The following is a 72,089-nucleotide window of genomic DNA, read 5'->3' as shown; positions in this document are numbered from 1 at the left end:
TGGAAGAACCCGATATGTCCTATTTTAGGGTGGACAAACCCAAGTATGTCTCCGGTTGTTTTCGGGGACATGATGCATATGCCGTGTGAGGCATTTAAAGAAATGATATCCTATTAAAGGCGGACGAGCCTAAAATGTCCTATTTTAGGGTGGACGAACCCAAGCATGTCTCCGATTGTTTTCGAGGACATGATGCATATGCCGTGTGAGGCATTTTAAAGAAATGATATCCAATTAAAGGCGGACGAGCCTAAAATGTCCTATTAAAGGCGGACGAGCCTAAAGTGTCCTATTAAAGGTGGACGAGCCTAAATGCTGTGCGTTTGCGAACAATCATGTTGTCCCTTTGTCGGGCATTTGAAAGTAATAATGCAATGCGATGCGGTGCCTTTGCAGTGCGGGCATTTGAAAGCAGTAATGCATATGCAGTGCGATGCTTTTGAAGAAATGATGTCCTATTAAAGGCGGACGAGTCTAAAATGTATAGTTATCCTCGGGGTGTGATATTGATGCCTCCAGCGGTCTTGGGAGATGCCTTCAGCTGTCTTTGGAAACTTAACAATGATTCCTGCAAAGTTCAGAGTAAAATGGTTAAAGCTGGTAAAGTATATGATAAAATAATTGATAAAGTATGGAGTAAAGTGGTGGAATAGCCGTCTGGCTTATGATGTTGATGGTATCGTGACAGGCCAAATTCAGGACACGTAATCTTGATTTAATTCACCTTCAATCTCGTCAACCTACAAAAACAGGTATATAAAGTCATAAAACTATTGTGATAAAAATAAATTAAAAGATAAGGTTGGAAGTAAAGCCGTATGGCTTTTGAGGCGAGGCCACAATGGCCAAGCGATGATTTTAGCCGTGATCGATAGACTTGACTGTTGATCTCGTGGCCTTTTGATTCCTGCACTCAAAGAAAAATTCTTAGTTTGGGAGGGGGAAGTTGATTCGTGTTGACTCGAAGTTTGACGTTGTTGGCGCTCCATTCGTCTTGTTTGTTTGGATCTTGCGATCTCCGTTCAAACCTCGGTAGATGAACAGTAGTGAAATAATTAAAAGAAAGTATTTCATTTGAAAGGTAGGTATGTAAGTATATGTATAAGGAAATGTAACTATACGTATATAAGTTGTGAAATATGTATATATAAATGTATGTATGTAAGGAAAGATATATATGTAAATGTATATATATGTAAGTTGTAAAATATTCTGCCAACTTCAGATTGTGACACTTCTAAAGTAATTGGTCTATAATACTTCCCGTCTGGTAGCCTCAATATTGTCGATGTCCAACCGTTCTTTCGTCTATATTTTTCAAAATATGCCCCAGTTTTGGGTTCAGAAATGGTATGCTAAACTTATGTTGTGGTGTGACCGAACCTTATATAGGTTGCCTATGTATCCTTCCAGGGAATCAGGTCAGAACGTAGTTCGTAAGGTATATAAGAATGGTTTAAAATTTCTAATAAGGGGACCGAACCCGATATGGATTGCCTACGTATCCCACCAAAGGAATCAGGTCAGCGTAGTTCTATTATACAAATGGTAAAAGATTTGTTGGATTTTTATCTAAGCGTGACGGACCTGTATGTTGATAGTCTACGAATCCCGCCGAGGGAATCAGGCTATATGTAGTTCTCCTTGTATAAGGATTTTTGGATTTTCTATTATAATACAACTGAACCCTATATGGGCTGCCTACGTATCCCACCACGGGAATCAGGTCGGAACGTAGTTCTTACCTGGTTGTTAAAGGAAAGGTTGCAAACTAGGTTGTCTTACCTAATGTCGTCCTTTGATTTCTTCTTGGATTTCTAGCTTTCCGGCGTATGTCATCACCTATCGGCTATTTCAATTTCTTTCGAGGGGAATCTTGTCTTGTCCCCTAGATTCTTTGTAGTTCTCTCGAGACGTATGCTATTCATTCGTTCATTTTATGTCACAATCGTAGAGTTGATAGATTTGATAAATAAAGTAGAAAATAACAATAATAGATGATTAAGGAAAATCAGAAATGCATTCATAGTTTCATGATTAAGCTTCCACAAGATGAAGCAAAGCAAACAAAAGTTTTGAGCATGGTTCAAGCCCTTGAAAAATAAAAGTTCACTACATGTTCAGTCTACCAAGACTCCTGGCGAATCAGGGACGGAGTACAAGTTCAATGCTTCAGAGTTCTCCTGGTTCTGCACCCCTGGATGGTTAGTGTCTCAGTGTTGTGAGTAGTTGTAGCAGCAGTCTTCACTGGCACTTGTTTTTAGATCATCCCCATGGGCGCAACGAAAGTTGATGACATGCCCCTCTCCATCTTTTCCAATTGGCACAACGACCTCCTTCAAATTCTTAACTTTTCGATAATTATCATGTTCACGTTGGCGTTTTCGTGAGTAGGCAAAGGGATTGTGGTCCGTGTTAGGCCGAGCTCCAGTGAGCTGGATTGCTCCCTCCTTAATCAAGGTTTCAATTTTGTTTTTGAGGCCATAGCAATCTTCAATGGCATGCCCAGGAACTCCAGAATGATATGCACAATGCTTGGAACTATCAAACCATTTTGGAATGGGATTGAGAATTTTCCCTTCAATGGGTTGTACCACGCCTGCTGCTTTCAGTCTTTCAAATAGTTGAGCCAAAGGTTCAGCGAACCGAGTGTAATTACGGGTGTTTTTTATGACAGGGTTTGGACGGGCTCTATGTGTGGTATGTGGTCGATTTTGGTAAGTGGGGGCTTGAACATGTGGGTTTTGATAGTGAGGTGTTCGGGGTTGGTAGTAATTTGGTTGGGTGTTGTAGACAGGATAAGGGAATAGTGGAACTTGGTAGGCTTTGGCGTAGTGGTAAGGGTAGAAAGGTTGCTGTGGATGGTCAAGGTATGTAATGGCTTGGTTTGGTGGGTTTAGAGGAGTAATTATAGGTGGTGGTTTAGTGTTGGTGGGTAAAGGAATGTAAGGAGTATGACCTAGTGATTGATTTGGTGGGTTGACGGGTGATGGATCAGGAGCAGCATAGGTAGTGTAGGTTGGAGGAAAGTTGTTGTTGGTAGGTACAATGTTTTGCGGAGGAAAATGTTCAAGGGTTGGAGATTCAAGTGATGGAAAATGAGGCGGGTTTGGTGCGACGTTCCTAGGTTCAGGAGGCGGACTTTGGAGTGTAACAGATGAGTTGGTCATGTTTCTAACCCGATTCAGTTCTCTGCGTAGATCCTCAATCTCTTGAGTTAGGCGGGTGATATGTTCATCCCGTTGGATAGTAGTGCTATGTTCAGAAGTCTCAGGGGGATCATTAGAAACCATGATGTTTTCCGGACCGGTTGAAATAGATGCGGCTGGATCAGACGTAATATTTGCCTTTCCTTAAACAACCCAGCTGCGTTGAGGTAACGATGATGTCTTTGACCTTGTGATGTAAGGATGGTCGGCCATTGAGTGTCAACACGAATCAACTCTCTTTTTGGGAATAAGATAAAGGAACATAAAGTATAAATGGCGTTAGTCTCGTGAACATATCTAGGTAAAGTCATTATCAAGTAAAGTCAAGTAAGTCATGTAGCAAATAATTCATCAAATAAAGTCAAACAAGTTGTCAAACAAGTATATCAAACAATAACACGTCCTAATATGCATGTGACCTCCTTGTGCCAGAGGTAGGCCTAACGTTTGTTTGAAGGGTAAAGTGTGCCATAATACGTCATCCCGATGCTTTGATTAATTAAACAAATTCTATTTCCCAAAAAAAAAATAAAGTACAAAAGTTGTGTAATATTTATTACATGTAAAATGAATACAACATAAAGTGTTTCCTAATCTAAATAAAGTAAATAAAAATTTCTATGCCTAACTTCTAGCTCCATTTGTGATGCCCTTGATCTTCGCCATTTGTTGTACTCCGATGCAAATGCATACCTGGCATAGAAACGTTAGTCATTCCCTCCTTCCTAAAGTTTAATTAATTAGAGCAAATAGTCAGTATTTAGGCACAGTTATCCTTCAAATATGCATATAAAGTATGATTATTGTCACTTGGGGTCGTGAACCCACTTGGACGTTTGGGTAAAGTCATCTAATGGGTTTAATACACCAAGGGTATTAAACCTCCTAGGTTATGAAATGTATGCTCTTAATAAAGGGTGTTGGTTTAGCTCTATCTTAGGCTGACTAAGAGTGGGTTTACTAGACACAAGGTTCCCGAGCGGACTACTCGAGTGAGAAGGCTACGCGGTCCCCGTTACTCGGGCACCCCACGCATACGCCAACTCTCCTAAAATTTTGGATTCTATGAAAGAAATTTGTGGGTGCGCAAAACACACCTCGCGTGTACGTGTGATAGTGTGAATTTTCCAAAAGTGGAAGAAGTATGACCGGAATGACAGTTTATCAAAGCAGTAACACATAAACAGTTTATATCAAACAAACAGTTTATATCAAATAAACAATTAATAACATGTAAAAAATAGTTAACAAATAAATAAAGCAATTTCAAATAAGCACACAAAGCCTATTTAAACTAAGTCCGTTATGGTTAGAACCTAAGCGTATCCCCAGTGGAGTCGCCAAGCTGTCACACCCCATTTTCACCCGGAGAGTTAAAATTTAGAAGTGTGACGTATTGGAGATTCCTGCTTTTGTTGTTTTTAAGGAGTCGCCACCTAATTATTTATGGTGAATTAGGACACCTAAAGTTCATTAAAGTTATGTTTAAAGTTAACTCTGTTTAAGATCTGCGAAACTTAAGATTCTAGGTAAGGGTTCAATTAGTCTAAAGGGAAGGTATTAGGCATCCTTTAAGACCCATTAACAATGGTTAACCGACCGGACTTATAATTAATTAGACTAAGTGTAAATATAATATTATAGAAAAAAGAAAGTAGCTTTGTAAGTATGCCTAAAGTTATAGATAGACATGTAAAATGCTACTTAAAATAGAACTTGTAGAAAATAATAATTTGTATAAAAGAGTACTTTTAATGCTATTTTGAAATACGACTTATAAATGTTGTTAAGGTTTTAAGACGAAAGTAATAATAACGTTGTTTAAAATAATACTTTGTAGAAAATGGCAATTGCATAAAAGAGTTTAGTTAAAAAATAAACTAAAAGAAAGCGGGACATGTAATGTTTATATGTGGAGGAAATGACTAAAATTTAAAAGAGTTATTTAATAAAGTTTTAAAAGTTTTTCTAGATAAATATGTATTTCAATGTGTATTTCTAAGTGTTGGAAAAGAACTAAAGCAAAAGGGTTGTTCGTTGAATTAGTTTGCCTTTTTATTCCTTAGAGTAAGCTAACATTAGTGTAAGATTTGCGATGTTTTAAGTTTCTAAAATAGTAAGCATAAATTATTATTCCCTTAGGCAAAAGATGTAGTCATGCCGTTTTGAAAATCAATTAATCAAATAAGTGTTATAGATACTATACATGGTTTTTAAAAAAAATAGAAATGAATGTAATTTATGAGATTAGCTACCCATTACCAAACTAAAACCCTTAATGTTGCTAAGGTTTATCTTAATTAACAAAAATGTTAGTTATACAAAGCCAATAAAATACACAACAATAAGAATAAGGAAGAGAGGAGAAGGTTAAATGGATCTGGCCCATTTATTAAGGCCCAATTGCTGCAAACTGTTGACGTTATTGGGCTTTGTCCCAGATTTTTTTTGCTTTTTTATTTTTTGTCCTGCGAACAGAGGCCGGACAAGAAGGAGATTTTGTTGGGTTTTGGTCCGACGCCGAATGTGGGAGATGACGAGTCCTCAGACTCATACGCGATGTTCATGCATAAATAACAAAGGAAAAGGATTAGTATGTAATCGATAAACGAGGCTAAACATATAAAATATAGACTCAAAACAGGCCAGCAAGTTAAATATATATACCGCATATATTTAAGCATATTCCTTCAGGTAATTAACACAACACAGTCAGGCTGAAACAACAACTCAAAATAACAAATATGGATGTCAGGAGGCAATTTGCACGCCTAATTCGACTACAGGATTCAGAAAAAAGGCTCAAACATCTTCAACGCATAGCAACTGTATACTGTCTGCACTCCAAATATAAATATCACACACAGTCATTGAACGAATAAGCCTCCACGTATTCAGCCTAATAGACTTTCCAATTTTAATTGTTTAGTGCCAATGTTGTTCATTTTACAGGACCTTTTCATTGTTCAATTCACTTTAGTCAATATAATGAAGTGTTTTCCAATTTAGAATAGACTTTCAGGCAGTTTTGACAAGACCAAACATGACTCAGAATAGGTGACATAAGAAAACATGGTATTTGGCTTCATATGTCCAGCATGGGAAAAGGAGAGGAAGGGTATTATGAAGCTTCAGAGGGCATACGATCCAACCCTTAAGAACATCAATTATTAAACTTCAAAACCATGGTGGTGAATAACCAACAATGCAGCTGCGAATAACAAAATAGCAGCCAAGAATATAACACTTTGAACCATCAACTAATTATGGCAGAAAACAGGTTTCAAACATAGTAGCAGGTGGTACAACTCAACAACAACATGCTTTTAAAGCATGACGATGTTTGACCTCGAAAACTAACCCAAACTTTAATTCAAAATGCAGCAATCAACAACTAAGCATAGCAGCCAAAAGTGCACCAAAGTAGAAACAGATAAAGCTTGAATTAGCACGGCCAGGAAAAGAAAAAGATGCAGGGATGGCTTAAAGGAAGAAGAGATGAGATGTGATTTAAAGAAATCAGGTTTTAGAGCTGAGGATAGTGCAATGCAAGCAATGCAAGGTCGATCCTTTGGTTCATGATTAGCCTTTTTATTCCTAACTATGAAGAGAACACAGATGGACATGATTCATGAGCACATTTTTTAAGCCAAGATGACATGGAACATGGAATATGAGAATGCAAAGGGCAAACATGAAGCAATGATAGACATGATAAATGTAGATGGCTGGTATCCCTTCCAGCGAACAAAACAGTATTAAGGGAGTGCTAACTTATTTAAACACAATTTCACTCATTGAGTTGATGCCTGAATTATGATGGATGAATAGTCAAGATGTCACATACCATCACATTTATGTGCTAGGATAAGAACCATTCTAGTTTAGATTAGAAAAAAAAACTAAGCTATCAAACTTATTTCAAACCTGTGCAGGCTGCTAGATCAAGCTGACAGGCTTCAGAGATTGGACAAGCAAATTATGGATTTCATGGATTCGTTACATTACTATAATGCAGGGGTTTTAAAACAGAATCCCAGTATGACAACAAACAGTGATCAAGAGGCTTTTAGAACATAGGCATACAAAAAGAACAATCAAATATTTTGAAACCAACATCATTTTTAGTTAGAGGTTGAAAATATGCTCACTGCCAATTCTTTCATGGAGCAAAATGCTGAATCATAATTAAAGAAGTCAAAAGGAGAATCCAATGAACAATCGAACAAAAAAAGGTCAATTGAAATCTTCAGCCCATAACACAAGATTATACCAAGATACACACAACAAGCAGATTTCATTCGTGACAAGGTATATCACTTAAACAAACGGAGTAAAAGAGGGACAGTGCTGGCCTGTTTTAAAATCGTATACATGATATACCTAAGATATACACACCATAGTGTGTATATCAGACGTATATCGAATGTATACCTTCGCCTTATCTTGATAGCCCATTGTATACCATATGTATATTCGGCTCTAAGTGGGTTCTAAGTTTTGGGAATTCAATCTAAACATCCAAATTACAGTATACCTCTTTTAAATTCATTTTGGCGATTAATGTTTTATCCTAACAGCTCCCAAAACATCAGAAAATAATATGACGACAAAGAAACTACATAACATAAAAATAGCAGAACCAGCAAAAAAAAATTAACCAAAGCAGAAACTAAAGACTCGAAGTAATAAATGTATCGAAGTTTACCTATTTTGTGCGCAATGAACTGGGGCGTCGAGGCCTCGAATCTACTCTCTCGTATGAGCCGATTCGAAACTCGACTCGAAATTAAAATGATTCTGTCGTAGTTAAAGTTCTTTGTCGAACAGCGAGGGAAATTAATCGAATGGTGAGACCTTAACCTCTCATCACAAATCTTGGATTTCAACAAAAGTATTTTCCGATTTGAAGGGTTTAAGACCCGATTTCTGAAAATGAAAGAAAAACTCAAGACTTTTTAGAAAATACTCATGTATCACCCCTCCCCCCCCCCCCCCCCCTTTTTGCTGAAGATTAGAGATGTATTTATAGATTGGTTTTAGGGTCCCATTTGGGATTCAAATCTAGAGCGAGAAACAAACATAAAAATATGTTTTGATGCAGAGCCCACAGAATCTGACCTTCTGAAACGAGTTTTGTCTTGATTCGTTGAAATATGAGAGAGAGGAGTGTATGAGGCGTGGGGAACAAAGGAGACAGGTGTGGGGGACAAGAGAAAGTGGGGAGCAGAGGCGTGGTGGAGAGGAACGTGAGGAGCGGGTGTGGGGAGCGTGGGAGGAGAGTGAAGAAGAAAGGGAGCGGAAGAGAGAGAGGAGGAAGGGGTTTATTTATGAGAACCATCAATATATATATATATATATGTGTGTGTGTGTGTGTGTGTGTGTGTGTGTGTGTGTAGGGTGGCCGAGTATGGCCCCAATGTTTGGCAAAGGATGAATTAATTTCGCTTAGCGTTTTAATTGTCGTCGTTATGAATTCTAGTTTGGAAATGAGCATTTAAAGACTTAAGAAAGATGTTGAAATTGTGTGGACTGATTTTAGGGTTATTGTGCGTTGATGTAATTCGTATACTTGTGAAAATGACATCGTTATATTGTGGATTCTGGATACAAATCATGAAATGAAATTTAGGAATGTGCTATAGGGGCTGTCTCGGTTTTGGGACTGCTTTCGGCCCAAATTTGGAGAAATTATTGGATTGTTAGAAAAATTATGTGAAGTGTTTAGAATGCCCTTGAATATTGTTGGTAAGGATTCGGGTTGAAAAATTGAATGTGTGAGCGATATTGTGACTTGAAGGTAAGCCGTTAAATTGAATACTTGGAAAGTTGTTGAATGATGTAAAAGAGAGTTACTATTGTTATTTTGCCTTTCGAATTGATTATCAATGTTACTAGGTTGGTTATTGTGGTTGTTGTTGTTGATTTTGAGCGAGATAAATTCTCGGGATGACCTATTTACAGGGGAAGTGCTGCCGAATTTTCTGTAGAATTTAATGATTAGGTGGAAAGAATGGCTTAAGTGCCCTTAGCTAATGTTTGGTATTCGTTGGCGTATTTGTAGACCTTGGGGAGCCCGAGGCGTAGATTGGATATTTACTTTAGATTGGCCATCTTGGAGTGCGTACGAGGTATGTAAGGCAACTTCCTTTCTTTTTGGCATGTCTTAGTTTTTCATAGGCTAAATTAGAGCCTTAAGGAAATTCCAAATCCGACATCCGAGCATGTTATGATCCGTATATGTTCTTTGGCATTCTCATGCATGATTTGATGAAATATGAATCTTTATGTATTCGAAATAATTGTTCTCCGAACTTTGCACCCAAAGGGTTTCACTTTAAAGAATTCGTAAATTTGGAATGTCATATCTTTCGTATAAATGCTTGGATTGCTCCAATATTTTTATAAGAGTTTGCATTATGTATAATGAGTATGTTTTCCATAAGCGGGCCCGACTTGGGTAAATTGCCGTCCGTGGGTCCCGCGACTTCCCTTTATGTAATTCGGGAACTTTTGAAAGATTAGTATAACCATTATTTCGATTTTCAAATATGACCATTTTGCTTATGTTTGAATTTATGAAAATGATTTTATGCATATGACTACTCACGATTCTATTCGTCCATTCTGTTATTCCTTTCGCCGAGTCCCGGGCCGGTTCTGTTGTCGTGCGCACTTTGTTATACTCCGGAGTTATGCTGTGTTTATGGTTCACCGAGCTACTCGCAAAAGAGGGTCGGGTTCCACTTATATTTGGTGCTATGCTGTGTATGGCGTTATGCAGTGATGTGATACGTGACGGGGTTACGGAGATTTGAAACTTTCTGGTGTTATGCTGTGTTATGGCGCCATCGACGGGCGGGCGACCATATTCTTCTGTACCCTATACATGACTTACATGTTTGAAACTAAACATTTTGATATGATTGGATTTGCACTTATGTTCGGCACTTCTGTTTCGTTTATGTCTCAGGTTTGTTTTCTGTATATTCTGCATTGCATACTCAGTACATATTTCGTACTGACCCCCTTTCTTCGGGGGGCTGCTTTTCATGCTCGCAGGTACAGACGCACAATTTGGTGATTCACCAGTTTAGGACATCCCCTTTTGCTGTTTGGAGTGCTCTTCTCATTTCAGAGCATATATGTTGGTATATATATTTGTTCGCCGAGTATGTATATATATTTGTTCAGGGGTACGGCGGGTCCCTGTCCCGCCATATGATTCGTTTGGTCTGTTTAGAGGTCTGTAGACGTAGTTGTGGGTGTGCCTACTTCTGTTCCGATGTGTTTGTATGATGCTATTCGTTATGGCAGCCTTGTCGGCGTGCATTTGTATCTGTGTTTTGGGCCGTTGTGCCAATTGACAGCCTTGTCGGCTTTTGACATATTTGACAGCCTTGTCGGTTTTTGACATATTTGATAGCCTTGCCGGCTTTTTGAGATATGTGCATATGTTCGGCGATGTATATTCCGCCGCCTCTTTTGATTCTGATATGATGTTTTGTACGCTTAATCGCGCAAGATAATATTTGTTCCCAACTCTATTTAAAAATGATGGATATGAAATCCGTGTTAAGCTTTGCTATGATGATTTAGTTTGTATGTCCGTTTGGGTGCCTAAGTAGGGCACCAGTCGCGGCCCACGGGGCTGGGTCGTGACAGAAGTGGTATCAGAGCAGTTTGTCTTTGGGATGTGTACAGACCGTGTCTCGTAGGGTCTTGTTTATGAGATTTGGAAAGAAAGGGAAGCTTAGTCCCAGATATATTGGACCTTACAGAATTTCACAAAAGGTCGGTCTAGTAGCTTATGAACTTGAGTTGCCACAAGAGTTGGCTGTTGTTCACCCAGTGTTTCATGTATCCATGTTGAAGAAGTGTGTAGGAGACCCTTCGTTGGTTGTTCTTGCTGATACTATAATAGTTAAGGATGACCTCACCTATGAGGAGATCCCTGTAGCCATTCTTGATCGTCAGGTTCGTAAGTTGAAAACCAAGGAAGTAGCCTCAGTAAAAGTCCTGTGGAGGAGTCAGAAGGTTGAGGAGGCTACATGGGAAGCCGAGGAGGATATGAAGTCCAAGTACCCATTTTTGTTTAAAGAGCAAGCAGAGAACTCTCAAGGTAACTTTTCATAACACATGTCATACTATTTCTCATGTTTCACGCTCATGTCATGTATCCAGTGCCCATGCTCATGTCTCAGTATTCACGTTTCCATGTAACCATGTCATGTTATTTCAGTCTCCATGTTTTATGTCATGTTTTCTTCACGTTCATGTAGTCAAGCCATGTCCAGCCATATTCTTAACCATGACCCATCATTCGAGGACGAATGATCCCAAGGGGGAGATAATGTTACACCCCGTATCTTGGGACTAAGGTTAGACTCATATCATTAGAGTTTTAGTGGAAAAACTGAAGATTTGAACGTTTTGCGAAAATGGTTGATAGGCCTACTTCGGGCAGTGATAACTCCTTGATTAGTTGGGAATTTGGGAAAGTACCCTTAATGAAAGTTGTAGTATGTAGAAATACCTTTCTAACGATATAAGGACCAAGCCAATCAGAGATCGGAGCAAGGATATATGATCGTCTCAATATGACTAATAGTAAGGCACTTAAAATTCGATAGAATCGGCTAAATTTTCGATACGTCTGTCTTCCAGTCCAATTTGGTGAAACTCCGTTGGGAATTTGTGGAAACCTAAAACATAAAAGTTGTATCCCTTTGAAATAGCTTTCCAACGGTATATTATAGAGCCCAAACAGAGCTCTGTACAAGAAGTTATGTCCATTTTACCGAACGCTGTGCAGAACCGACACCCGTAGCTCTTTCAAGCGCGTGGGGGCGCGTGCGATGTCCCCGCATCGCGGGCCGATCGCCCAAGTCTGAGTATTTAGCTGCAGACCATTGCCCGATGGTCCCGCATCGCGGACCAATCGCGAATCGGGTCAACAAGTCGGGTTACGCGTTTTTAGTTATATCTAAGGTTTGGGGTTTATTTCCCCAGCACCCCATTCACGAAAAATTACCCTAAAGTCAATAAGAACAAGTCCCAAGCCTCAAGAAACATACAAGGTAAGTGTTATCATGATTCTAGGTTGAATTCAAGTCCCTAATCTCTTTCTAACTTGAGTAAACCCTTCTAATCAATAGATTTGTGAGTGGAACATTATTGTTGGGCGTGGAAACCCTAGAACTTGAATTCAAGAGGATTGAACGTCAAAAAGGTAATGTTTCTAGACTCTAATCATTCATAATAGTGAATTGATGAGTTCTTGGGAGAATAGTAAATGGGTTTAGTAAAGAGAATTACACGAACTATAGTAGGGTTTTGAATTGTTGACTTGAGATTGTTATAATGATATGGGTGATGGAGAATGATGTTAATTACATCTAATTGAGATTGTAGAATCACCTAGAAGTAATAGACTGGAAATTGGGTGAAGAAACACCATTAATGGAGATTGTGGAGCTTTATGCCCACTAAAAGTTTGATAAAATGCTTAGATGACCAAAGCATGAATATTATTGCTAATATAGAATCCCTTTGGCTTGTATTGATATAGATCAAAGTTCAAAGGGGTGACGAACATTGTATTACGCTCAAAGGCTGGAATTAAGGTATGTGAGGCTAACTATCTACGTTAGGGAATGTTCATGATTCTCCCTACGCCTCATTCTTCATACTTGTCAGCAATTTGACTCAGAATATAGTTAGCCCTAGTTTCATGATATGATATAGAACTGTTATCTTCTAGGGTTGCAGTTACAGAATTCGTTCATGGTTGTCACTTTGAACATCATGAACTTAGCACGTAATCTTTATGGACTTATGCATTATTATCACATGAGTCTCAGTCAGTGTATAACCAGTTATTTGCAAGAGTCCCATAATCAGAAACAGTTATCATGCTATCAGCTATAGCCAGTCTCAGTTTTGTAAATTGTTAATGTTGAACACCTGTATCTGTATTTTTGGGCCCTAGGCCACAGTTTATGCATACGTATTGCTTGGGCCAGAGGCCACAGTTTTTGTGCACATTATTTGGGCCCCAGGCCACAGTTATATTTACAGTTTTACAGGTGATTCTTCATCCAGAACAGGGAGTACTTCAGCTTCTTGCTTTCCTGTTTAGTTCAGTTTCAGTTCCAGTATTTTATTGCTTCAGTTGCTTTACGTACCAGTACAATTCAAATGTACTGATGTCCCTTTTTATTGCTTGGGGGCCTGCATCTCGCGATGCAGGTAACGACATACAGGTTGACGATCCAGCTACTTAGGAGTGTTCGTATCAGCTACTGTGGTGAGCCCCAATTTCCTTCGGGGCGATATCAGTCATGTAGTTCTTACAGCTTTCTAGACAGTTACCTTTTTGTATTCATTAGAGGCTTCATAGACACAGTTCAGACAGTCAGATATTTTGTTATGTTAGCCTTGTAGACAGTTATACTCAGTCGTTCAGTTGTTTTGGTTTAGCCATGTTGGCTACTTTTAGATATGTTCAGATTGCCTAAATATTTCCGCATTATGATATGTCAGTCAGACTTTTAGTTAATCAACATGCGTTAGTTTTATTTTATAAATTAGTTATGTTTTGGTATCACATGTTGATTCAGCCAGCCAGTTGGTTCGCTCGGTCACATGCAGTCAGGCACCGGGTGCCGTGTTACGTCCAGGCCCAGGTTCGGGGCGTGACACAGACTTTGCCTTGAGGCATATATATATTATTTTTTTTTTTTTACTTTTTAATGCAAATTTTTAGTTATGCCTTAAGGAAAAGTTCCGTTTATGAGGCATACTTTTAGTTATGCCTTAACTAAAAGTGTGCCCCATAAGACATAACTGAAAGTATGCCCTATAAGGCGAAACTTTTCCATAAGGCATAACTAAAAGTTTGTCTTATAAGGCAAAGTCTATGCCTTAAGGAAAAGTTCTGTCTTATAGGGCATACTTTTGGTTATGCTTTAATTAAAAGTCTGCCCCATAAGGTATAATTAAACTATGCCTTAAGGAAAAGTTTGTCTTATGGGGTAGACTTTTAGATATGCCCCCTCCGGCATAATCTTAGTTTTTTCTTAAGGATTATATGCCGGATACGACATACACACTCTCCAGCCCTGCCTTGCAAATTAGTTATGCCCCCTGCGAGATAATCTTAGTTTTTCCTTAATGATTGTATGCTGGATCCGGCATACACACCCTCCAGCCCTGCCTTGCGAAATTATTTTTTATTTTATACCTGAGTGGGGGTTCGAACCCAGAACCTCAGGTATTTGCCCACCTTTCCAAGCGAAAGACAAAACTTAAAGATCATAAATATGAAGCGCAAAATTTAAAGACTACAAATATGAGGGGCAAAATTTAAAGACCACCCCAAAAGAAGGGCAATCTGCGCAAAAAAAAAAGTACTATTATAGAAAAGTGAGCCCCAACTTAATTTTTAAAAAAAAAATTTTTTACTATTATAGAAGAGTGGGCCCCACCTTAATTTTTTTTTAATTTACTATTATAGAAGACTGTTTATATTTCGTCTTCTTGATGTTATTTCTCATTATTGATGTGAGAGGTATGTGTCTAAACTTATACCTAAAGGTATAAGTTTTAAATCTTTTGGTTTTATGACTTCTTTAGCAGTTTTTGTGTTCAATTTAAATCGTTATTTCTTTTTTTCCGAACTTCTCTTCTTTACATTTTCTCTAAGCGTACCTTTACCATTTTCTGAATTTATTATCATTATTTAAATATTCTTTTTTTCGGTTGCAATTGTCTCCTACTTCTTCACGAGGATCCCACCTTAATTTTTTTTTTTTTTTGCAATTGTCTCCTAATTCTCCACGCGGACGCCATCTTAATTTTTGTTAACCTCTACTATTATAGAATAGTGGGCCCCACCTAAAATTTGTTTTTTTAATCTCAACTATTATAGAAGATTGAGCCCACTTTAATTTATTTTTTTTAACAATTTTTCTAATATTAAAAAAGATTGGAGCCCATTTTTTTTTTTTTTCAGTGACCGATGACAATCCACTATATAGAAACTCATGTTTCTATGTAGTAGTAAAATAAGCAGCAATATTCTCTAGCACTTAAATTGAGCTGTAAGTCATGAGCTTGTGGTTCTTGGCACGGAAAAGGTTGACTAATACTAATAGAATATGTAAGTTCATTCCTTTCTGCATTTTATAATTTGATTATTTATGAGAATGAGAAAGGGAAGTTTGATAAAATAAATAAGGGTGGGAACAGAAGAAAATAGTGATATTTGCAGCGGAAGATAAGTCAAAGGTTGACAAATGAATTGCAGTACTAGGGACAAAACTGAACTTTCTAATTACATGTCCATAAAAACTAGTGATCACTTTGGTAAGTATCTAGGTTTTCCCATTCTTCAGAATAGGCCATGTAATGTTGATTTTCAATTTATTCTTGATAATCTAAAAGTTAGAATAGCTGGCTGGAAAACTAAATTCCTTAACATAGCTGGTAGGACAGTCCTCACTAAAGCTTGTTTTAGTAGCATCCCTAACCATGTTATGCAATATATTAAGCTTCCTACAAAAATTACCCAACAAATCAATAGATCCAAAGGAATTTCATCTGGGGGACCACAACTGAGAAAAAGAAGATTCATATGATAGGTTGACAGACCGTAACCAAACCCAAAATAGATGGGGGACTGGGCGTTCAAAAAGCCTGAAGTTAAAAACAAAACAAATCTTACCAGTCTAGCTTGGAGACTCCTGAATAAACCTGATTCTCTTTGGGCCTCTACCCTAATTGCTAAAAACTGTAGACCAAATCCCATTAGACACCCATCTAGGACTTGGAATAACATTCTAGAGGGCTACGAACACTGTAGGAAAGCTACCCAATGGGTGGTTAATAAAGGTAATATTGTGAATCTCTGATATGATAACTGGATTCCTTACAGCCCTAGTCTTTGAGAAGTTATTGAGGGACCCTTAACCAGAGAAGAAGATCTAAAAAAAAGTCTGTGACATACACCACAATGGAACCTAGCATCTAACCAACCTCTCCTTTGAATTGCCTAATGACATAAAAGAGGTGATAATCAACACCTATATCACCCCCTACAGTATTGAGGAAGACTTTAGTTATTGGAAACTCACTAGCAATGGTAAGTTTAGCTCAAGCTCAACCTATAAAATGCTAGACAGTTGAACTGACCGTGGTATTAATGGACTCTTTATGAATTTTAAGGGAATATGGAATCTCAAGGCCCCGAACAAAATAAAATGCTTTTTTTGGCTCTTGAACCATAATAGACTTCCAACAGCCTCCTACCTCCACTCTTTAGGCTTAAATATCAACCCTGCCTGTGCCTCGTGTGGGCAACAACCTGAAGATATCAATCACATATTTTTTGACTGCTACATTAGTAGACAGTTCTGGAACTGTGTGGCACAAAAATGTAATCCCCCTATTCTTTCTTCCTCCTTTATTAGTGCTAGTAACTGGATCACTACCTGGAATAGCCTAAAGAAGAAGGACATTGATAACCTAATCCATTGGGAAATCTTAATGCCTTTGTGTCTCTGGGGAATATGGCTGAATAGAAACCAGAACCTCTTCAATAAAATAAGAGATTATCCCTCCTTTGTGACTATTTATAACCAGGCTATTGAGTTTAATATGCTAGGCAGGAACAATACTACCCCTAAATCGAAAATAACTATCTCTATTAAGTGGGAACCTCCCAATAGTAATAGATTCAAGCTAAATACTGATGGAGCTTGTCAAAAAAAATCCTGGAACAGGGGGGATATGAGGAGTATTTAGAGATGGAAGTGAGAATTGGATAATTGGTTTCATGAAAGGATTACCTCACACTACCAATACACTTGCTGAACTAACAGTTGTTATGTAGGGACTCAGAATTGTTGTGGATCATAATCTAGCACCATTAGAAATCAACTCAGACTCGATGGAGGTAATTAAGATGATTAAAGAGGGTCATCTACCTTACATGTCTATCATCTCTGAATGCAGGTACTTAATGGGAAGGCTGGGGCATCCGGAGCTAAGGCATAGCTTCAGGGAGCAAAACAAGGTGGCGGACTTGCTAGCCAAAGGAGGGAAGCAACTTTTGTTTGATGAAGTTATTGGAAGCTTCTCCTATTTTTGTTAGAAATGTATATTTTGATGACCAATATGGTACTCTTTTTAATCGGGTTGTAAATTTTGGTACCACCCAGGGGGGTGATGATTTTGGACAACTAAATGGTCCAGGGGCCATTAACTCTAATGTAACTAAGATGTAGATATATGTTGCTATGAATATAGATCAGTAGTATATGTTTAACCGGAAAAAAAAAAAGTTGACAAATGAAGTTGCTTTGTAAAAGTTCATGCGTGATTAGTTTATTTATTCAGAATACAAGATCAACAAAACCCTCTCAGGACTAGATGAAATAAACTTATATTTACTTTGTGATATCAAATTTGAGCTGCAAATGTGAATTAGTAGTAGTTTCTAAAGTGCCTCTGAGCTCAACTGTGATTGACAAAGTGTGGGATTTGAAAAAAAGGTAAAACACTTACTCGCACGGGTAATTTATAACAAATCAAACTGTTTAACCTTAACTAATAGTAAAAAATACAAGTGATAATACATATTACTTAATCATGGTTAAACAATAAATGAGTTATGAAAAGACCAATGTTATGCGTTTATTTGTTTGGTGTAAATACAGAGTGCAGAACTAAAGAGTGTATGATGTGATTGATTAGGCGAATATTAACTTCTTGGTTTGAATCAGTGGCGGATCTAGAATTTTCACTTAGGGTGTTCGGAAAAAATAATAAAAGCTAGATATAAAAAAAATGTTATCCCTAAGAATCGAACCTAGGATGTTGGAGATAATTTTGAACACCCTAGACCACTTGAGCTAACCTTTTGTATTTGTTCAGGGTGTTCAAAAGTTACTATATATACATAAACACATAAAATCTACCCTCTATATACACTGTAATTTTTTGCCGAGGTTGTTCGGGTGAACACCCTCGGCAAGGTGTAGATCCGCCCCTGGTTTGAATGCACTGGCAGTTTTCCGAAAGTTAAGCAGCAGATGATGACATTTAGTATCCTCCTTTCTTTCTTCCTTCTTTTTAAACTTTTTCCTAATTTTCATTTTCTAAAAAAACATTACGAATAAATGTGCTTGATTCATTTCCAGCGGAAACAGAAAATACTAGTGGTTGTTTCTTTTTATTTGCCTAAACTTGGTGAACACAGAATTGGAAGTAGTAGGTACCCAATGAAATAAGTGAGGTGCGCACAAATTGGCCATTATAGTCATAAAAGATAATTTAGTGTTGTCCCTATTGAAAATAGATCTTTAACAGTTTAGAAGCTACAACAAATATCTACATGTCTACTGAATGAGTAGATTTAGAAGGAATAAAGCAATAGAGTCATATATATTATTTTTTGCCATCATCACTAATTGATTTATTTTTCAAGGCAGAAAGGTAAGGGGATGGTCTTGAAGAAAACTCACCAATTGATTCAAATCTGATGAATAAATATTACATATCTTGTTACTTCAACAATTTTCTAAAGAATACTCACAAATTAAGTCATCACGAGGGTCTTAAATAGATAATCTAGTGAAGGGCAGGAGCCATGTCTATTACAATACTTAGTTCTAAAGAATGGTCAAGCTTCCCTTTTGTGTCTTCCATTCTGGATCTAATCTTCTTCTTCTTCTGATAATGATGATGATGACGATGATGAACTTTCTTCTTCTTCTTCTTCTTCTTCTTGGTGGGAAACACCTGGACAAGATTATATACAAAATTTGAGAAGCATTAGAAGTGATTTAGACTTGTTTCAAGTGAAACAATCTGACCTAGAATTGGACTAAATTGCTTCTGAATATTTATAATATAATAATATCAATTTCTGGAAGCATTTTAGTTGCTAATACTTAAACCAATCTTTCTGCAGAAGGAGGTGAAAAAAGTCACTGAATTGGAATTCAAACTGGAAGGTTGAAATCAAAAAGACTGTAAAATTTGTCCTGTTTTGATCACTTCTGCATTTTGACATTAGTTGCATGCTATATATAACTGGTTTGTCTGAAGCCAAAATCTTGACACCACAAAGATGCGATGCAGCATCTCTATGAAAATCCCGATTGGCTCAGTTGGGATGATATGGTAGAAAATGTTTTAAACATAAAAGAGATTAAATTTGAAAGGAACGGCTAATCCGACCATAAGTCTCATTTAGGGAATCGCAAGAACTAATAAAATACAATATTGAACTGAAACTAACTGGTACCTTCAGTAATAAATCTTCTGAACACATCTAACTTTGCAGCGATATATGACAAATGATGAGTGTTTACTATTTCCGAGGGCGTCGCATGAACACTAGCTAATGTTGGTTCGAAGGAATGCAGGGGATAATTAACTATGTTCAACACTGGCGCTTTCCTATACTCACTGATCTCAATATCATACTCGTATAGGTCATACATTGCCGGGGGATGTTCTACCACGAAAAACACCTGTTTGCTGTCGATCAAGACCGGAAAACCATTAATAATTCCGTCTGAACTGGAAATGAAGTTTTCCAACTTGTGGTAAACGTTCCAATTGCTGCCATTATCATAAGAAGCAATAACAATGGACTTCTCGAATATGCAAACAAGAGTAAGTAAACCTTGTGCCACTCCTAGCCATATATCGCGACCAATCAGAATTTTACCATTATCAGAATGATCAATAAACTCCGGACGGTCAAGTATTATAGCCTCTTCTTTCTCTGTATCATAAGCTATAACACTACCGTCGCTTCTGAGCCAATACAGAGAATTGCACCAGTAAACAGGTGGACAGCCGACGGCCAAATCACTGAAAGTATTGCTTCTCAGTTGGAATTCACGCCACAAGCCAGGTTGCTTCGATGAAAGTACGTGAAATTTGTAAAATAGGTTGGGATTTTCAGCCAGCTTACTGATGGTTACCAATGTATATTGATCTGACCTCGAGTAATCAACAGCTAGGCCTGGAAAACCAATCATCATAAAAGTTGTAGGCTCGGGGTATGGCATCAATTGGTGCGCGCCAGTTATCGGATTGAAAATACAGTAGACCTTAGTTTCCTCAAAGTCAAGGAGAATGAGACCCTTGCATGAGGCCAAAACTTCAACGTCATCGGGTAAAGTCGTCTTACGTTGAGTGGTTGGGATATGGTTTAGGAGATTTTGTGGAATTTTCTCATTGAACCATTTGATGTATAGATGAGTTGTGTAGAACAATCCATTTCACGTTGAAGCAAAGTTTGGGAAAATTTAGGATCAGAAATGCATCTATTAAAATTCTTGCTTACAACTTTACATTGAACTGCAAACTTCAAGGGCAAGCGAGAGACAATCTCCCCAACTATTAAATCATCTTGCAATCCCTTACTTACTGATATACTATTGCTTCCCTCTGCTCTGTTGCCGTTTCTCAAGCCCTCAACTCGTTCCATTTTTTTTTTTTTTTGAGTCTACAAAAGAAGACATCAAATGTTTAACCTAAAACAAGTCATTGTTTTTATTGGTGTTACAAAATACAAAACTTTATCGGGGAAATCTCCAAAGTGATTCAGAAGATCCTATGAACAATCAATGAACATGCATCCTATGAACAATCAATGAACATACATATCAGTAACCCCACATTTTGGAAGATCATAGAAAAATGCCATATTTTAAAATCTAAAACATAATTAGAGATAGTTAAAACTTAAACATATAATTAACGAGAGACTACTACTACTATCTTAATAAAAGGAGAAAGAAAAGCAAGGAATAACAAAGAAAAGACAGAAACATACCTATTTTTTTTGCCTCTTGTAAACCAGAATTGAAGGCAGATGTTCGACCATCGCAATATATATAATATAAGTGAAAACAATAGCAGAAAAAAGAAGTTTTTCATTCAACAGTCACATCCCTTCATATGGAACTATAACTGTTCGTAAACGATGCGTCTTTTTTGGTTTGGGCTTTGTTAAGCGTTTGGAGTTTTTTTTTTTAGTAGGGTAAATCTTTCTTTTTTCAATAAGTCCGGTAATTATGTTTTTAAGATTAGAAGGGTATTAAGTAATTTAACTATGAATAAATAATTCTAGATGCATGAATAAGTACAATTTTTCGTAAAGACTTGTTTGTCGAAGTCAAGATGATTAAATATTGTCTAACCTTAGAAGATTAACAATCAAATTTTAACTGGATGCATTTTTTTAACTTATCTTGCTTCATGAGGTATAAACATGTTATTAAGCGTATTTCACTGCAAATAGGCTACCTTGAGATTATTGATCCATACGAACGATATTTGTGATTTTTTTCGCAAGAAATATTTTTAAAAAATTCAAGAAGCAACTTTTATTTGGTGTATTATTTGGTACATTCATTGATACATAACATATTTGTTTTCACTTGCTTTCTTGTATTCTCAAATTTGTTTGTTTGTATTTGTTTTAAATTGTTCTGAATATTCAAGTCGCAAAATTGAAGAACATTATGTGTTGAAAACCAGTGCATTGGCGGTTTAAACTAATTCTTCTCTACATTTTCGTGCCAAAACACAATCCTCACTGGTAGCACGAGTAAGGTATCAAACAGGGTTATAAATTCTCATTTTTATTGTAAGTAATCAAATGAAATATTTTCAACATTTGATCATCCCTTATAACTTTATGCTATTTCTTTGGTAACTACGCAATGGCAATATGTAGAGTCTCCATTCGAGCTACAGATAGCCCCAGCCTCTTGAGCTGGTTTGCATTAATTTTTTTCACCCCAAACTAATTTCTTGTCCCATATCAAAAAGTATTTTTAATAAGCTCAACATCTCTTGAATCAAAAAAAAATTCAACCTCAAAGATAAAACAATGCGTTACACTTATTTCTATTTAATCATACTTCACAGAGTGACAGAGGGTCACCTAACTATTGTTTTTTTTCACAAAAGTCACTTAACTATCGTTTCTAACACAAAAGTACTTAATTATGAGTATACTAACACAAAAGTCATTAAACCACTTTCCCATGGTCCAGTGACAGGAACATTTCCGACTAGATTGGATTTTTTTTTCTCAAGATTGTTAAATGACAGGTTCAAGTAGATCTTTTTACTACTCCCGTGGAATGAGGAATTGTCTCGGATAGGTTGTTCGAGGAAAGATCTAACAACCATAGATTCTCCAAGCCTCCTAAATCAGGAATGGTTCCTTGGAGAGAGTTTTTGTGCATATGGATTTCCAGCAAATCCGAGGACTTCTAGGGAGGGTGGCATTATACCAGAAAAGTTGTTATGAAAGAGTTATAAGACACATTAACATGTGTGAGATTTGAAAGAGTCAAGAGTTGCTCGGGTATGGTTCCTCTCAGATAGTCTTTTCAAAGCTGCATATACTGCAGATTACAGTTTCCTAGAGTGGGACGTATGCTTTCCTCTAGCTTGTTATATGAAAAATAAAGATACAAAAGTTTACTGAGGTTTCCTATAGAAGAAGGGATTACACCTGTCAAAGTTTGAATCCAAACCTGAGATTTCCCAAGTTTTGTAGGCTGCCAACAGAATCTGGAATGCTGCCTGTTAGATGGCTGTAACCCAAGTAGAGTAAATCCAAGCTCACTAAGTTTGAGATGTCTTTAGGTGTGATTCCTCAGATCTGATTCCCCGTTATAATTAGCCTTGTCAAATGGTTTGACAGGTTCACTGTGGAGTGGGGAAAAATACCTACAAACTGCTTAGTCCAATACGTAGGAACTGAAGTTTTCTGCAATTGGTTAGATGATCTATAACTCCGCCTGTGTGAGCTCGCTCACATTGCCGGTCCCAAGCCCGGATAAAGGAGGAGGGTTGCCGAGGGTCAATCGGAAACAGCCTCCCTACCCGGGTAGGGGTAAGGCTGCGTACATCTTACCCTCCCCAGACCCCACTATTGTGGGATTACACTGGGTAGTGACCAAGGTTAGATGATCTATAAACTTGAGGTCATTAGGTGCACCATTTCCAAGAGAGTTACCAAAAACATTGAGCCACAACAGATTTCCTAGTTTACTAAACTTATCGGTTGTGTTCCAGTGAAATTATTTTGAGAATATCAAGCTGCAGCAGTTTTGTAGCATTGGCCAAAGAGGAAGGAATGGAACCAACAAAGTGATTATGCGCTAAATGAAGTCTCTGAAGATTAGAGAACAAGCTGCCTATATCGGGTCTGGGATTACCAGCAAAGTTGTTGTAAGAAATGGACATTAATTCGAGAAAGAACAAATTGTACAATGAAGAAGGTAACTCCCCTGATAGTCTATTTACTGCTACTCCAACCGCTCTCAATTGGGTCAATCAAACTATAGTATCAGTTACGTGTCCTACTAAATTGTTATATGATAAGTGCAGCTCTTGTAAAGATGCTAGATTTCCTATAGAAGCAGGAATTGTTCGTACAACAACAATATGCCTAGTGTAATCACACGTGTGAGGTCTAGGGAGGGTGTAAACAGGCATAGTTCCTGTTAGATTGTAATTACATGGCCGAGGTATTCCTCATTAGTTGGCCAAAAGAGCACTTAAGACCTTTTTGCATACGGTGTATGTTCTTTCATGATATCAAACACTGTCTCCATGTGATACAAATGGTCCTCCAATGATTTTCTATAAATCAGGATATCATAAAAAAAGACAAGAAAAAATTTTTATAATTCACTTTAATATTCATTTATAAATCAATAAGAGTATTTTCCATTGAGTGGTCAAATGATAACAAAGGCATAACTACAAATGAGAACAGGACTGAATCCATTCAGCTGATGCTGCCTATATTTTTGAGAAGCATTTACTTTTCGGTTTGAAGTCATTTGCCCCGTATTAAATTTTTTCAAGAACTTTAGTTTACTAAAAAAAATATGATTTAGAATAAGCAGAGACATGTTATGCAAGCGGTAGCTTTTATTTTGTTTATTCATAAGACACGGTTAGACAAGTTTTAGAACTATATTATAATTTAGTTGTTCCTCAGGTCCAAATTCAAGCCGAAACAAAAATGCTAGTGAGTGATTTCTTTTCATGTTACCATGTATCTGGTGTAATAATCGAGGTGTGCGTGCAAACTAGCTCAACACTACCATCATTAGAAGCGAAAAATAGGTATTTCGGAGGAAAGGTGGGACAAAATTGGGTATCAACAACTTGTCCCTCTTTGCCCGGTAATGATGAAAGAATTTTCGGGCAAAGACGTTGACTTAGTAGCCTATTTTGTCCCGGCTAAAGGATTTTGGAGGACTAAGGGTAAAGAAAAATTTGAGAGGATTACGGCCGAACTCTGATCTCCGAGTTGTCTACATATCTCGGGCTGCATGAGAATCAGGCCGTGTGTAGTTCTGGGATGACTACGACCCCTATGAATAACAAATCCCTATTGCTGCGAATCTTTGCAAAATATTGTCCCAGTGTCGAATTATGATGGCACTGGGTATTATGGTAGAACTCGAAAATTCTGCTGGAATGTGAGCGGGATATTTGGAGTTGGAGGCGAGTGTTCGAGGTAGATCTTTGACCCTTGTCGGAAAGTCTGCTTTCTTTCCCGACGCATTGCCCCAGTTCGCTGCCGAAGAAATAGTTCCACGTTGCGCTAAAGCTCCTGCGAAGCTTAAAACTAGATAAAAATAGTCAGTAAAAATAAATATCGAAAGTAAAGTGATGTAAAATAAGCCCATAAAAAGATGCAATGATTTAAATAAATGATAGCCTTTGCTGAGGCTAATGCAAATGAGATTCTAGGCCGATGATTCATGAGAATGACGCCTTTGGCGATGATTAATGAGGCCTTAAACCGGATAGGCTATTTAAGCTGAATGATTCATGATAAATGAGGCTTTTAAAGTTGGCATGATGAATGCCTTCGCAGGGTAGCTGAAAGTAATAGTGCAATGTATGTGCGATGCGTTTGCGAGCATTCGCAAGACATTTGAAAGTAATAATGTAATGCAGGTGTGGTGCGTCTGCGAGCATACGCAGAGCATTTGAAAATAATAAAGCAATGCAGGTGCGGTGCGATGCGTCTGCGAGCATACGCAGGGCATTTGAAAATAATAAAGCGATGCAGGTGCGGTGCAATGCGTCTGCGAGCATACGCAGGACATTTGAAAATAATAAAGCGATGCAGGTGCGGTGCGATGCGTCTGCGAGCATACGCAGGGCATTTGAAAATAATAAAGCAATGCGGGTGCGGTGCAATGCATATGCGAGCATACGCAGAGCATTTGAAAATAATAAAGCAATGCATGTGCGGTGCAATGTGTCTGCGAGCATACGTAGGACATTTGAAAACAATAAAGCGATGCAGGTGCGGTGCAATGCGTCTGCGAGCATACACAGGGCATTTGGAAATAATAAAGCGATGCAGGTGCGGTGCAATGCGTCTGCGAGCATACGCAGGGCATTTGGAAATAATAAAGCGATGCAGGTGCGGTACGATGCGTCTGCGAGCATACGCAGGGTATTTGAAAATAATAAAGCAATGCGGGTGCGGTGCAATGCATCTGCGAGCATACGCAGAGCATTTGAAAAATAATAAAGAAATGCAGGTGCGGTGCAATGCATCTGCGAGCATACGCAGAGCATTTGAAAATAATAAAGCAATGCGGGTGCGGTGCAATGCATCTGCGAGCATACGCAGAGCATTTGAAAAATAATAAAGCAATGCAGGTGCGGTGCAATGCATCTGCGAGCATACGCAGAGCATTTGAAAATAATAAAGCAATGCAGGTGCGGTGCAATGCGTCTGCGAGCATACGCAGAGCATTTGAAAATAATAAAGCAATGCAGGTGCGGTGCAATGCATCTGCGAGCATACGCAGAGCATTTGAAAATAATAAAGCAATGCGGGTGCGGTGCAATGCATCTGCGAGCATACACAGAGCATTTGAAAATAATAAGCAATGCAGGTGCGGTGCAATGCATCTGCGAGCATACGCAGAGCATTTGAAAATAATAAAGCAATGTATATGCGGTGCATTTGAAAGTAGTAATGCATGTGCAGTGCAGGGTATTTGAAACCAATAGGAAAATTTTGTGCATCGATACGTTTGAAAGAATTTTTCGCAAGACTCAAGCATTAATTCATTGCAAATCTTGAAAATTGTTGATACTCGAGAAGCATAATTGTTATAAGAAAGCTCAAACCGTTCGGCGTGCCATCCTTGCAAGACTGTACATATTTTAGCTTCCGCAACTTGGAAATCTGCATCCAAAGAAAATTTGTAAGTTTTGGGAGGGGGTTGATTCGCGTTAACTTTGAAGATCTGGCTCTTGGCGCTTCATGCCTCCAACTTTGTCTGGACTTGTAACCTCCGCTCATTCTTAAGTCTTGACCAACTAATAAAACGATCTGATTGAAAATCATATTATTTCAAAATAAAATATGCATAGTAAAATATGTGTATAGTGATAAATAATTTCTGCTGAACTTGGAACGGTGACACATTGTGAAACAAAGCGAATGCCTTTTCTCCGAAGTTTTCCTCTGTTTGCTGACCACAACTCTTCACATCTCTCGATGTCGCTTGTGATGATGCTCTTAAAAATTTGTCCCAGTTTCTGGCATAGGACGATGTGGGACTTTAAAAATGACGAGACCGAGCCTGACATAGGCTGCCTACGTATCCCACTAAGGGAATCAGGTCAAGCGTAGTTCAAATTACAAGCAGAAATAAAATTGAGATTTTCTAATAATGTGACCGAGACCTATGTAGGCCGCCTACGTATCCCACCATGGGAATCAGGTCAGGCGTAGTTCATGTTACAAGAAAAATAAAATTGAAGTCTTCTAATAATGAGACCGAGCCTTATATAGGCTGCCTACGTATCCCACTAAGGGAATCAGGTCAGGCGTAGTTCATATTTAGAGGTGAAAAGAAGTCCCTTAATGTAGAAACATCGAGAGGACGGTGCTCAATCCGTGCAAACTATGGTACAAGGCGGTGCTCAACCTTTGAGGAAACATCCAGAGGGCGATGCTCGGCCCATGCAACATATAGAAAGCGGTGCTCAGCCTTTGCAGAAACATCCAGAGGACGGCGCTCAGCCCATGCAACATATAGAAAGCGGTGCTCAGCCTTTGCAGAAACATCCAAAGAGGAATATAGCAATCATAGCGCAACCTATTATGCACGAGACCTCTTTTGTGCCAGAGGTAAGCCTAACGCCAAATATTCGAGATTAGATAGATTGATCCAAGCCATTTAATTGAGACACTTGAGTTTGAGAATAAAAGGCCAAGTTTCATTGAAATAACAAAACGAGTACGTTGATGAGACAAGTAAACTAAAAATACATAAAAGATGATATAATGTAAACGATCCTAAGACTCGGCCTAAATCTTTTGCATTTGATCACGCTTCAAAGATGACAATGTAGCATACTAGACTACAAATCTCCACTTTCCGGATTTTTCCAGTCTCCACAGTATCATTCGTCCGGCAAAGTGCAAATGCTTCTCGCCTAAGGACAGCAAGATCACCACCTTTAGTTTGGAAAGTTAAAAATCAAAAAGGTTATTTCTTGCTCAACACAAACTATCATATCGAGCAATACGAATAAAGCCTAACATATCAATTCTCTTGCAATCACTCATATGCCTCAAAAGGATATGTATCACTTACTGAATGATTCACAAACACATAATCAAACAGATCAAAGCACACTGGTAACCTTCGTTCAAGTACCATACGTTATATATCTTGTGGAATTTAGCATAGTTCCCTAAAGAAACTACAAATCAACTGATAAATATCAATTACAGCAGTATGAAAGCTTAAGTAGCAAATTCCAATCTTCTAAAGATAGGCAAGAAAGATTGATATTACGAACAACTAAGACGAGAGATTGTATTAGGAATGAAAAATTAACTAATTCCCTGATTGTTGATTATTAAATGAAAGGCACTTGAAATTTCTTTATTACACTCCCACACCCAAACTGTGACTACTTTTAGCTCTTCCCACTATAGATTGCTTTTCCACCAATTCAAAGATAAATTCAACTTTCTCACATCTCTGATATTGACCAACCGCATATAAATTGGAAAACATTAACATGCTCTTAATCCTCTCTATCACTTGTCTTCCATGCAAAAGTGACTTCAAACATTCTTGTGTGTACAAGGTTGCACATGTTCACCATCCATGATGGATTTTTGCTTAATGCTCAACGAACAATGAATAGTGAACAAAGGTGATTTCACACACTATGGGACACCACATATAACTTTTCCCTGGAAGAGATACCAAACGAAACAAGAAAATGTCATTTCAAATGGATGGTGAAAGCAGTTTGCTCAAGGTATTGCATTTCAAACTTCAGTAAAAGCATAACGGCCCTTTCCTTTCGGGCAGCAACAACATTTAGCCTCCAAAATCATATATTTACTAAAGATGCAGCCCATAGAGTACAAGGACAAACTCATTGAAGTGCAACAATAGTTTATCAAATATAACAGCTCAGATGAAGCATCTGTTTGCTTTAAAGCGCAGCAGTTGTTGCCCTTTAAAGTGCAGCATTGGGACACCAATTCAGCATCTGTTTATTTTGAAGCAAACAACTTAGCCACCAACATGCAACAGCAAACTACATAGGCCATAGCAATAAATAGCCATCAATAGCAATTTGGTTAAGAACTAGATCAACTATAACATTAGTTCCCAAAACTAAGTGTAGCAATCTGTTCTTTAGATAACATAGCAGCAGCAGTTTTTTTTTTTTTTTTTTTTTTTATAAATCAAGAAAACACTGCAGCAATTGGCTCTAGACATGCGGTAACAGTGACCTCAAAGCTCAAATAAGGCAGCAACGGTTTTGCACATGGTCCAGCACTTGTATCAAGTGTAGTATCAAGTGTAGTAGCAGCTTTTATTTTTTGCAAATGTACCCTTAAAGTGCAGCAACATTTGGCTTGAGATACAACATCTTGCTTGCCTCGAAATGTAGCTCTCACTTGCAATAAGACGCAGAAATTGAGGACCAGGTAGCAGCAGCAAATTCACTCAAAATGGTGGCATTTTCAGCCTCAAATATGCAGGAACCATTCAGACAAAATGCAGCAAATACAAACCGAATGGAAGCAGCAAATTGACTCAAAAGATAGTACCTTTTAGCCCCGAAGTACAACAAATATTCAGCCCTAACGCAGCAAAAGAAAACTCAGCTCAAATGCAGAAATAATAAACCAAACATAGACATTCACTCAAAAGTTGCAGCAACAAAATGATTTAAAAGCCTTCCCCTATTATCTTCATCAAATGTAGCGTTAAGGTATAGAATCTGTTAAAGTCTCAACTGGACACCAAAGTGTTGTATCTAACTTCCTCAAGTGAACCATTCAGGTGCGATGACAAAATACTCCCGGGTCAGCGATCAGCAATAAAAGCACCTCAAGACCGTTTGAGATTCGAAACTCCCCCAAGTCATGCATAGAAGAAAGGGGTGAAGGAGTATTCGGCAGATGATTCCCAGCAAAACGGTAGCAAAATAAAAAAATAAAAAGTATAATTGCCTAGTCTTGGTTCAAAATAGGGCAGAATGATAAAGAGCTGGAGTTCCCAGGATCAACAACAATGAATGGTTTCGTCCATATTTAGCTCATAACTCAACCAAGAGTTTCCAACAATTCAACAATAAAACAACACACTAGTCTTTTGAAATTAGAACACTTGGAAGAAACTTGATTTCTCTGGGGCATACTTTAAAGTATAGCATTGGAAAATAACAGGAACAACATGCATTCCAACAGTTTAATACATAGGATTTTAGCAACTAGTAAACCAAACCATATAAAGGAGTGCATCAACTCAATAATGGGGCTTAAAGAAAATATGAACTTTCAAGGACTGGCCATAAACAATAAACAAAGCAGCAGGCTTAAGAGGCTAAGGCAACAAAAGGGGAGCTCCCAGGATCAACAACAAATTCATGCTTATACCATCATTAATCTATACTTTCAAAACTATTGGCTTAAGAATCCTCCTACCACACTTGACCCATTTTAGGTTTCATGACACCTAAGGGAAAGAGAACACTTAAACAGATTTCACGAAAACAGGGGCAACATCATATATGAAAACCATGGGCAACATCAGAAATATAATTGCAACATCTACTTGTTACCATTTTTAACAAGACACTAGCTCAACCACAAGCTAGGCAGCATCTATTTTGCCCCGAAACTTAAAGCAGCAAATCAACAACTAGTAGTAATAACAGGCAGCAGTACGGCCTTAGAAAGGCAATCACAATGAGCCACAAAATGCAGCAAACAAATTGTCACAGAGCTATAGTTAAGTGCAGCATTTGGTTTAAGAAATCAACATTTATTTGCAGTTAGCAGCATTGATTTAATCCCAAATGGGACTTCTCAATACAACCAGCAGCTTTTCAAATGTGCAGCAAACCAGTCCATGATATTTGAGTTTTGGAGAAGTCCCTCAAGTTATGAAAAGAACACAAGGGGTGAAATAATATAGAGAAGGGGAGATGCAATACTGTCAAACAAGATGCACCACATCAATCAACTTGAACCAGTCTCACACGTGTTCACATCTATGTACACTACTCAACCTATACCTTCCATGATACTCAGAGGCAAAAAGAGTGAAACACATACTGGAAATTTCGAACAGACCAGGGAAGGGCATAAGAGATGCTTCATATGTCAATATGGGCATCCATTTTGGTTTAGCATTTGAAACATAGCATACAAATAGAGGGCGGTGGATCAGAGTTCCAAGAGACTAAATGGAACATTATGTTAACTTAAAGCATGCACAAAAACAGGAACCATCTCTTCCTATATTCCTAGGGAACAACACATGAAATATTCAGACCACTTTGGGAGGATATATTAAGCATGAAAGATAACAAAATGGCATGGTTTAAACTATCCTAGTAATAGGAAAACATATTAGTCTATCAACTTTATGACCTGAGAGTGAAAAAAGGGGGCAAAGTCCAAAAGCAGAAATGCCAAGCAGAACACAAAACTAGTGATATATAGTGCCATCTTTACAACTCTAAACCCATCTTCCTTAATAACAAGCTATATTTATGCAATATCCCTCCTTCCTCAGAAACTTAGAGGGTCCCATAGGAGTGTGATTCAACATAGAGGAATCCCAACAGCTTAGGATCAACAGTACTAGCCTGAGTAAACTCAAAGCCTTTCCTTGTCTTTCTCTAGACCTAGGTAAGTCACTCTTATCCTATCACACCCAAGTGAAAACCTCTTAGGTCTCTCTTATTCATCATGATCACAAACAATCCATTTCTTATTTGTAGTGATTTACTTTGTTCCAACCATTTTCACATTGGGCTCAATTTAGATAGGCAGTCTCACATGAACAAATATACAATTAACATCCTTCATTCATAATCTACAGTGTGACATTCTCTATCTCTGGTTAAGGGCAATTGGGTATTTAAACTAGATGCATCAGTTTTATTTCAGAGCAAGATGCAAGTTTTTTTTTTCACGCTTAAACAAATAGAACCTCAGAGTATAGTATTATCACAGGATCCTTGGGGTATTAAGGCAACACACAAGGCATCGAAGAGCAAAGGTGGATAAGTGCATAGCAAAGGTAGCATCAGACACATGCATTAATTATTTTAAGCTTAAACAATCAACAAGAAGATCTCATACAAGTATCTACACTTATTCAAACATACAAATCACTGACAGTCCCAACCAACACACGTGTATAGCCATGGAATATAAGAGGATGCCAAAGAACATACAGGCTATCCAGGACTGAGTTTAGGATATAAACATGCATTAAGACTGTATTGAGACTATGTCAAACTGTGATTATCTAAAGTGAATATTTGATAGGCATGAATGACCCAATGAGACTCATAACATTGAGACACATAACCAAACAAGCACTCTCCAATTAGACTCCTAACATTGAGACACATACCCAAAAAGCATTCTAGTTCGAATTTAATCTGCATCGATCTCAGGCAAAATACATATATGCTTGAACAAAGCTAGGCTAAACAGATATGAGGCATGCTAATAACCTAGCACTAACTTGAACTAACACATAGTTAAAGAAGGAATTTGAGCTCAACTTAGCATACTTGTAATCATTTAAAAAAGCATACCATTGACTACAAATTAAACCAAATTAAAACTAACATATATTAATCACATAAAAAGGATTAGTTAGTACAGAAACCATACGCATGATAACCAAATTTATCTAACAACCAGCTATACTAAAATATATAAACAATCAATGACATATTGAAGATTCGTAACTAAATAGCCAAACAACTTCAAAAGTCTAGACGTGGTGTAGCTTAATAGATAAACACTCAAAACTTCATAGATAGACACTTAAACTAAGGCACTCAAACGAAATGCAAATAGAATGAACAAACATTTACTGGACTGAATAGCTAAACTAAGCAAATATGCGACAAAAACTGACATAGACTGACTGACAAAGCCAATGAGCACACCAATTCAGGTCTGATTTATACTAAACAGGTCTGTTACAATTGAAAAAATGAACTAAACAATCCCTATCAGCTGAGTACTCATCTAATTACTAGACAGATCAAAGGTTTCAATTGTAACAGACCTGAAACTCAAGTTTACTCTTCCTTTGCATTTAAACAAGTCGAAGTTGTGACTAAAGTGTATTAACATTTGAAAGAGTATTCTTATCAATTTTAAGATATTGCTAATCCTCACAGCTTTAAAACTAAAGAAGCCTCGATACTATGTTGAATACTGTTTCAAACATATAAATCTAATCTAATCTAAAACACATTAAACAACGCACATAAAGAACACATAATGCTATACTATGGCAGAACTATCCTACAAAAAAAAAATGATTCCCAAACTTGACATGTCATGATTGGGCTTGGATCCTTCTATCATTATCACGTTACACGTAATATGCTTGTTGGTCGTTAGGTTATGAAACCCGTCGACGATTTGGTAGGTTTCCTAATTGTGGAACCGATACCTAGGATCGACCCACCTAAGGTTTATGCATGCATGACTTAATAAAATTGGTGGCAAAGCTCTATCTTAAGTTTTCTAAGATTTGGCTTACTAGACACAAGGTTCCCGAGCGGACTACTCGAGTGAGAAGGCTACGCGGTCCCCGTTATTCGGGCACCCCGCGCATACGCCAACTCTCCTAAAATTTGAATTCTACGAAGAAATTTGCGGGTGCGCTAAGCACACCTCGCGTGTACGTGTGATAGTGTGAGTTTTCCAGAAGTGGAGGAAATATGAACGGAATGCCAGTTTAAGGAAAGCAGTAACATAGAAAACTTGTCATAATAAAGCAGTCATTTAAAAGCACATAAGAAAACAACAAAGCAAAAATAAAGGCAAAACACCCAAAACATCCAATTAATTAATTATTAACCTAAGTTGTTATGGTTAAGAACCTAAGTTTCCCCAGCAGAGTCGCCAAGCTGTTATACCCCCATTTTAAACGGGTTAAATTAGAGTACAACATATTGGTGATTCCTAAATTGCTTTGTTTTAAGGAGTCGCCACCTAATTGATTTAAGGTGAATTAGGGCACCTAATTATTAACTAAGGTAAAGCTAACTAAACCTCCGTTAATAGTCTGATTAATCAGTGTGATTCTAGGTAAGGGTTCTATATTATCCTAAAGGGAAGGGGTTAGGCATCCTTTAGAATCCGTTAACTACGGTTATCCGGCCAATCTTAGGTTAATTAATTAATGCTAAATAAGGTGCTTTGAATTTTAAGAAAAGGGCTAAGAAAGGTTGTTAAGGTTTTAAGGAAAATATAAGAATGTTGCTTAAAATAAGATTTAGAGAAAATATAATAATTTGCATAAAAGAAGACTTTGAATAATTTTAACATAAGAACTCAAATTGGTTTCTCCTTTAAATTTAACTACCCGTTACTACTAACATTATCCCCACTAATCCGCTAGGATTCATCTAATGTTAGGAAAACGAAACAAGGCAAAGCGTTAGTCATTCAATAACAAAGAAAAAATGCACAACGGAGCATAAAATAGAGGAGGAAAGGAATTAAATGGATCGGCCCATTTCAGGCCGATTGCTGTGCACTGTTGCTGCTGTTAAGGGCCTCGGCCCAGAATCGTTTTACACAGCTGACGGGGGCTGACTCGATAGAATGTTTTGTTGGGCTTTGGCCCAACATCGAATGCGGAAGAAAACATCGAATGCGGAAGAAGACGAGTTCCTCGGACTCGCACGCGGTGGTCATGCATAAAAACGAAAGGAAAAAGATTAGTATGTAATCGATAAATATGGCTAACGATAGACACAGAACATGCTACAGAGATCTACTTCCTGACAGATTAATACTTCAAACAAATAACAGATTAATAGTTCAAGCTGCTCTGAACTACACTACTATACTTGAATCATAGACATAATGGGATAAAGACTAGCAGCTAAATATACATGAAACTAACACTTCAAACTACCTTAAAACATTAACACGAAACATGAAGGCAAACCATTTAAGCAGCTAAACAATACAATACGGCTGAACCCGAAACAATGCTAAAAACGCTAATGCGCCTAAACATGCTTGCAACCATTAACGAACATAACTAAATAAGAATGACAACCAACACACATAAGCAGATATTGAACTAGTAATTAAAAGCTACCACCATACCATCCTAGAACACAAACAGCTATAAATTCAAGATAACTAAAAAGAGAAGATTCACTGACCTTCTTCGGGTGCAGCGAAGTGGGTGCGGAGGGTTTCCAATCTACTCGAACACTATCAAATCCGAGCCTGCGATGCTCGGATTCAAAGCAGTACCAAAGCAAACGAAAAACAAAAATTGATTTGGGTATTCTTGACCCGATATGCAGAAGTAAAGCTGATGTACTAATATTGCTTAGGGGGGATTTTGGCCACTGAAAAACCTTTTTTTTTAGACGAGCCCAGCAACGATTATTTATAGGATTCCTTTTTGTTTGAGCTAGGGTTTTCGTTTTTTTTTTTAAGAAGAGAGAGAGGAGCGGGAAGAGGAAAGGAGCGGGGGGACAGAGGGAAGTGGGAGAGACAGACGTGGGGGACAGCGGGAAGTGGGGGGAAAGAGGAGCGAGAGAGAGAGGGAGAAGAAGGAGGAGAGAAGAGAGAGGAGAGAGAGAGGAAGGGGGTGTGCGGCTGATGAGAATGGAAGGAACCTAGTGGTTCCTTTTGTTCAAATAAAATTGGGTCGGGTCAAATGATTTAATGGACTCGGTCGATTTTTCTTTTGGGCTGGGTATTAAAATGAATGGGCTGGTAATTATTTTAAGTGATACTGGGCTAGTCCGAAAAATAATGTTGTCGATTGGGCTTTGATTTGGGCCAGATGAATTAAAAATATGAGTTGAGTGAAAGAAACAGTTTGACTTCTAAATTTAAGTAAAAGTCCCATTTTAATTAACTATATACTAAGTGTGCTAAAATATAAAATATGTAATTATTAGTGCTCAGGTAATAAAATCATATGACGTTGTAATAGTCGTGCAATAATATTTTGAAAACAAATAAACGCTATCATTTAATTGTGCGAAATAAATGTGATGTGTATGCATAAGGTGGTAAAATGCTGAAACGCAAATTATGATAATACTGGTAATAATAATGATAACAAAAAATAAAAATAATAATAATAATAATAATAATAATAATAATAATGGTAGTAGTAACGGTAGTAAAAGATAATGACAGAATAATGAAATGTCGGTATTAATAAAAGCTAATAATTATAGTAAAAAATGCAAATAATTATTTTTTAAAGTTGCCAAAATATTAGAAGCGAAAAATAGATATTTCGGAGGAAAGGTGGGACAAAATTGGGTGTCAACAAATAGCAATTTTCTAAAGAATACTCATAAATTAAGTCATCACGAGGGTCTTGAACAGAAAATAATCATGGTGAAGATAGTGATGGGCAGAAGCCACGTCTATTACAATATTTCTTCATCTGATTCTTCTTCTTCTTCTGAAGAACTTTCGTCGTCTTCTTCTTCAACTGTGGAAACACCTGGACGAGGTTATATACAAAATTTGAGAATGATTAGAAGTGACTAAAACTTATTTCAAGTAAAAAGATAAAATCTAGAAAACGCCTCTATGACATGTGTCTATATATCGCGTGAAAATTTGGCAGTAATGTGAAAATTCGTATTCATGAAGTCGGTATATGAGTATCACGTGGTTGTAACTTCTTCTAAGTAGTAATAAATTAAAGTTTGTAATGGAAGAATTGGACTAAATTCTACTGGATATTTCAAATAATATCACTTTCTAAAAGCATTTTATAAGTTGTTAATATGAAAGCCAGTCTTTCTTCAGAAGGAGGTGACACGTCATTAAATTGGAACTGAAACTGGAAGGCTGATAACAAAAAGACTTTAAATTTGTTCACTTTTGTATTTGTCTTGTGACCATTTTCTAATTCAACCTAGTTGTAAGTTTTAACTCACATGTCTGAAGTAGAAAAAATCTCGACACCACAAAGAAGGCACAGAATATCTCTATGAAACTCCGGATTTTCTCAATTGAGGTGATACTGGAGAAAATGTTTTGAAAATAGAAGACAATAATTTTGAAAGGAATAGCTAATCATGACCGTCAGCGTCAGTTAAGACATCACAAGAACTAACAAAATAAAATTGAACTGAAACTAACTGGTACCTTCGGTAATATATCTTCTGATCTGATCTATCTTTGCAGTGATATATGAGAAATGATGACTGTTTACAATTTCCGAGGGCGTTGCGTGAACGCTGGCTAATGTTGGTTGGAAGGAATGCAGGGGATAATCAACTAGGCCCAACCCTGCAGCTTTCCTAACCCAATTGATCTCAGTATCATACTCGTAAAGATCATGATAAATTGACAGGGGACCTTTTACTGCAAAAAACACCTGTTTGTTGTCAATCATGATTGGAAAGCCATTAATAAAGCCATCCGGACCCGGAAGGAAGTTGTCCAGAGGGTGGAAAACGTTCCAACTGCTGCTTGCATCCTCATAAGCAGCAATGACAATGGACTTCTTGAATATGCAAACAAGTGTAAGTGAACCTTGAGCTACTCCTAACCACATATCACGACCTGTCAAAAGTTTACCGTAGATGATACCAAAATCATCAATAAACTCTGGACGGTCAAGAATTATACCCTCTTCTCTATTTGTATCAAAAGCTATAACACTACCGTCACTTCTGAGCCAATACAGAGAACCGCGCCAGTAAACAGGTCGACTACCGACGGCCAAATCACTGAAAGTATTGCTTTTCAGTGGGATTTCATGCCACAAGCCAGATCGCACTGATGAAAGTACGTGAAATTTGTAAAACAAATTGGAATTTTCAACCATCTTACTGATGGTTACCAATTTATAGTGGTCTGAACTATGATAATAAACAGCTAGGCCTGGTTCACCAATCATCATAAAAGTTGTAGGCTCGGGGTACGGTATCAATCGGTGAGCTCCAGTTATCGGATTGAAAACACAGTAAACCATAATTTCATCAAAGTATTAGACCCTTGCATGAAGCTAAAAGTTCAATGTCATAGGGCAAAGTCGTCACACCATGAGTGATTGGGATTGGGTTTAAGGATAGTTTGTGGAAATATCTGAATAAACCATTTGATGTAAAGATGAGTTGTGTAGAACAATCCATTTCATGTTGGAGCGAAGATTGGGAAAACCCAGGATCAGAAATGCATCTATTAAAATCCTTGTTTAAAACTTTACATTGAACTGCATACTTCAAGGGCAAGCGGGAGGTGATCTCCCGAATTATATCATCCTTCACTTCCGTACACACTAATGTGTTGTTGTGTTCCTCTGCTCCGTTGCCGTTTCTCATGCCCTCAATTCGTTCTGTTTTAATCTTTTCGGAGACTGGAAAGGAAGACATAATATGTTTAACTTAAAACGAGTCACTGTTTTTGTTGGTCTTTAAACAAAAAAAAAAAAATCCTTTAAAGGGGAAATCTCCAAAGTGATTCGAAAGATCCGTATGAACAATCAATGAACTAGATATGTTGGTTCTTAATGAATCTTACCCACTAAGGAATCAAAACAACAATTATTACTTGCTGGGCCGGAGGGTAGACAAGCAAGTAGAGCCAAGGAAAGAGGGAACCCCGTAATAGAGCAGCCGACTAGAAGTAGAAGGTTGATGGCCTGAGAGAAGGCGGCCTCTCTGGGAAAAGATGACCTAATTTCTCTTCTTCCTTTTAGATTTCAACTTTTCTTTTTTCAGAGGTCCAGAAGGCTAAAAGGTGGGGGAGAACATGCCAGACCTCTCTAATCAACATGGACAGTGGACACATAAAGAATTCTCGGCGTCGAGAGAGATTTAAATATTCCGTAAGTAACTCAGTGAGTGCTTTCTAAGAAGGGCTTGGAAGAAGGAAATGAAATAGGAACAACCACGTTGGTTGTAAAGTAATTTATATTGGTCAAAATTATTATATCAAGATTAAAAGCATAATCCAACAAAAAAAATCTTGTATTACGACAATCATACCTTGGTATACTCAAGCTGGATTGGGATTGTCACGACCCAGCCCCGTGGGCCGCGACTGGTGCCCTACTTGGGCACCCAAACGGACATACAAACTAAATCATCATAGCAAAGCTTAACACGGATTTCATATCCATCATTTTTAAACAGAGTTGGGAACAAATATTATCTTGCGCGATTGCGCGTACAAAACATCATATCAGAATCAAAAGAGGCGGCGGAATATACATCGCCGAACATATGCACATATCTCAAAAAGCCGGCAAGGCTATCGAATGTATCAAAAGCCGACAAGGCTATCAAATGTATCAAAAGCCGACAAGGCTATCAAATGGCACAACGGCCCAAAACATATACAAATGCACGCCGACAAGGCTGCCATAGCGAATAGGATCATACAAACACATCTGAACAGAAGTAGGCACACACACCCACAAATACGTCTACAGACCTCTAAACAGACCAACAGAAACATATGGCAGAACAGGGCCCCGCCGTACCCCTGAACAAATATATATGCATACTCGGCGAACAAATATATATACCAACATATATGCTCTAAAATGAGAAGAGCACTCCAAACAGCAGAAGGGGATGTCCTAAACTGGTGAATCACCAAACTGTGCGTCTGTACCTGCGGGCATGAAACACAGCCCCCCGAAGAAAGGAGGTCAGTACGAAATATGTACTGAGTATGCAAAGCAGAAAATACAGAAACAAATCTGAGGCATAAACGAAATAGTAGTACAGAACATAAGTATAAATCCAACATGTCAAAATGTTTACTTTCAAAATATAAGTCATGCATAAGGTACAGAAGAATATGGTCGCCCGCCCGTCGATGGCGCCATAACACAGCATAACACCAGAATGTTTCAAATCTCCGTATCCCCGTCACATATCACATCACAACATAACGCCATACACAGCATAACACCAAATATATGTGAAACCCGACCCTCTTTTGCGAGTAGCTCGGTGAACCATAAACACAGCATAACTCCGGAGTATATCAAAGTGCGCACGATAACAAAACCGGCCCGGGAACCGGCGAAAGATATAACAGAACGCACGAGCAGAGTCATGAGTAACCATATGCATAAAATCATTATCATAGACTCAAATATAAATAAATGACCATACTTGAAATTCGAAATGATAATCATACCAAATTCTTTCAAAAGTCGTCCGAATTACATAAAGGAAAGTCGCGGGACCCACAGATGGGTATTGACCCGAGTCGGGCCCGCCTATGGAAAATATACTCATTATATGCCATATAAACTTCTACAAAAATATTGAAGCAATCCGAGCCTTTCTGTGAAAGATATGGCGTTCACAAATTACGAAATTCTTTAAAGTGAAACCTTTTTATGCAAAGTTCGGAAAGCGATTATTTCAAAGACGTAATGGTTCATACTTTTATCAAATCAAACATAAGAGTGCCAAGGAATATATATAGATCATATCATGCTCGGATTTCGAATCATAGGATTTTCCTAAAGGCTCGTAATCTAGCCTATCCAAAACTAAGGCATGCCAAAAGAAAGAAAGATTGCTTTACATACCTCGTACGCGCTCCAAGTTTGCCCAACTAAAGTTAATCCCAACCTACGCCTCGGGCTCCCCAAGGCCTATGAATACGCCAACGAATATCAAACATTAGCCATAGGTATTTAAGCCATTTATTCCAAACTAATTCTAAATTCTACAGAAATTTGGGCAGCATTTCCCCTGTAAATAGGCCAACCCGAGAATTTAACTCGTCCAAAATCAACAACAACAACCACAATAACCAACCTAGTAACATTGATAACCAATTCGAAAGGCAAAATAATAATAGTAACTCTCTTTTACATCATTCAACAACTTTCATAAATTCAACTCGACGACTTACCTTCAAGCCAACATCGATGCTTATATATTTAAATACTAACCCGAATCCATACCAACAATACTTAAAGACATTCTAAGCAATTCATACAACATTTCCAACAATCCAAAAAATTTCCCTTCCTTTCCACATAATGTAACTCTTCCATTCTAACTTCACACCATCTAACTAATATCAACATTTTTCCATATTCATTAACTAACTCAAGATTACCCAAACATATTTCAATAACATTTTAAACAATATCCAAGGATTCGAACCATTCCGCCCATTTCCATATTCCATTCGAAACTTCTACAATTGCAACGAAACTACCAAATCGCATTGTTTTCTTCCAAATTCATTAATAACAACCATAGTTCACATTTAGCATCTTACTTTCATAATTGCATAAAAATTATATAAAAATCACATAATTTCTCATAACAACATACAACCAATTTCAACACCAACTCATCTCGTTAACCCTTTATCTACGTCATCAATGTCACAACGACACCTCTAACAAGCTAAATAAATTTTAATTCACCATTCTCTTTCATTACTATGGCTCACGGCCACACTCCTCTTCACACACCCACACGACCTCTATAAAGTTTCTAACCATTAAATTCCTTCATTCTCATCACATAACCCATGATAACAACAACAATAATCATATGAACATAATCATACCCTCAATCCTTTCAATTTAGCAAGGATAGCAATATGTCCATAAAACAACACAACTTTAAATTTAACCATTTAATTCCTACATAATGCTACTAAAATCAATTCCTCATTCTTACTCAAAACACCCCCCTTACACGACTCAATTTATAATTCAACATCAACATACATAACCCGTTTGTATTCAACACACACCTACCAAGCTATACAAGTTTAAACTACCTCCAAAACATGTAGAAAAGAATTAAATCTTACCTTAGAGACAAGCTCTAATTTTTCACCATGAAATATCTTCAAGAAAGCCATGGCCGTGAGTTGCCATGGCTACCATGAGCTCCATCTTTTTCCTCCTCTTGATCTTCAAATCTCTCCAATTAATTGTGTAGAAGGGGGCAAAAATGGACTGGCCGTGAACAGTGCCCGTGAACAGTGGCGGCGTGAACAGTAGCCGCCGTGAACAGTGGCGGCCCTGACCTTCTCTCTCTTTAGCTAGGTTTTCTTGTAATGTTGAAGGTGGAAAATGAGCTCTTGCTCATCAGATTTTTTCCTTATATAGGCAGCCCTTAAGAGTGACAAGTGTCCCACTCAAGGCTTGAACCAATTAAATTTGGCCACATGTCTTGGTGGGGCCCACTTAGTGCACTAATGACTTGTTTAGTGAAAAATTAAATTTTAACCCCCACTTAATAATCTAATCATGGCAAATTAATCCTAACTTTCCATTAATATTTTTACACTAAGTAAAATTCATAAGCAATTCATTTTCTAATAGAGACCGAAAATTAAAGATTTCTGTTTCGTGCCCGAAAATGATCCCGTCTTTAACTTGAGTCGATTCTCTTGCGAATAACTCGACGTATAAAATTACGGGATATAACAGGGATCTTCTGTGCACAAACTAAACTTTATGCACCAAATTATCCACTATATTAATAAAGGGACACACCAACAAAACAACTCATTTAATACGTATCTTTATTGAATCGAATAAACATTTGTTTCATAGTAAAGACTATATCTAAACTCAAGATTAATAGTAATTAATGAGTGTGCTAGTTTGCTTTGGAAAAATGAATCAAGAAAGTTTCTTGTTTTGCTGCAGACAAACACTTCTTTTGGTCTTTACAATTTCCATTATGGTAAAATTTTCAAGTCCTGACAGAGCTTAGTGAAGCATTGCATTGAAAAGTATTGTTGTTATATATGTGGCTTCAATCGTCTTCATCTGTTTTCCGTTTCCAGAAATCTGTCTTTGATCAGTGCTAACTATCCAACATAATGATGTTACAACATATTGAAAAAGAAAGTAATGGTGGAACAGTAGAAAATAGCGAGCTTTGCAGCAGGGAATAAACCAAAGATTGACCAAAGAAAGAAGCTCTTTATAAAAATTCATTCGTCTTCTTTTGTTAGTTTATTTATTCACAATGAGAAACCTATACAAACAGGAAAAATAAGATTGGCAAAAACCTATCTGGGCAAATGCAATAACCTTATCTGTAAATCAAGTTTGAGATGCAAATGTGAATTTTGTAGTTACTGTTGTGCCTATGAGCTCAACTCAAGTATGAGATGAGAAAAAGATTGAATGGATGAGATTTTAACATCTATAAAACGTGATTAATTAAGAGAATTTTAGCTTTTTGTTTTGAAAGCATTTGCAACTGCATTGTTTAGCCTCAGATGATGACATTTCTTATCACCCTCTCTTTTCCAGAATGCTTACTAATAAACCAAAAAAAAAAAAAACATTAAGAATAACTCGACAAGATTGTCATACTAAATTTAATTATTTATTTTGCAACCAAATTTATGTATTCGTTGCCATCATCACTTTTGGGAAGATGGTTTTTGAAGCAAAACTCCTTCAATTTCATACATCATCTGATGAATAAGGCTAGAGTAGTATTGTTCGGGTTGTTGTGACAAATTCACGGTTTCTTTATGTAGTTCACCCATCTTTAACGATTAATGACATGATTTTTTTTATAACAGTGGTGTTTGGGGGATACCAGTTACCTCCCATCAGTACGAGTACCGGGTAACTTTAGTTCCAGGACTTGGACAATCCTGGGTGTCCCATCAGTTATCCATATATACAGTGCAATCTAAGTTCTCGACAATTAGACCAAGTGCTGAGAGCGTTCACTGAATATCTATAAAGAACTTCACTTCCACTTACAAACCACTCACAAATACATTTTTTTTTTAATTTACCAGGTTGAATCCTGGTGGTGATGTATTTATTTAAGGATAACACAAAAGCCGGGGGGAACTTAGACCAAAACCCCATGTATACATCACAGATTGCAATGCAATCATCAAGGGAAAGTTTACACTAAATGCAGAACTTTCCTTTAGAGATATAGGCTATACAATTAGCTAACAAAAAAATTGGCTTTGTCATACTTTATCCTAATGCTAGGGACCTGCCTCTTGTCCAGAAGAAATGATCCTTTAGCACCAGTAGGCAACTGTTCAAAATTGCTAGACTTCTTGTTCATTCAAGGTTGTGGCAAGTTTAGCTAGGTGATCAGCCACCCTGTCGGCTTCTCTATAGCAGTGTGAGAAAGTAATATCAGTATTGTTAGTCGAATCAGTTATATCCTCTACAATGGTCTTCAGGTTGAGATTTGTAGAGGCCTTGTTCTTCAGCATATCCACAATAAGCATATAATCCATTTTGATAATGCAATGTTAATACCTACTGTTCTTGCACCATTGCTCAGCAAAAAATGCACCGAATGCTTCAGCTACATTATGATCTCGGCAATGAGCTGGTGCAGCAAAAGCAAAAAGCATGTTTCCAAAGCAATCCCTAGCTATGTCACCAATGCCTGCTTTCCCATTTCCTCTCAAGAAGCTTCCATCTGTGTTGATTTTAATCCAGCCACTACAAGGCAAGTTCCAAGTCACAACCTTAGTGATTGTTCTGTGCCTCATCTTTTCAACTGTCTCACACAGTTGTGCCCATTGTAGATTCAGTTTGTGCATTGGGTAGGCCTTATCCATAGCAGCTTTGATTAACCATTGACACTGTTGTTCCATACTTCTTGTGTAGAACCTTGTTTGTGTTACATACCTACAAGAGCATCTTGTGGTCCATAGTACCCAGCATATCACAGTAGGTATGATGTGGGGGAAAAACACACAAGGAAACAACTAATTTCCCAAAAAAAAAAAATCAGAAAACTCTCTCCGAGCGTCATCCAGACAGCTTCCTGCGCAAAAGAAACATATATACACAGCATTGGTGTTTTTAACTTATACATCCAGCAATCAACAATAAAAACCTCATGAGCAACATCAATTTCACATGTGCATTAGAGGCAGAAATCTCTTCAAAAAATGTTTTTAATGCTTACAGATGTTTTAATGCTTGTACTGCTCCAAATACTTCAGAAGATATGCACATGCGCAAGTTGCAGATGTGTAAGTGATTCCAAAAGGTAGAAATTCAAACTTATAACATACCTCAATTAATGCACAAAGATGATAATTATCCGTAAATTTAACCCACCACCCAATCTTTTACCTACCAAAAAAAAAAAAAAAAAGGAGAGAATTGTCAAGATCTGAATGCGGATGCCAGACATCATCCACCAGATGGACCTGGTATAAGCTTATAATCTTTTCTTTCTCGCACCATTTCTCACACGAGGACTGAGGTATCAATCTTCTTTGAGCAAACATTCCCCCTGGAAACACAACAACCACCTCTTCAAAATCAACATCCACGCAGTACAAGCCGCCCTAGCTAGCTTGGAAGTCCAGGAATAGTCGCAACTTCTGCGAAAGGAGCTCCCGAGTTCCATACAGTGGCTTATTACTGATGACCCAATCTTTCTCAAGTAGTCCTGCCTTGGCACTATGCGACATCTCATCGTAAAAAGTGGAGACAATACCATAGATGGAAGTCCTCAGGATATCAGCCATTGAATATGCTTTTGCATAAAAAGGGGCTCCTTTTCTTTTTCCTGCAAAGCCTGCTGCTGAATCTCTCCTTCCTGAGTTTAATGCAGCCCACTTAATACCAGCAGGATCCATTAAAGTATTTGACGAATGTAAGTTGGTTTTCTTGCCCATCAGAGCTTCAACAGCTAATAAACTGGATAGCAATGTTGAGATAACAGTAGCATTGCTCCCTGAAAGTTGAGCAACGCCAAATCTATCCTCCTTGTGTGAATGCACGGTTAGTGAAGCCACAATGCGGGCACACCAAGCTAGTAGCTGCATGCAGTTTAAATCTCTGTTTAGCATTTCATTTAAAATAAGTTGTATAGTCTCAGTTGCATATATTAAAGAATGCTATCAATCACTGTGCTTAATAACATTCTTTCATGTAAAAATAGTGATTTACCTGAAAGTCATCAAATGATTCATAAACCTTTGAATCGGCAAGCTGTTCATTTGGAGAACGCAACTGATGAGACAGTTGCAAGGAGTTATCAACTGGAGAGCTTTCCAAAACTTCACTCAGCTTTCTTGTGAATTGTTCAACGGGGGTCAAGCACACAGAAATGACTCTTTTGTAAGTCTCACCACTTTCCTCAAAGAAGGCAGCTCGGCGCCAAGGGTCAACATTACCTTCGCATACCATACAAAGGTCAAGGTATGCAAGATACTGCAAAAGAGATTTGGGTATGCTCTCCTCCAATGCGGCAAGAAGAGGTTCACTTGGATTTGTTTCAGCAGCTGCAGAACCTTTTGGAGGAGCAAAGACGGACCGCTTTGTGTGTAACACCTAAATAGTCAAAGTAACATCGCTTTTGGTATTTATGCTATTTCCAGATGCTACTTAAAAGAATAACCAGCTTCAACATATACATCTAATGAGAGCCTAACTTTTTTTTTTGTGTGTGTGTGTGGGTGCGTGTGTGTATGAGTGTGTGGGTGTGTGTTTGGGGGGGTGGGGGGAGGGGTGTGTGCTAGAGAGAGAGAGAGACTGACCTGGTGTAAATGATGGCATAATTCCCAGCAAAGAATCACCACAAAACTTCCAATATAGAAGAGTATTTGCTCAGTGATAAAGTTTCCTACTGGAAGTTGACCCTTAAACTCATAAGGTAGAACAAATGCAAGGAGAGCTGAAAACACATAACCGGCAGCGGAAAGCTTTAGAGCTTTCCCAACAGCTAAAGGTAACCCCATCTTAAAGCTGAAAAAGGGAGGACGCTGTTGACATGGAACTTTGTGTCAGTGTCTCTGATTGCCGAAAAAATACCACTATTCACTACATCAAACTAAATGTTACATGATAGGAAGTGGATATTTAATGAGACTGGAAGTAACCAAAGAAAAGTCAAATTCTTAGAATCATAGCAATGAGAGAAACCACAAATGGAGTTGAAAACTCTCAACTAACAGTTCCAGTAAGCATAAACAATTGGGTGCTTTCATACAGAATAACAGACACGCAAGAACTAAGCATCCCCTTGCCAAAAGAAATACTAACTTAACGCCCCCCCAAAAAACTGTGTATAAAACAACGCTTATTCTTTGATACTATAAATAATTAAATCAAGCGGGAAAAAAAAAAACATTAACGTATCATGAACAGAGTAATTCTGAAAGGACTGACATCACATGACAAAATAATTCAGTTCACCACTTCCGCATCAAATAACAGAAATTGATAGAGAATGTAAGGATTTAGTTTTCTCTTGAATCAATGCCCCAATTAACAAGATGAGTCTATAGATGAAGCAAACCAAGCAACTACAAAAATAATATGCCATATAAATTGTTTGTATATGAACTACTGACTACTGTCTTTACATTTTTCTACCAGACTAATAACTTCTCTAGTCTATTATAAGAACGTGATAAGGAACCAAAGTGCAAGCAAATTTTAAAGCAAACTGATTTGAGTTTAAAAAGCTAAAACTAGGAAATTTATCAGTTAAGAGTCAATTCAAAAAGAAAAGCATATCGAAGATCACAATTCACGACACTTGCTATACAAATCTCACATTATGCAATCACAGAGAACTAAAATTGATATATATCATCCACTTTTATACCTGTATGATGGGAAACTGCAAAACCCAGCGCTTCTTATACACATAATGAACTCCATAAAACAACCCAATCTGCAAACCCCAAAACCCTAATTTCCCAATAACCAACCTTGTCGGTTTCAATTGATCGAAAACATGACAGCTCCAACACAAGCTAATCACAGACAAAGACCCTGATACAGCACAAACAGCCACAAACAGCACGAAACTAATGGAAGCCCTAGCTCGGGCCCGAAAATCAGTGGACAACAACGGCTGTGTGTTAGAAATGGGAACGAGTATTAGCTTAGCAGTAGTGAGGAAAAGTTGTAAAGGGGAAGCAGCGTGTTGAGGTTGAGGAGAAGAGACGATGAAAAGGGAAGTGGAGAATAGGAGGAGGGAGAAGTGGAAAGTTAGGAAAGAGAGGAGAGTGAGAAATGAGGGTTTGAAAGGGGTTTGAGTGAAGAGAGAGAGGAGTAGGGTTTTGGTAAAGAAGAAGATGGATGTGGATTGAAGTGCTTGCCAGATTAAGAACCCTAGGAAGCGGTGTTTGATGATTTTAGTGCCGCTGTTTTTGTCTTTGAATAAGGATCTTTCTACTATGGATATCAGCATTTTTTTTCCGGCGGTGAGGGGAGTGGTTTAGGGGTTTACTGCGTTTGTTACCAATGGTGGCGATGAGTTCTGAAAACACTTAGGCGGGAACTTAAGCGGCGCCGTTCGTGTGAATAGTTTTGTTTTTCTTTAATTGCGAAAAAAAAAAAAAAGACTTCTCCTATAAGCTTACTATGTTTTGAATTGGAGTATTATTTTTTTGGGTCTTAGGATATGATTTTAAGAAGAATATTTGCAAATACATTTCTGTGAGTATTTAGAGATGAGGTTATTTTGAAGTGAAAAGAATACATTTTGACCATTGAATTTGACCACTATTTCGTGAGTGTTTTTCTCTGCATGGGTATCAAATGACTCTTCCGACCAGTGTTATTTTATATAGAACCTGATATTTTTTTCTGCGTACAGTAATGTAGGCCCAATACATCAAGGATACGTAGACGTTCGGATCGTCATTTTAGGTGTTGAAAAGGTGACCGAAGTAAGTTTTGTTTGAAAAAACTTAGTGTTTGACTGTAAAGTTACTTTAGTCAACTTTATATGTCGAGAAAATTAGTCAGCTTTATTTTCAAAAATTGAAACCGCAGAAGTGAAATTGACATTCACAGCTACATTACCCCGAGATTTTTACGTTAAAATCTATTGCGTATCATCATCTTATAAGTAAATAAAACTGAAAATTTCACGCCAATTTGGGGGAAAATTGAAATTGAATGGGATAAAAGCTGTTTTTTTTTAAAATCGGCTCGGCCTGTCCGCATAGATCTCGAAAAAATACACAAGTTCAAAAAAAAAACGCGTAAAACGGACGTCCGAGCGCAAAGTTATGACCATCTAAAATTTAATGACTTTACAACTAGTTTTTCTCCCTATATTTTTTAGAATAATATTTATATTCAAAATAAAGTTATGTCTTGACTTTACAATTTTTTTTTTTTGTTTATTAAAAAATGAAATAAGATTTTATTTTTATTTCGTTCATCTAAAAACGAAATATGAAAATAATATTTTTTGTATTTTTGTATTTCATTTATATAAAAAAATAGGAAAATAATGAAATAGGATAAATATATATATATTTTTTTTGTATTTCATTTATATAAAAACGAAATTGGAAAATATTATTTTTTTATATAAATATATATTTTGTTGGTATATAAACGAAAAAAAATAATTATTTTCCTATTTCGTTTTTATATAAACGAAATACAAAAATACAAAAAAAATTATTTTCATATTTCGTTTTTTAATAAATGAAATACAATTTTTTTTTTTTACTATTTCGTAGATATACCAACGAAATGCAAAATATATATATATATATATATAATTTCGTTTTTATATGAACGAAATTTTTTTTTTTATTCTATTTCGTTTTTTAATTCACGAAATTCAAAAAAAAAAACACATATTTCTTTGATTAATTCACGAAATGCAAAAAAAAAAAAAAATTGTTGCATTTCATTGATTAACTCACGAAATGCAAAAAAAAAAAAAAAAATTGTTGCATTTCGTTGATTAACTCACGAAATGCAACAAAAAATTCCGGCTATGAACAGTGCGTTGTGTGGGTATTTTGTTGGATAACCAACGAAATACCCATTGTGATATAAAAAAAAAAAAGGCAGCCTATTTTGGTCTAGTAGCTGCAAAAATAAGTCATTTTAGCTCCGGACTCAAAGAACCTTCGTGATATTAATAATATGTACTGGAAGGTAGGCTGCAATTGAGTAAGAGGAAACTATCAAAATCAGAAGTGTCACCTTCAATATTCATCCGCAATTATTTACAAGCACGAGACCTTCAAGCCAAAAAAACAAAAACAAAAAAATAGGAATATAAGTGGAGCTTTGAGCCAATTAAAGGCGAGCTAATACAAGAAAATAGGAATACATCATGTGGGCGCTAACACCTTTGCCGAACAATTTCAGAGAACCAACACAAAAGACCTAACAGCTCCTCAAGAAAAATTAACATAACAAACAATCTACAGTTTTTAATAACTTGACCATGAAAGCTTACTATAATCTAGTTGCCCCAACTTCATACCAAATGGGAAAACCTAACGAGTATCAAATATGATAGTTGCTGGGGAGAGAAAATCAAGAAGAATGTACAGATGAATTTTCATAATTTGGTCACCATACGGAAGTTGTTAGGTCAGTCAAGCTCATCATCAACAGGATCTTTGCGCTGCAATGATTAATAAAAAAGATCAGTCATACGAATGCCATAAACAGAACACTTATGATTATGCAAAGTAAGAATCAATATGGTCTAGTTTCAATGAACGCTCTATCTATATGAAGTAGATAAACCATCTACTCAGAAAGAGAAACAAGGCTACTGCCTTAACATATACAAGGGAACGTCTCATCAAAGCATATCAGAATAAATGGTTGCTCGGGGAACACTGCTCTGACAAGGTCACCAAAGAAAAACCAACTACCACTACATTGCGATCAAGAATTTAGACATCTAAAAAGCATAGAATTGAGAAAGCCTTCTTTCGGAGATTAGGTCAAGAGTCAGAGAACTGAGAAAGCCAACAACATCATCATACCCAGTGTGATCCCATAAGTGGGGTTTGGGGAGAGTAGGATATACGCAGACCTCACCCTACCTTTATGGGGTAGAGAGGTTGTTTCCGATAAACCCTCGGCTCAATAAGAGAGCTGAGAAACCCCTTATCACTAAATCATTTGTCTGTCCCCTTCTTTTTCACAATGTTTCACAAGGGACGGAGCTAAAGGAGTTTGACTTGCATATTGCTCCATCGATCCCTTAAAATATTACCTAACTTGACTTGTGCAGTACTGCAGTGAAGTAATACATTTAAATAGTTTAATATGTTAAATTTGATAGAGAATGTTTAGCATATTGTTAAATTTGATAGAGAAACGTTTAGCATATTAGTTTGAAATGTGAAATTAAGGGGTAACGGTTGGTAAGTTGTTAGCAGAAGTTAGAAATAGTTTAATAACATTACTCTTTATTGGTTTAAAAATTGTCAGAGTATGAAAGACTTCCCATGTAGAAGTCAAGTTTTTTGAATCAGAAACGAAAGTAGGTCAGTTTTACTGTGATGGAAGTAACTAATTGAGACTCTCGTTAATAGAATAACAAGGTAGCTGCAGAAAAGTCAGCTTGAAAGAAGATATACATCACGGCATTGTTAAAACCTAGATAGCTAATTGAATCTGAATACTTGAAATTTGTGACGAAGTTGCAGAGTTATCGCCTCATGAATGTTCAAAGAAGTTCAGCATATTAAACACTTGAGCAAAGTTACAATTTACGGCCACATATACTATTGCAGCTTTCCGCATACAAGACTAGGCTAGAGGGATTTTTTGGTGATGCTAAAGAGCTAGCTAGAGGAATTTATTGGGTTCAAGCAAATGACTATATGCTGACGTAGTAGCTTACCTTTCTCTTGCTGACATAAGGTTGTAACTGCACCATACTCTCGGACTGACTTTCAACCTTGGCAGATTTGTGATTCTCCAGCTGAAATGCTTTTCTAGATTCCTTCCTAGTACCTGATTGCCAAATTCTGCCAAAATTGGGGAGCCAATTCACATCAAAAGTGTTAGCCACACGCTCCCCTTTACTCTCCAACTCCAGCTCAACTTTTCTTCTCTCTGCCCAAGCAGCACCAACCCGATTTGGGTTTAGTTTCGACTTCTTCTGATTGGAAAGGGGAAGAAGGTCACTCCGTCCAGGATTTGATGTAAAATCTAGCTGACTTTGTTCAGTCGCATTGAACCACGGGGGAGGTGCTCCAGAATGAACATTACCAAGGGAACTTTCTTGAAATGTTAAAGATATCTGTGTAATGTTTGGTGGACCTGAAGAAGAAGAAGAAATTTCCATTCTTCAACTGTAAGAATAGGTGAAGACAAACAAACAAGAGAGAAGAAACACCACAACAACCAACCCACAAACATATTAGACGTCCATAAACATGATCTTACAACTCAGAAACACTACTGCACATATAGTCCCAACTAAAGTGCATACAATGAAAAATTACGCAGAACGTCGAGAGATCAATACCCACAGAACTTTTCTTCCCTTTCATCATTCTTCCATCCGGGGTTACCTGGCACATCAACCAGAGCGAGATTTACACAATGAGGAAAAACTTCTAAAAAAGAAAAAAAAAATGAAAACCATTTTTTTTTTTGATAAGGAGACATCCATATTGGGTAGAACCAAGAAAGCACACTATAAGCTTTAAGACCACGAAGGGAGCAGAGACAAAATAGAAAATACAATCACCAGTGATAGTATCAAGGAAATCGATCCAACACGTTGAAGAAGACAAACTATCAAACTTTGTGATACAAAAATCAATTGAAATTATAAGTTCGGCACCTCTTAATTGGCATAGTTTGTATAGACCATATATTAGCCTATAAGAAAACAAAAGAGGCTAAAAAGATTCTCTTAGAAGCTTCTGGTATAGGTGGGCAACCACATGATGTAATCAAAATTTTGGATCTAATAGCTCCTAATCAAAATCACTATTTGGATAATGTGCAAAAGATCATTTTCAGCGACCAACTACCAACCTAGAGAAACAAATTAGAAGTTAATAAATTAACAAGCAATCAGATGATTATAGCCACCTTGCTAGATGATTACCACAACTCTGCCAAATATTTATGAACTCTTTAATGTATATGCCACCGTTTGAAAAAAAGAAGACAATCAACATTTTAATAGATAAGAAGAACAAAAGCACAAGCACTATATGTGTTCCGTTGAAAATCAGATGTAAGCGAGAAAGCTCATCACTATCTGTATGAAGACCTTCCAGAAAAATTCTAAGGATAAGAGACTTCTATTGATGGAAACCCATTTCTATAACTAGAAGTGTCATGGTTCTCAATGTTCAGCCTTCAAATAAGAAGGTTAAAAGCGTGAAGTGGGCCAGAAACACAAAGATCTTGGCACACTTATATGCAGAAGTGCAAAGACAAAATAATGGAGAAAAGGAGGCTATCATACTTAGACATCTTATAGTTTTTTGTAATTGTCTTTCCTCCTGGATAAGAGAAAGCATGCAATGTTATACCAATTTTCATCCGTAAGCACTGCTTTATATACATCAAGTATTTTGGTTAACCAATATATTGCTTACTTGCATATATCTGTAGACCGTAGTCATATCAAAATTCTGATATCTATTCTTTCGACCTTACATGTTTATAAACATCTCTGCAATTTACCAATCCTATGACCAACTTTTCCCACAACTAAAGGCTATTATCACTTTTTCATAAATTCAGTCAGTAATCTCACACCAAATAAGAAAGATTCTAAACTTGTAAGTGCTCAAAAAGTCAAAGCAAAGCAAATAAAGAAAATCAGCCGTCAATTAATGCTTTAATAATTAGTGATGCTTGTAAGCACTCAAATAATAATTAATTAGCCTAGCTACGGAAGGAAAGATGGAAAATTGTCCCTGCTTGTATTTGGTGGACAGCGTGGAAGGAAAGGAATCAAAGATGCTTTGAAAACAAATGTAGCTCCGTCCAGAACTTGAAGCTGAAGTGCTTAGTTTTGTTTTATTTTTGGTGTGAACATGAATATATGGAAGATCATGAATTGTTTGTAGATGTAATAGGAACCTTGTGAACCAAAGGAATAGGAGACTGATCTATAGCATTTTGTAATTAGTCTAGACTGCATTAACTTGGTGCATTTTATTTTCTGGATATATATAACAGTTAACTTTCTCAAACAAAATAATAATAATAATAATAATAATAATAATAATAATAATAATAATAATAATAATAATTAGTGATACCACCTGTTCAGGAAAATGATGAAGAACACAAAAGGACTAATAATGATATATGTAAGAGAAAAATGATAAAGCATCAACTATGATGGTCAGAGTTCAGCAAAGAAGGACATAGGAAAAGTTAACTAGCGCATGATAGGATGTCTTACTGGTAGTGCACAATGATCTTAGTATCCGAGCTTACAACAAAAAGATAAATAACATGAAAAGTGAGTGGCAGATATGCCTGTTAAATAGACTTACAGAACCACCATTAAGACATTGGTGAGAAGTTGTTGTGGCATGAAACCCCAAGCACTTTTGGGCATCTGTGCAACAAGAGAATATCACTTTCAGTCAGTGAGCAAAACATGCAGTCAGCGAAACATCATTGTACCATATGAAAAGAGAAAACTATGAGGCACTAACTTGACAGGCCATTGGAGGAACAAGCATCTTCACTGAGTTGACCGCCCATGCACGGACCGCGCAAATTAGGGGCATTTGTAACACTACGCATTTCGTTTTCAGATATCTGTGATCTCTCATTCGTGTAATTTTGTAAAGGTACAACACTATTTGAAACACCGACGTTAAGAGCATGAATATTATCTTTTTCAAAACAATTTAGATAGTCAGAGTTCATTTTATTTTGGATATCATTAGATGGCCCAATTGACATCGAACGAGATCCTCCATCAAGAGCTCCCTTCTTCAATAGATTGCACTTCTTCTCCCACTGTACATATGAATACATGACGAATGACTTTATCAAGGTTCAGAATGATAGGAAAAAAATCTTTTAAGGTACGTAAAAAGTTTAAGATGATAGAGTATATATTCAACTTGACATGTGAGGATCAAATTCAGCAACTCTGCGAAATCCTAACATTCACCTCTCGGATCTAAATATACATAAATTTCACCTAGGAGACGACATCTCCGACAGAGAAAATCTATTGATAACGTTAATCACTAGGATATAATGAAAAACCAAAGGCACCTAGATGGGAGCAAACGACAAATACAAAACTAAAAGTGTAGGAAGAAAGCGTTTAGCATTTAAGGACAACCACCTGGTGCAATATCAGTAAAAATTCTCATATGTACAATGTATAATCTAATAAGGAACCACAATTTAAATTTTATAATAGAAATAACTTTGAAGTGCTCTATTGAAATTGGTACCCGAAGGAATGTCATCTAATTCCCATAAATTTTATCAGCTCAAATTTTATACATTTCTACTCAGCGAAAAAATTCAGCTGACTACGAGTTTCAAATTAAGGTACAGTTGTTGTAGTCAATAGTAAGCTTTGGTAATAGTAATCACAAATTTTAACATCATATTACCAGTACCTTAGCGAAGTCAGCCTCCGTAATCCGAAGAGTATCAACCTTGTCCATTCCACCACCGTACTTCCACAAAAAACCTTTCACTCTTTTCAAATGATCCGCACTAGCCAAATGCCTAATCGCATTGTCGCTATATCCAACAAAAACAAAATCTAAAAAGGAACACATAATTTAAATAATTAATCGGACAATCCGCATATTTTAATCCGCAGATACATACCTAGCGTAGAAGCTGTGGTGTTCACGAAGATCACAGTCGCAAAAGAGACACCAAAGGCGATTAAGCGAAGCGTGCTCAGGACGCAAAGGGATAGGGTTTCGAAGGAAGAAACGGATATCGGAGAGCTTTGATTGGAAGTGGGAGAGGACTGCTGCGAGGGATTTCTTGTGGTTAGGGAGGAAGTTATGGCGGCGTGCTTGGTTGTGATTGAGCTTGCAAACTAGGCAGAATTCGAACTGTTTATCCTTGCTCATGCTCTTCTTCTTCTTTGTCTTCGCGCTGTCCTTCAAGGTTGGCTGGCTTTTCTCTTCTCTCGGCCGCGGACTTGGAGCTTTTTCTTTCCACTTTTACTTAGTGGGGGCAGTTAATTGGGTTCTGGAATTTGGTTCGGATGATACCCGCCCAATTGCTAATGATCCGCAACCCCGCATTCGGTTTCCTTTTTCAGCCTACGCGGCGATTCTAAGTTAAAATCTAAGGACCCGTTTGACCACGAGAATTATTCACTTTTTTTCTCAAAAATTTTTCACTTTTTTTTCTTCCAAAAATTAGTGTTTGACCATAAAAATTTTAAATACAACTTTTTTGAAAAACAATTAAAATCTTGTTTTTCACTTTTTTCTTTTCTAGTTTGGACCGTTACTTTTGTTTTTCTGTTTTCAATCTTTACACTAAAAGTTTTTATTTTTATAAAAGGAACCCTCAAAGTGTTTATTTTACATCGACTTGGTTTAGTTCTTGTTGGATTTTATCTAGAGCACAAGTGTAAGGTGGGGTTGATGGGCCAGTGTTAACGCACTGGTTATGTTTATTAATTGTTTTGGATGGTCTTGCTAGTTTTTAAAAATTGGGGGTAAAATCATATTTCATGTATTTTAGAAAAGGTACATTTCAACAATCAAATATTATTTGCAAAAATTATGGCCAAACACAATTTCAAGTCCAACTCCAACTTCATAAATTCCAAAAAAAAAGTGAATTGTTTTTTTTTTTTTGTTTCTATGGCCAAAAGCCTACTAAGTGTCTATTTTTAGTTTAGGTATGAATTTGAATAGATATTTGAATATTAAATAATTAAGGTTGTTTGATTTCTCAAAAAATGATTACATAAAATTTATTTTTATTTAAGAACTAATAAATATAATATTTAATAAAATATTAATTCATTTAATAATATATTAATAAAATATCTTTAAAATCCAAGGTGATTTGTGATGGCAATGGCTAATGGTGGAGGTTATGGGTGTTCATTGGGAATGGTGTTGGTTGATGCTGGTGGTTGTTGGTATGTAATAACTAGTGGTAATGGTGGCTGATTATTATGGTTAATAGTGATAGTGGATGGTATATGATTATCTGGATTACAAAATCAGACCAGATTATAGAGTAAGATTTTTTAAGTAATAGTCAACATATTGAAATTCATGTATCAATATATTGGTACTGAATGACCATATCAAACAAAGGCGATCACTATAAGCCCTTCTCCAATCTGGAAAAAGCAGTGAACTCTAGAAGTTAGGGCTTTGTGGTCCTTGTGAACTAATTGTTTTACACTTCTTACGTGGAGTAGCTTGTTACATGACTGATGAGTGGGAGCTTAGCTTCTATTGGGGTATGAGACCTTATAGGGATCTCTAGAATGCCCTTTCTATGAAAATTTTGAGAGGTCAAACGGGATACAGATGCTTTATTTATCACTAAGTAGGGACTGATGCCAACAGTTCATCACAAAAGAAATGACTGGCGGCTGGTAATTGTGGCGGATGATAGTGATAGTTAATAGTAATAGAGATTATTGATAGTCATGGTTGACAATATACAGTGATAGTTGTTGATAATGGTAGCTGGTGGTGATTGTAAATAACAACTAGTGGTATGACGACTGATTGTGGTGATTGATGGCAGTTGTGGTTAAGGATGGTGGTTGTGGGTGGTGGGTGGCGGCGATGATTAGCGGTGAGTAGATGGAGTAGTGGTGAATGTCATCTTTACATAAATCCTTGAATGTATAAATCTTAATGATATTAAGACTTTTTTATAGATCTTAATCATTCAAACTTGTTATGTGACAGTAAAAGAAAGAAAAAAAAACAAATGCACTTAATGGTCAATATCTGAATGATTAAGATTTGATATGTAAAAAATAAATACAATTAATATATGAGATCAGAATATTAAGATAAAATTTAAACGATAGCTTGTTACATGAGTGATGAGTGGGAGCTTAGCTTCTGTTAGGGTATGAGACCTTATAGGAATCTCTACAATGCCCTTTCTATGAAATGTTTAGAGGTCAAACGGGATACGGATGCTTTATTTATCACTAAGTAGGGACTGACAGTTCATCACAAAAGAAAGGACTAGCGGCTGGTAATTGTGGCAGATGATAGTGATAGTTAATAGTAATAGAGATTATTGATAGCGATGGTTGACGATATACAGTGATAGTTGTTGATAATGGTGGTTGGTGGGGATTAAAAATGACAACTAGTGGTATGACGACTGATTGTGGTGATTGATGGCAGTTGTGGTTAAGAATGGTGGTTGTGGGTGGTGGGTGGCGGCGATGATTAGCGGTGATTAGATGGTGTAGTGGTGAATGTCATCTTTACATAAATCCTTGAATGCATAAATTTTAATGATATTAAGACTTTATTGTAGATCTTAATCATTCAAATCTATTCAAACTTATTATATGACAATAAAAGAAAAAAAAATGCACTTAATGGTGGATATCCGAATTATTAAGATTTGATATGTAAGAAATAAATATAATTAATATCTGAAGTCTGAATAATTAAGACAAATTTAAACGATCATTAAGTGCAAACAAATGAAGTCTAAATACCTAAATGCTTTTATATCTCACATAAAGTAAAAAACTTGAGAAAATGCGAAACTCGAGAAAATAATTGCTGACTAAGATGCTATTAGTATAGTTAGTGATTGGGAAAGAAGAGAAGGTAAGTTTTGGATTCTAATAAAATTAAAAGATGACTTTTAAGTAGGAGTGATAAACGACGGGTCGGATCGGATATGAATGGGTCGAAAATCAGTTAAATAAAAACGGATAAAATATTTGATCCCCCCATATTTAATACGGATAAAAATTGGATTCATCAACGGATAATGTGAATATCTATATTATTCGTGGTTTCAGAAATAGTTAGGTGAGAACACAAGCTATTGATAATATGGATATCCATATTATCCATCTAGATATCTATTTTTTAGGTGGATAATATTCACATTTGATCCATTTTTAAAAAATCAATTATGCAACTAATGTCTAATGAATTGACTTAAATGATTACTTATTTTAAACCATTTTGCCGGCCCTACTTCTAAGGTCATCTCTTTTGAGAGAAGTTGTGTCTGTTAAAGGCTTAAGAATTAAATAAAATATCTCTACAGAAACCTAAAGGTAGGTCATTTTCCCAAAAAAAAAAAGTAGGTCTTATAAGTATGTACTTGTCTTTTGCCATATTATAAACTTATAACTAAGCCTGTCAACCGGTTTGGGTTAACCGTGTTAGGATTTGAATCCCAAATCTGACTTTTGTAAACAGGTTCCCAGGAAAGATTGGAGGGTCACAGCTGGACCACTTAAATACCAACCTCCTTAGACAGAACCTACTTACGTCGTGATGTAAGCGAAGAATAAATAACACACACAGATTTATAGTGGTTCACCCTCAATGTGAGAGCTACGTCCACGTTGCTGCTGCAGATCTTATTAAAGAAGAAATATTACAAGTGTTTACAACACTCAACCTCACAACCCCAATCCCAATCTCACTCAAGAATTTTTTGCTAAAAATTCTCTCAAAAACCTTCTCTTACTTAGGCCTTTCACTAAGAGTATTTCTCTTAGATTATTTCTCTCTTTGGGATGTGTTGTCTTCTTCAATTTTGGTGTATCTAGCAAATGAGAAAGCTTCCCTATTTATAGGTATGAGATGAACCTATTGATGTCATTAGTGACTCAAGCAAGCACTTGACAATTTGCCAAAGACAAGGAAGATGTTTTCTTCCTCAAAACAAGGGAAGTGTTTTCTTCCCTAAAATAAGGGGATGGACCCAACAAACTGGTTCAAACCGGTAACCGGACCGGTAAAACGGGAACCGGTGGAACCGGTTGCGGTTAACCGTTTAATACATACCGGTCCGGTTTTGATTTTTTGGGATCGGAACCGGTTAAACCGGTCAATTTTTTTTTTTTAAATGTAGCCGTTGGGACATTGGGCTGGACCGTTGGCCAACTGTCCATTTGCAAAAATGGCCGTTGGCAAACGGTTCCAAACTTCCCTTTTGGCCCCCCCAACCCCCCATTTTTTTTAACACTTTAACCCATCCCTCACCCCTATATAAACCCCTCTCCATTTCCATTTTAATCCACTCCAATTCACTCTTCTCTTTCTCTCAATCCCTCAACTATAGTTACTTTGCAACAATTAGTCACTTTAAATTTCTCTCAATTAAATATTATAAAGTCTTATTCTAGTTTCAATTATTAATTTTGCTATTATAATATTGTTGGTGGAGTTAGTGATTTTGCAACAATCCGAAGTAGCTTTGGTGGATTTGCAATTCTAGCCGCCTTCACTTTGTTGGAAATTAGTCCGACAATTTGATACCTTCGTTCCAACTCTATCTTTATTTTTTGCTATTTAATTTACGCAATTTAATTTGTTGCAATTTATTTTCTTGTGATTTATTTGAGTGTGATTTAAATTAATTCTATTTAATAATGGTGAAGAGATTTAGACGTGGTGCCGGTAGTAGTGGTATTGTTAGGGGTGGGTTTAATGAGGAAATATTTGTGAACGAAACACCTTATTTAGGTATTGATGTTGGTGGAAATAATCCACTTTTAGATCATGAGGCAATGCAACAACATTATACCGACACTTTTAATAAAATTTATGATGATAATGATGATGATGATGATGAAACACAAGCCCCCGAAAATCACATAGGAGATACAGGTCCTGCACAATCACATACACAAGACAAACCGCCTAAAACTCGTAAGTCAACGCTAAAATCTAGGGATTTATGACTAAGAATAAGGAAAGACAAACAGCTACATGCAATATATGTAAACAAGAATTTGTTTTTAAGAAATAAACTAGTAAGGATGGTGGAACGGGTACACTAATGAATCATATGAAAAGTAGACATAAGGATGTTTGGGGAGAGCAAACAGGTTCAAATCTAGGGGGTATTCAAATGACGATAGACCCACGAACCGGTAAATTTTTTAAGTATGACAAGAAAAAAGAGCGTGTATAAATAGCTAAAATGGTTGCTTTTGATGCTCAACCATTTTCCTTTCCTTCGGGTTTGGGGTTTGTTACTTATATTCAATGTTGTTATAATCCGTTATTTGAGGGTATTCCTAGAAGTACTTGTAGAGCGGATGTTATAGATTTGTATAAAAAATATAGATTTTATTTGCGTCATGTATTTAATTCTTTAAATTGTAATGTTTCTCTTACTGCCGATTTGGGTCTTAGTCTTAACAAGTTAGATTTTTTTGCTATTATATGTCATTGGGTTGATGATAATTGGATGATGCAAAAAAGAATTATAGCTTTTTTATATGATGAAGGGAAAGGTCGTCACGGTGGAAAAAATTTAGCGGATTCAATGTCTACTATTATGAGATTTTTTAACATTTATAGAAAAACACTTTGTATTGCTTTAGATAATGCCTCTAATAATACAAAGGCGATTGGTCTTTTAAAAAGGGGATTAAACCCTCCGCTAAAAAATATTTTTCATGTGAGATGTAGTTGTCACATTTTAAACTTGATTGTTAAAGATGGTCTTGAGTGTTTTGAAGATTCTATTCAAAAAGTTAGAAATGCGGTTGCGTTTCTTTTTTTGTAATGCTAATAGGGCAAAACTGAGAGATTTTAAGAATTCTTCTATGGAAAATGGCCTTAGACCTAGGAAAATTCAAGTAGAAGTTGAGACTAGGTGGAACTACACTTAAATTATGTTACAACAAGCATATGAGTGTAGGATTCCCATACAACAAGTTCACAACCATTGTAATACGAATAATGATGATTGGTTAAATATTACCTATTGGGAAGATGTTAAGGAATGTGTTGAACTCTTACAAAAATTTTATAATGCAGCTCTTGCTTTTTCTAGACAATTGTATCACACGGTAACCGGAATTTTAGCTTACTTAGCGGAAATAGCTAGAGTTTTACAAGAGTATAAAAATAAATTCGGTTATCAAGCGGCTATTATTAATATGACAACAAAATTTAAGAAGTGTTTTTTTCCCATCCCAACTTTATTTATATTGGGTTCTCTTTTAAATCCTTGTTTAAAACTGTCTTATACTAGAGCATTGGTTAATCAAATTTATACCTTTTTAGAAGTTGAAGAGGAAGTTGAACCATCTTTAGCTAAAGCCGAGCTCGCTATTGATGCTGAGTTTAGCAAAGTTTTTAGTCATTATTCTAATTTGGAAAAAAATGCTACACCCATTGCTCCACGCCCTACTACTTCTCAAAGTAGCAAAAAGGGCTTGTCGGGTTTGTCGCATTTAAAAGTTTTACATTCATATCCAACTCCTTCTTCTAATGCAAACTTTGATGAATATCACCTTTATTTGATGTGGCAAAATGTGGATATCGACCAACTAGATGATTTGGACGTCTTAGCATGGTGGAAGAAATACAAAGCGAGTCATCCGATACTTTCAAGAATGGCTCGAGATAATCTTTATGGTTCAAATATCAACTGTGGCTTCGGAGAGTGCATTTAGCCAAGCAAGACAATAAATTGGAGACCATAAACACTCATTATCCGGATTTAGCTTGCAAGTACTAGTGTGCATTCGCGATTGGATTAGATCAGAGCGATGCAACCAAAACTTAGAAGCGGTGGAAGGCAAAGAGGAAGAGATTGAAGATTTGATAGCAAGTGGAGCGGACCAAATGGAAAATGTCACGACCCAACCCCGTGGGCCGCGACCAATGCCCGAGCTGGGCACCTATACGTACCCGATACCCCAAATTAGCATATTAACAGAATAATAATATAATAATAATATTAGTGGTCGCTACAGAACTTAGCAGAAAAGCAGACTTGGCACACATAGGCCGATAAGGCCATCACAGAACAGAATATCCCAAACATATGTACAGAACCCACACAGATGTATCCACAGACCTCTACAGAACATATCATAATCATAAGACGGGACAGGGCCCCGTCATACCCTGAACAAAGTACATATCCAGATAGCAGTGACAGACTGTACCAAAAGATGGGCTCTGTAGAAGAGAGCGCCCCAAATAGCAGAAATAGGATCCTAAACGTGTGGATCAGTGAACCTGTCGTCAGTACCTGCGCGGCATGAAAACGCAGCCCCCGAAGAAAGGGGGTCAGTACGAAATATGTACTGAATATGTAAAGCGGAATCACATAAGTCAAATCATAATGGTTACAGAAAATGAGTACAGAATCCAGAGTGTCAAATGCATATTTCCAAAACAGACAGAATGCGTACAGAAACATATGTCATATCATATCATATCCGGTCCCTGACACGGGACTCGGCAGACAGAATGTGGCTACCCTCCCGACGCTGGTGCCACTATACAGAGGAATCAGAAAAAGGGGTGTGGCCCCGTATCATATAATGTCATATCAAAATGGCCATACAGATCAGATCAGAATAGGCGGACATGGCACATCATACTCCACAGACCCATGTACGCGTATACCTGCCCCCTCACATCGGGACGCGGCGAACAATGCAGAGAATTACGCTTGACAACATATCCTGGCCCGGGCTCAGTGTGGGAAACATTGGGACATCCACGAATGGAGTAGTGAGAGACTAATGCAATTTAAACATATAATAAATGTTTTCAAAGACTCGATGAAGCTTATCAAAGACAAACAAATCCAATGGGGTCGGACGGAATCATAATAAATGTATTTCGGATATCATAATAAATTACAGAAGTATAACTTTCCCGAAGTCATTCCGAGTGTCAAAATAATTTATAATATTTAACAGAATATTTAAAATAATATTCGTTAAGCGATTAGTAGGGTAATTAAAACATTTCTTTCAAAAATCGCTTAAAAAGGAAGCTTTAACACATTAGGGGCAAAACCGTAAATAGCGGGCCCGCCTTGGGACAAACAAGGCGACGGGCTCAAATTGTGCCCTCTAAGCATATAGTATCACCTAAAAAGGTTATACAAACATTCTATGATTTTCTGAATAATTTAGAGCAAAATTGCATAATTTCAGAAAAAGCGTATCAAAATGGTTCAATTCTACTGAAGGAAAAACTGAAATTTTGTCTTGCGGATTCCGAGGGCCAAGAGGTCCTTCGAGGCCCGGATCCGACCCTAACACACTAGGGGCATGCCAAGGGAAGAATTGGGGTTGCTTTACATACCTTTCGCGCTCCTTAAGCCTTTCCAAACTCACTTCCCGTTTCGTCGAAAAACTGCAATTGGTCAAGTTTACCAATTGTGAATTATTAATGCCATTATTTCAACTTTAAGCATATTTGGCTACCGAAATTTCGGCAGCACTTCCCCTATACATATGACACCCCGAGAATTCAACTCGGCTATAAATCATCAACAACAACCCAAACGACAACAACAATATCAACAATGAACATTAAAAACACAAATATCCTTCAACTAGTCATTTTTCTCACAAGTTGACATAATCTTCAATTCAACCCAACTTTCAACTAAGATCAATAATTTCATATTCAACAACCATCATGATCATCACCATATAGTTCTAGAAACATTTCATATCGTTTTCCTTAAGATATACACTCGATATACATGATATACAATCTTCCGCCAAAATCATAACTTATGCAAAACATCAAATCTTTGGCATACAACTTCATAACAAGTTTCCAACTTCCAAATTCATCAACCATAATCATAATTCACATCTTAACAACTTCATTTCCATAATATCACAAAATTATTCTAAAGTGACATAATCATCTACATTCCAACTTCAACCAAAACTCATTCAACTTTCATTCCCAATATAATTTCCATCATAACCACAACTAGAATGCAACATAAAATTCAACTCATATATGTATACAACATATATACACCCATGGCTACATATATATATATACATACCCACTTTGCAAACTTCCTTATTTCCATAATTTCTACTCATTTCCACATACCACAACATAAACAAACCTTCATAACATAAGAAAAAGGAATTGATTCTTACCTTTTTCTACAAACTTCTTCACTTGAACAAGTTGTCAACTTGAAGAAATAAGTGCTCCTTCTTCCAAAACAATTACACCAAGTTGTAGAGGACACTTAATTTAGTAGGAATTCAACAAGAAAATAATTTTAGAGGCAAGATTTTGAGGGGTGATTTTTCTATGGCCAAACCCGAAATGCCCTCTTTTTGTTCTTGTTTTTCTCTTGTTTTTCCTCCTATTCTTTCTCTTGAAAGTTCTATGGAATTTGGATGATTAAGTGGTCTTTTATTCATTGACCACATGACTTAATTCCATGGGCTTGGATCCTTTTTATGGACCATGGCCGAATGGCTCCTCACTTGGGCCTGAATTTTTTTTTTTCATTTTTTTGGGCCAACTCGGTTGGTCCCGAGTTGGGCCTAGCCCACTGACCTTTCGACCTTAAAACGTTCATATATCCTTGTACCGACGTCACCTGGGAACCCACGACCTATGGATCGAAAGCTAATTCAATTATCTACAACTTCTATTTCAAGGTATTTTCGAAATTCCAAACTTACAATACAGTTTTTGCCCCCCAAAGTCAGGTCACCCGAAAACGTTTTCTTAAAAATATTCGTTTGGAGGGTTTCCACTTTGATTTGGCCCAAAGGTACTTCATGAGTTGTGTTTAACTTTACATATGTGATTCATATGACTTTTCAGATGTTCCAAAAAAAATCTCGGTATGTGGGCCCCACCCCAGCAGATGCTCCGAGGTTCAAAAATACGGGATATAACAGAAAACTTTGAAGATATCTCCATGACCGAATATGATATGGCGGATATTAACCAAATGATTGACAATTTTTGATTTTATTATTCTATTATTTCTTTGCAACTCATGTATTATTTGCAAGTTAAAAAAAACTACAACTTGCAAATAAATGTTATCCATGAATAAATAAAATATATGGCTCATTGAGCTTTCTTCTATTTACTTGTGTTCATATTTTTACTTATATTAAGTTAGGAATATACCTAAAATATACTTATAATATACATTTACTTAAATATGAACACAAGTAAATAACATATGTAAATATACATCTACTTAAATATAAACTTTACTTATAAACTTATATAACATATGTAAATATACCTACAATATACTAATAAATACTATAATATATAAGTTTATACAAAAAAAAAGAGGTTTTGTAACGTTTTGGACGGGACCGGTTCGGTTTCTAGTTTGAAACCGGTGGCCGGTTCCGATTTTTAGACCGGAAACCGGCCGGTTTACTAACCGATTACCGGTCCGGTCCAAACTGGTTGCCAAGCTTACTTATAACACACAAATGATCAAATATGTATGATACTGATTATTTCTCTTCTTTGTTCTCCATACATTCAGGCCTCTATTTTAATGAGAAATTCGAGTTTATTGTTAAAACTTGAATTTTGTTGATTTTGTAAAGTTTAAATTATATTCTACCACAAAACTTATTAACATAATAGATGCTTAAATTCTTAATGACAAAAGTTATTCTATTAAAAGCCCATCTTTTCTTGCCCCAAATCTATTTTTCCTAACGGATGCTACTTGAATAACTTTCATAAGATTCATATGGTTACCCCTCGAAGAAGTAGCAACAACTATGAGCCTGTTTGGATGAGCTTATGTCTATAAGCTGCAAATAGTTTATAAGCTAAAAAAAATAAGTTGGGGTAGTCTAACTTATTTTTTTTGGCTTATAAGCTGTTTTCAGCTTATAAGCTGCTTTAGATAAGCTAAGTCAAATGGGCCCAATTATTTTTTTGAGCTTATTTTAAGCACAAAATGACTTGGGCAATTGGCGCGAATGCCCCTCTTTTGGGCTGGTCTTTAGATTTTGCCCCTCAAAATGGTGGTCTTTAATTATTGCCCTTCCGAGCAAAACTAACATAGTAAAAAGACATTACTACCCTTAACCGTTACATGTAAAACACAACAAAAATCGTTATTCTCAAATCCTTCTATCGTTAACCCAGCCCAACTTCGTTCCCAAGCCAGATTTCTCAATTATTCAAATCGTTGTTTCAAGCCAGATTTTTCCATTGATTTTGCTGCTACAACATCAGTAAAAGGTACAAATCTTAATTCAACTCAATTTAACGATTTTATTGAGTTTAGATTGTTAATATTTGAAAAAGATCATCTTCTACGACCTGATTATTAAGAAACAGATGACATACAGCTCAGATTGAACATTACGCATGATAAAATTAATCAGCAAAATAGAATCGATTGGATTTAATGCTTTGTTCTGATTTTAATTACTTTATACCTTAATTAAATTAGTATACAATGCTTATTTACTTGAAATTGTAATTATAGTAAATTCAATTTAAATCAGGTAATGCTTATCGATTTAAACTTGAATTAAGGTAAACTGTGTGCAAATTTAGAACAAGTATACCGGAGGAGGCAAAAGTTCAATTTACAAAAGAGTAGAGTATGCCGTTAACGGCAATGTTCTGAACCAATTTCATAACAAGTATGCCGGAGAAGGCAAAAGTTCTGGTTTATATAGAAGTATAAAGTAGTCCAATTGCGTCAATCCTCTAATTGGAACAACTGTTGCAGGAATTTGCTTTAAATTGGATGAAGGCAGAGGAGGTTTTCATTTTTATTTTATTTTTTTAAACCAAAAACAGTTACTGCATTATCATCAGCAAAACAAAAAGTGCTTATGCCGGAGGAGGCAAAAGTTCAATTTACAAAAGAGTAGAGTATGCCGTTAACGGCAATGTTCTGAACCAATTTCATAACAAGTATGCCGGAGAAGGCAAAAGTTCTGGTTTATGTAGAAGTATAAATAAGTCCAGTTGCGTCAATCCTCTAATTGGAATAACTGTTGCAGGCATTTGATTTAAATTAGATGAAGGTAGAGGAGGTTTTCATTTTTTTTTATTTTTTTTTAACCAAAAACAGTTACTGCATTATCATCAGCAAAACAAAAAGTGCTTATGCCGGAGGAGGCAAAAGTTCAATTTACAAAAGAGTAGAGTATGCCGTTAACGGCAATGTTCTGAACCAATTTCATAACAAGTATGCCGGAGAAGGCAAAAGTACAATTTACAAAGTAGTAGAGTATGCCGTTACAGGAAAAGTTCTGAACAAACTTCTGAACAAGTATGCCGTAGAAGACAATACTTCTGTTTAGAAGCCATTAAAGTAAAATTCTACAAACCTAAAGAAACTTACACTTCATTAACATACATTTAAATATATATATATATATATATATATATATATATATATATATATATATATATATATATATATATATATGTCCACAAAACATAAACTCCTAACTTCATAAGTACCAAACTACCATCATCAGTTCTAATTTCATGTGTACCCATTCCAAATTGCCCCATCGTCAACTTGGCCAGTGTGCTGGAATAACCTCTGCCTTACAAATCGTAATTCTCTTCGCAGATCATCATTTTCTCTACTTAGAGCACCGTAAAGAGCCCTCAGAAAATCTATGTTTCTTTTGATATCAACAATTTCATGAGTAATTTGCAAATTTGCAATATTAGGATGGATTTGGTTATGAGGATGAGCATGTTCATGTGCTTGCCCGTGGCCACCATTAACATGTACAATATGTTGATTTTGGTTCATTTTGTATGTGATTATATCTGGTTTTCAAAAGTAAAGTGTTTTATTTCCTTCTTCCAAAAGTTGTGTTGGTTTATATAGAAGTATAAATTAGTCCATTTTAAATTAGAATAACTGTTGCATGGATTTGATTTAAATTGGATAAAGACAAAGGAGGTTTTTCAGTTTCATGAAAATAAATGTTGCAATTTCACTGGAATAACTGTTGCAGAAACAGTTACTCCGTTTTTGAAGAATGTTGGTAGCGGCAAAACTTCTGTTTACAAAATGGTAAAGTATGCCGCTCCAGGCATACTTCATGACTTTACATGCAAAGCCTGCTGGGAAGGGCAGAACTTAAATTTTCAAAACCAAGACACACATAAATTAACTTAATTCATGAAGTTATGCCGGAACAGGCATAACTTTATGCCTGAACCGGCATAACTTCAGTTTCAAAAAGCAACAACTCTGCCGGACCCGACATATGTTGCCTCAGACAAACACATTCTTCACAAAACCCAGATTATTAAACAAAAACAACATCAACAACATAAAACAGTTGTTCACAGGCAAAACTTCAAAGATTCAACAAAGAGAAAATCAAAACGCATATCAAAATCAATTAAAACATATTACGACATTCATAATACGACATTCAAAAAACCAGAATATATACATGGGGAACGAAACTAAAGTTCAAAAAATCATACAGACACTGTAACAAAAACACTATAATTTTATATAAAAAAGTATCAATTAAATATAAAAAACGACGAAGACAAAGATATCAATTCAACAAACAACAATTTAACATAAAAACAAATATTGAAACGAGCAAATATCCAAATTCGTACCTAAATTTTAGAACAGATAAGACAGACACAAAACAGATGAGGAACGAAGAAGCAAAAAAAGAAAAGAAAAGGGCAAATGATGAAATAGAAAGGGTTTTAATGGGGTAAGGGTAATTTCGTCAAAAAACATTTATTAAACAGGCGACAGGGGCAAAAATTAAAGAAGGAATAAATGAAGGGCAAAATATAAAGACCAGCCCAAAAGAAGGGCACTCCGCGCAAAAAAAAGCAATGACTTTAAGCTGGCTAGCCAAACACTCAAAAAAACTGAAAACAGCTTATAAGCAACTTATAAGCCAATCAAAACGGGCTCTATATCATGCTAGATTTGAGCCTATACTACTCTTATACCTCAGATTTTCCATTTTCTTAGAGTCCCCTTGATAATTTAAGTATAATATCCGTCGTCCATGGAGATTAGCAACCATCCTCACCGACAAATTAGGAGTTTGACTCATATCATTCATTTCATTGCTGCATTTATTATGTGAAAGAATATAAAGTTTTAAATAGGCATAATACATAAATAGGCCCTTAAATTTGGTCTCAACTGATAAGTATGCCCTCCAACTTTGGGTGTGCATAAGTAGGTACCTCAACTTTTATAAAGTTGAACAAGTAAACACAAATGCTGACGTGACACATAAATTTTGGAGGGCCACGTCAATGCCACGTCAGCATTTGTGTTTATTTGTTTAACTTTATGCAAGTTGAGGTGACTACTTGTGCACACTCAAAATTGAAGAGCATATTTGCCAGCGAAGGCCAAGTTTAAGGGCCTATTTATGTATTATTCCTTTTAAATAATCTTACGTCAAATTAAACCTTGTCAAAAAGTCAACTGACTTTACTACATACCCGTTTCGAATTGATTCTAGGCTAGTGTATTTGTCCGAGTTTCACGCGGTTATCTGTTTTTATTTGATAAATATAGTCTAATAAAAGAGAGAAATATAAATTAAGTCCCGATCGTGAGATTATCTATTTCGAAAAAGTGCTAAAGAGCTTTTACGAAGCTACAATTTTCAACTTAAAACTACCGATCGGAAGGAGGAAACATAAAAAGTTCATATGAAAAGTTCCAGTAAGTTGACCATCTAATTGTCGTAGCTTCATGCTAAATTCAACAAATAACAACAACAACAACAACATACCCAGTGAAATCGCACAATGTGGGGTCTGGGGAGGGTAAAGTGTACGCAGACCTTACTCTTATCTCGGAAGATAAGGAGGCTGTTTCCGAAAGACCCTCGGCTCAAGAGAAAACAGGACGAGAAAAGGTCAGATAAGCACAAGCAGCTTAAAGCAAAATGAAAATGAAAAATAAAGAAAGCGAAAAAGTCATGATAGAGCAGTCTGAGAGAAAGAAGCAGTAGCTACTACAGATAAATAAGACAGTCGAAGTACAAGAAATAACATATAGTAGCAAGAATCAAAGGACAAGCTAAATTCAATAAATATTATAGCAATACTATTGGTTCAACCAACAACAACATTAAGTTTACTTGATCATAAATTACCTTACTTTTTTTTATGTATAAACGATTCTACAATGAAAATAAATATAGAATTATAAAGATATATTTGAGGCAAATATGGGTGAGAAAAATACTTGAATTATATTCTAACATCGTTATGCATGAAATTTAAAAGTTAGAGAGTTTTTTTCTTTGGGTTTCTCCGGTATTCGATGCCCGTAATGAGGCTCATTTAATGCGTATTGTATCGCGTCATATCCACTAATGTTAGAGATAGCAACTCTCATTCTCATATGAGTATGTGTTGAAGAGAGCACTGCAAAGAGAGGGAATTAAGCTTCGATAGCGAAACATTACCATGGAGATTATACTTTTATAATTGAAAAAAAAAATCAAAAATTGAAACACATGAACAAAGTGAAATGCAAAAGATAAGTCATGATACCATTTAGTGACTTGGTGTGGTATTTACTAATTAAATCTATAGAGATTATCAGAGAGTGACAAAGCATTGGATTTCCGAAAAGACTACGTGCATATATGTAGTGTCGAAGATGTAGAAAAGATACCAAGAGTAGGATCAGTTCTTTGCCCTTAAATATATATATTTTCAATATGTAGGGCAGTGGAAGCGTTTAGCAACATCATTAATACAATGATTATCGCAATATTATTGTGGTAATTATTAAATATAAATTGGGGTAATAACTCTCCAAAAAATAATTCCACCTTTGACGTGGGGAAATTAAAGGGAACGTTTTTTTTTGCTTTTAATTATAATAAGATTAATACACATTAATCATATATTCACATTCATTATTTTTTTTTTTGGTTTCCCAGCCGGTATCCGGTATCCGCATTGGGGCCCAACTAATCCAGATTCGTGTCGGATAGTTCCACTTTAGGGGGCAAAGCTGTCACACCCTAACCTTGGTGAGGCGTGATTGGCACCCGACACCTTACTGGGGCCGAGCGAACCAAACTATAACTCGCATCATCTATGTCTCGAATGGCAAAATAAGGCCAAAGAGGCCAGCTATAAATATAATATCATGCATAAATATATGTACAATGGGCCCACCATGCCAACATAGCAACTGACAAGGCATGACTAAGCTATATACAGGAAACTGTCTGCAAAGCCTCTACGAACACGACCAAAGTACATAAGTCGGAACGGGGCCCCCGACATACCCATTACACACAAATACATATACAAACCCAGACTTGGCAATGCTCCAGGAAGAAGTGGAGCTCACCAATCAAAACTGGTACCTGGAGGCAGCCTATTGTGGAGGGTCCTCGTCTCGTCTGTCTATACCTGCGGGCATGAACGCAACATCCCCAAACAAAAGGACGTCAGTACGAATAATGTACCGAGTATGTAAGGCAGAAAATGTAACATAATAAACATATACTGCAAAGAAGAAGGATAAGAATCAACCTGGCACTTCTGACTTACCAATGAGAATCTAGTATGCATATCTCTCTATACCCTCATATATT

At 36.7% G+C, this 72,089-nt stretch overlaps 4 protein-coding genes and 1 long non-coding RNA gene across 6 annotated transcripts; all 5 read right to left on the bottom strand.

Annotated features, from left to right (window-relative positions):
• Positions 1-19,510: 19,510 nt before the first annotated feature.
• Positions 19,511-20,751, bottom strand: LOC132631318 (putative F-box/kelch-repeat protein At1g20790). The gene is given in 2 exon segments (XM_060346903.1): positions 19,511-20,434; positions 20,437-20,751. Coding segments are annotated over 2 exon segments (1,206 nt in total). The 5' UTR covers positions 20,719-20,751.
• A 15,186-nt stretch (positions 20,752-35,937) lies between these two features.
• Positions 35,938-38,143, bottom strand: LOC132634146 (putative F-box/kelch-repeat protein At1g20790). Its single transcript, XM_060350443.1, has 2 exons — positions 36,973-38,143; positions 35,938-36,319 (listed from the first exon to the last, which is right to left on the bottom strand). Exons 1-2 carry the CDS (start codon positions 37,802-37,804, stop codon positions 36,243-36,245), a joined length of 909 nt encoding a protein of 302 aa, XP_060206426.1. The 5' UTR covers positions 37,805-38,143; the 3' UTR covers positions 35,938-36,242.
• A 784-nt stretch (positions 38,144-38,927) lies between these two features.
• LOC132634145 (uncharacterized) lies at positions 38,928-41,907 on the bottom strand. The gene is made up of 2 exons (XR_009580057.1): positions 41,635-41,907; positions 38,928-40,450 (listed from the first exon to the last, which is right to left on the bottom strand). It is a non-coding gene; the product is annotated as an uncharacterized LOC132634145 (long non-coding RNA).
• A 2,771-nt stretch (positions 41,908-44,678) lies between these two features.
• LOC132632386 (uncharacterized) lies at positions 44,679-48,154 on the bottom strand. The gene is made up of 4 exons (XM_060348300.1): positions 47,403-48,154; positions 46,330-46,554; positions 45,740-46,123; positions 44,679-45,609 (listed from the first exon to the last, which is right to left on the bottom strand). The coding sequence occupies exons 1-4, from the start codon at positions 47,991-47,993 to the stop codon at positions 45,133-45,135; spliced, it is 1,677 nt and encodes a 558-aa protein (XP_060204283.1). The 5' UTR covers positions 47,994-48,154; the 3' UTR covers positions 44,679-45,132.
• Positions 48,155-49,697: 1,543 nt separating this feature from the next.
• Positions 49,698-55,777, bottom strand: LOC132632385 (TITAN-like protein). Of its 2 annotated transcripts, none has more exons than XM_060348298.1 (7): positions 55,367-55,777; positions 55,150-55,276; positions 54,220-54,529; positions 54,055-54,119; positions 52,017-52,098; positions 51,423-51,844; positions 49,698-50,186 (listed from the first exon to the last, which is right to left on the bottom strand). In XM_060348298.1, the coding sequence occupies exons 1-7, from the start codon at positions 55,618-55,620 to the stop codon at positions 50,154-50,156; spliced, it is 1,293 nt and encodes a 430-aa protein (XP_060204281.1). In that variant the 5' UTR covers positions 55,621-55,777; the 3' UTR covers positions 49,698-50,153. The 2 variants fall into 2 exon arrangements, with proteins under 2 accessions (XP_060204281.1, XP_060204282.1); XM_060348299.1 differs by having other exon boundaries at positions 52,053-52,098; positions 55,367-55,776.
• Positions 55,778-72,089: the final 16,312 nt, after the last annotated feature.

This window comes from Lycium barbarum, chromosome 3 (genome assembly GCF_019175385.1).
Source record: "Lycium barbarum isolate Lr01 chromosome 3, ASM1917538v2, whole genome shotgun sequence".
NCBI lineage: Eukaryota > Viridiplantae > Streptophyta > Magnoliopsida > Solanales > Solanaceae > Lycium > Lycium barbarum.
This window is presented reverse-complemented; position numbering and strand designations above follow the sequence as displayed.

Excerpts from the sequence above, each read along its gene's own strand:
- LOC132632386 (XM_060348300.1), bottom strand. The coding sequence starts at position 47,993 with ATGCTGATATCCATAGTAGAAAGATCCTTATTCAAAGACAAAAACAGC. Across the intron at positions 46,124-46,329 it reads TATGCCATCATTTACACCAG|GTGTTACACACAAAGCGGTC; the intron begins GTCAGTCTCTCT and ends TTGACTATTTAG. Across the intron at positions 45,610-45,739 it reads AATCATTTGATGACTTTCAG|CTACTAGCTTGGTGTGCCCG; the intron begins GTAAATCACTAT and ends AACTGCATGCAG.
- LOC132632385 (XM_060348298.1), bottom strand. The coding sequence starts at position 55,620 with ATGAGCAAGGATAAACAGTTCGAATTCTGCCTAGTTTGCAAGCTCAAT. Across the intron at positions 54,120-54,219 it reads TTCCTCCAATGGCCTGTCAA|ATGCCCAAAAGTGCTTGGGG; the intron begins GTTAGTGCCTCA and ends CTTGTTGCACAG. Across the intron at positions 52,099-54,054 it reads AATGTCTTAATGGTGGTTCT|GTAACCCCGGATGGAAGAAT; the intron begins GTAAGTCTATTT and ends TTGATGTGCCAG.
- LOC132634146 (XM_060350443.1), bottom strand. The coding sequence starts at position 37,804 with ATGGTTTACTGTGTTTTCAATCCGATAACTGGAGCTCACCGATTGATA. Across the intron at positions 36,320-36,972 it reads CAGAAGATATATTACCGAAG|GTGTTTCCACAGTTGAAGAA; the intron begins GTACCAGTTAGT and ends AACCTCGTCCAG.